The sequence below is a fragment of the Narcine bancroftii genome, chromosome 1, assembly GCF_036971445.1.
Source record: "Narcine bancroftii isolate sNarBan1 chromosome 1, sNarBan1.hap1, whole genome shotgun sequence".
Lineage (NCBI taxonomy): Eukaryota > Metazoa > Chordata > Chondrichthyes > Torpediniformes > Narcinidae > Narcine > Narcine bancroftii.
Window position 1 is genome coordinate 391909497 of NC_091469.1, and position 72089 is coordinate 391981585.

Consider the following 72089-nt stretch of genomic DNA (forward strand, 5'->3'; position numbering starts at 1 on the left):
AGGAAATAGCTAGCCACGGTGAGTCAACTTTGACTGGGCTCTCAACTCTGCTCAGAGCAAAATTGAAAGCCCGGTCGAGTTAACTCACTAACTGCCCTTTGAAAGGACAACCAGTCCAACCAGGTTACAATTAGTGATGTCAGTGCCTGTGTGCATGTGTCACAGTGGTGGGAAATTTGTCAGTGCAGTGAGCAGAGAGGAAGGAAAGGTCAATGAACTCTTCTGTTAGGAAACATGGCTTAAAAAGTGTCGTTTTTTTTTTACTGCCGTTTTACTTCGAGATTGAGGATTTTAGGTCATTTGTCTGAGCTCAGGCATTTAGACATTCTAGAAGTCTTAACGTTTATTTTAAAGGACAGTAAGGACCAGAAATCAGTTTTAGCAGTTTACATCATGGCTGGCAACTGGGGGGAAGATGAGGTTAGAGAGCTGTTGGCAATAAGGGGGGACCCTGATGCGGCCAAATATTTAACAAAATCTATGAAGGATGGACTGATTACCAACAGATAATGTTCAGGTTCAGAACATAGACTATCAGAAGACTAAAGCACGGGTAATTAATAAACTTAAAAACCTGCGAAAGAAGTTCATGCAGGTCACAGACCATAAAAGGATGACTGGCAAAGACAGAATGGAGTGATTTAGTTTACCTTTGCCTATCAAATTTGGGATGTCAGCACATTGGCAGCCCCTCTGGCCCTCCTCTCTAACATGGAGACCCCAGGGACCAGTGACACCATCTCCCCACCAGCAAATCAGGCTGCACCACAGTGACAGCAACCTCAGAGGACACCGGAACCCCACAAGGAAACTCCACCCCATGCACGAGCCATGTCACTGAGAAACCAATGACGGAGTGCCAGCCAGTGGAACGGAGGAGTTCGTGGAGGAGCGGCCCACAGCACGACACCCACTGCCAGTACAAGGAGCCCAGAACCCATGCCATCAATGCCCACAGACTCCTCCATTGCCTCCAGCACGTCTAGGGCAGAGGCACAACAGGAACAAGGTAAGACTGCTTTACACAATAGATCCATTTTCCTAAGTGTCTGCTCAGTGCTTTAGCCCGTGAGAAGTCATGTGGATTATTTCACCTCTTTTTCATTGCTCTACAGGATTAGAAAGGAGGGAGAAGAGGAGGAAAACCACCTGGATGACTACCAAGATCCATTGGCTCCTGAGGGAGATGGAGGAAGAGGACAGAAAGTGTGACCGTGTGCAGCAGGAGAGAACATTGTCAGGAATGAGAAGCATCACAGAGCACAACCTGCTGCGGTGGGGCAGAGCATGGGTGGTTTTTCTGGCTTGTTTATAACCCTTCAGGTTGATATTCATGCACAGACTGGAATGATGGGGGAGATGATGAGAATGATAGGTTATACTATGCCAGCGCTCCTCCGCCCTCCTCCATTCCTCATATGCCTTCTGCCCAGCAATATCTATGCACCCCATCAACCCCAATCCAGCAACCTCAGCTACACCACCAGTACCTTCCTGCCACTCCTGCGCAGCAGAATCTCTATCCAGAGGATGGAGATGTCAACTGGCTGCAATCTGTGGAAGGGAGTGAGTGGTTTTACTCCCACTCATTCATCACCCATCTGCAAAGCAAGCATGATTAAGAAAGGAGATTAAATGTTCTTGTATTAGTAAATTCGTTTTATTGTCTGTAAAAATATCATTATCCATGTTGGCAATTGCAATGTCATTTATGATAAGTATTTAACCTTTTTTACATAGTTCTGTGTGGCTACATTCTGTTTATATTTGCATTGAAGTTGAACACCTTTGCATTGGCAAAGGTGCTACATGTTTTACATTTCTGATTTGCACAATGTGTATTGTTCAAATTTGTACTACAGTTGCATACCCTTTTATTGGCATTAGTTCTACCTGATACCTCAATTGCATTTTTGATTTATATTGCTCGCTTTTTAACAAATTGCAATAAAGTGGAACTGAGAAGGTACATTCTTTGCCTGATGTTTACAGAGAGGACATAACAGCCTTACGGATAGCCCGGGGACCATATGCTGCTAAACCCCGAGGAAAAACTCTCTCTTGCTACGGGAGAACCTGTTCCCTATTAATGTTTCACTCATCTAAATAGTGATCCTTGTTAATCTCACTTATATTATGCAGGATACCACAGGCAATAACAACATCTGACATGAAAGTGGTATGGATGTCCAGTCATTTGCTCAAACACCTCCAGCGACCTTTCAGATATCCAAAGGCATTCTCAACCATGATCCATGTCGAGCTCAGACAGTTATTGAATTTCCACTGCTGTTGATCGAGAGTGCAGTGGTGTGTGAATCCCTTCATCTGCCAATTCCTGAGGGGGTAGGCAGGGTCTGCGACCAAATAGGTAGGGATTTCCTCTTCATCAACATTCATAGATACCTGTGGCCAGAACAATGAAGAAGATTAGGTATCTCATACAGGCCCTGCACAGGTCTAAACATTCACACATTTGTGACCTTCCCATCCACATGTTTCAATGGGACATGTTACATTAGTCTGAACAATGCACACTTCATTGTCCAGCAGAGTATATTTACTTACTTCAGATAGGAACGGATGCCCATCTGCATCATCAGCCTTCCTGTAAATAGGCGAGTTGGATAAATCTTGAGCAACATGAATGTGGCTAGGCCAACCCACATACACATCTGTGAAGCACAATGCAGTGACTGTCAGACAGAGGATGCTCATTGGCCCAGACCCACAATTTTAACCAAGTCAAGATGTTCCTTTCCGGCACTCGTGGTCAACCACAGCTTGAAGAATAACTGAGTGCCACCCTTTACAGTTGTAGTTGGATTTTGTATCCTCCAGTGGAGCAATGATGGGAATATGTGGGCTGTTGATGGCACCAGCATACATTGGATATTTTTTCCCTGCAAATCTCTTGATTGTCTCCTCTAGGCATGCACCACTTGGGAGGGCAATGAAACATTGCATAAGGGTTGACCTCAAAGTGACAGAAACTTGAGTTACCACATTACACGCAGTGGAAATAACCACGCCAAATTGAACACTGATGGATCGATATTCATAGGGTGTGGGATCCCATCACAACGTGATGGCAAGTCGAATCTGAGGTCCAGAGGCTTTCTGCAGTTTGTTACCTTGTGCCTCACTAGGAGCTCACATATAAAGTTGAATGTGCTCTTGGACGTTCCAAAATGAGCCTGCCATTCCTCATCATCATACTTATATTTGATGTTTTCCAGATTAAGAGTTCCTGTGGTCTAGCTCTCTTCCACATTGCTCAAGTTTTAAATAGGCCTTCCAAAACGTCAGAATAAGCCTCCATTCATGTCTGCGACTAACCAACTTGTCCTGTCTATCTTCCTCCTCCTCCTCCTCCCTGATTCTCTTGATGTGCTCTGTGAAATAGTTCTCTTCCAAGGCCACACTTTCCCTCATTGCATTTATAACTATGTTCACAAGACTTGCCTGCTTTACAACACAACCACAGAGTTGCAGGGCGAGAATTCGAAAATCAAACCCGTTCTTCATTACTACTAACCTCGCGATTAGACTTCTTGTGTGACTTCCGGTAAGTATATACTGTGCCACCTGCGATGTCATTGCTGGAGGTAGGACCCCGCCTTAAAATCTCAAGTAGCAGAATTTCCTGCAAATAATGGTGCAGTGCGAAACACTGCCGGGTTCAGCCTGCCCTGCAATTTTGTCTGTTCCCTATAGGCAGGTTGACAGTGAGAAAAGGGATACTATGGCTAATCTTTCCCCAATACATTGTTTTTATTTGATTCCCAAATATTTGCATTTTTTGAATGATTTGTTCCAAGCCTCTTCACTACATTTTTCTGCAAGCTATACAAAGGCATACAGAACAAAACAGGATCAGAAAGCTTGGAAAATAAAATTGAACTATACGTTAATAATCTAGTTAACATTAAAAAATAGGCATCTGTTCAGCTCAGATCATCCTTTGAGGTCCATTTTTTTCCTTAACTCACTTTTCAAAGATTCTCATGTTTGCAGATAATTTTTATGACGTTATTATAATTTTGACTGCAGTCAGACCAATGCAAAGATATATTTCTCAATTTATTTTCATCATTCTACAAACTTTTGACTTTGATATTGCCTCAAGAATGTGATAATTCAGTGCTTCGGAAGCTATGATAGACAACTTCTTAAAGTAATTAGGATCAGTACATAACATTTTTAAACTGAGCAAATGGTTAATGTGACTTGCACAGATATATTGAAAAATTGTGCTTCAATGTTATAAAAGAGTTTTAAAGAAAAGTAAATAGCTTTAATGTAAAACTTGAAAACTATTGCATACTTTTAATAATGACAGATCCAATCAACCTAAAAGTAATTATATGTAGGTCATGGAAGTCTGTGGGAGCTCATTTTAAATAGATCCTGTAATGTATAAGGCAATCGTGTTCCAATACTTAACTGCTAAGGTTGACTCAATATAAAATTAAATTCTTCTCGTTAATCATCCCTAAATTCTCATTTTCCAGCAAATTAACATTTGATAATGCAGCATAAATAGCAGCCAGTGTTTCAGGAGTGAACAGAGAGGAAGGAAAGGTCAATCAACTCTTCTGTTAGGAAACATGGCTTAAAAAGCGTCGTTTTTCAGGAGTGTTGAAAATCAGGTAGATTCTTGAATAAAAAAGAATGCAATGACCTGCCACAGACCTCTCCAATACTTCACCCTCTGCTGGATCTATGTTATCAACCCTCATTCCTCTGTCTCCCTTCCTTCTCCTAACTTGACCCTCTGCTCTCTCCCAATCACTTCTCAGCTTCTTTCTCTTCTCCCCTTGCAACTGCGTCCACCTATTACCTCTTACCTGCTAGTCTATGGTCCTCCCCTTTCCCATCATCCCTCACTCCCAACTTTAATTCAGGCCCCTGGCTGATTTTCAGCTCTCCTGATGAATGGCTCAGGCCCAAAATGTGGACCAGCTTTCACTTTCCATGAATATTGCATAACCCACTGAGTTTCTCCAACTTTTTTTGTGCACGGCACTCGACCCAATCACTTGCATATTTTATTATTGAGCTAAGCACCTAATTAACTGTTTTCATACATATTAGAATGTAGCATATAAATTATTCAGTATGCGTGATGTCGAGCAATAAGTAAAATTAGTTTTCCATTATATTATATTTGGAAAGATAATAAAATATAATATTTGGAAAGTTCCATTGCATACAAAACGGACCCTTAATACTGACTCAAATGAGACTATAAAATGATAGAGTAATAAATCATTTTTTATTTAGTTTGAAATATAACATCCCTTCCTATTTATTACATTACTGTTATAATGCGATCGTTGGGGTCCATAAAACCCCATCACAAAAAAAAAGCGGGGTCGCGCTAAATCAGGGTTTCACTGTATATCTACATCATTTCCATTTCTCCTTTATTTGGAACATCGCAGTTATTCTGTATGCATTTTTAAATCAATCCAGGAGCCTGACACCCCCACTCCTGCTGGAAGCCCGATGTCACTGTTCCTGCCAGGAGTCTGACACCCCTGCTCCTGCTGGGAGCCTGATGTCTTTAGTCCTGCCGGAAGCCCGACACCCCTGCTCCTGCCAGAAGCTCAATGTCTTTGCTCCTGCCAGGAGCCCGACACCCGAATCCAATGACTCATTGTGTTATAGTCAAATTCGCGTTAAATCAGGGTTTCACTTATCTACAATATGCCATTTCCCAGTACCATACACAATGTTTTATATTTTATAATAAGTTGTGAAGATTTTGGCAAAGTATGCAATTATGGTTTTTAAAAAAACATTTCAACATAAAATTCAGAATTGTGTAAATCAAAATGAACCCATGCAAAATAAAATCTAATAGTGGTTATGCAGACTAAATTTAAATTGAGGACAGCTTTAATAGGAGACTTTAATTGGAAATTGGAGGCAGATTGAGAAATCCAAGAGGCAGTAAAAATGAGTCTCAACCCTTCAGCTCATCTAAAGGGGCAGAGATTCTTGCTCCCTGTGCGGGCAAGAGTGGGAGCTGTTGAGAGTGAGGTACCAGGCTATGGAACCATGGGTAAGGGAGCTATTCAAGGAGGGGGGGGGGAGAGAAGAGAAATATAGAAATTAGGAATCATTATAATCAGGGGAATGGACTCTATTCTCTCTAGTGAGGATCAAGAGAACCGAGGCTACCCGATGGCTATGATGGCTACCCGATACCTGGGTTAGGGACATCTCATTTGACCTGCAGAGGAATTTGAAGTGGGAGTGGAAAGATGTAGTTGTTGTGATCCATGTAGGTACCAATGACTTGGGTAGAACTAGGAAAGAGATTCCACCGATGAAGCTGAACAGTTAAGGATTAAATGAAAGAGTCGTAAATTTATGGAATGTGGGGAGATGGTTGGCGTAGCGGTCAGTGCAATGCTTTTAAAATGCTAGTGATTGGGACCAGGGTTCGAATCATGCGCCGTCTGTAAGGAATTTGTACATTCTTCCGTGTCTGTGTGGGTTTCCTCTGGGGCTCTGGTTTCCTTCCAGAAATGTACCAGAGGTGTAAGTTAATTGGGTGTAAATTGGACGGCATGGATTCCTGAGCCAAAATTTTTAAAATTCATGAAACTTACCGAACATTGAAAAGGCAGGATAGAGTGGATGGGAAAATGTTTCTAGTAGTAGGAGAGCCAAGGACCAGAGGGCACAAACTCAGAATAAAAGGATGTCCCTTTAGAACAGAGACAAGGAGAAATTTCTTCAGCCAGAGGATGGTGAATCTATGAAATTCATTGATATAGACAGCTGCGGAGGCCAAGTCAAAGGGTAGGTTTAAAGTGGAGGTTAATAGGTTCTTGATTACTAAGCGCATCAAATGTTACAGGGAGAAGGCAGGAGAATAGAATTGAGGGGAGAAATACACCTGCCATGATTCAAATGGAGGAGAACTCAATGGGCTGAATGGCCTAATTCTGTTTATATATCTTATCGTCTTATTTAGTCAGTGTAGGGTTTTGATCCAAAGGGAGGAAATGTTGATTATGTCTCAAATATTTATGATGGTCCATGCAAGTCTAAGCAGTAAATAATTAAAAGCAAAATGATGCTGATGTTGGAAGTTTACAAGAAAAGCATAACATTTTGGAAATACTCAGCAAGTCAGGCAGTATGTTTGGAGAGAGAAAAAAGGAATTAATGATCATTTGATGATCTTTCATTAAAGTTTTGAATAATTAGTGACACACAAGCTTCAAAATACAGAGGAAGGTTGTAGAGGGAGGCAGTATGAACTCACATAAGGGGTGATAGTCATAAAACTCTAGATGAGGAGAAAGTGTTGCTTCATTTTCTGAAGACATCTGGGTCATATAGACCGAAGAAGTTTTAGGTGAGGTGGAAATTCCAAGGTTTAGTGGAGGGGAAATTTATAAAGTTCAAGAGCAAAATTAAGGTAATAGTGCTGGGTAACAAAATGATAACTAGAATGTTCAGGTAAAGACTGAATTAACAAACATAAGATGGTATGTAAAATTAGGAAAGGTGGCCCAAAAGATGAAAGTTCTCCATCTGAAATGCAAAAATTTACTTGTCTGAATAAAAATCTGGCACAAATTGCATCCCAGCGAACCAGTTTTCAATGTCATGCTCAAAGGGAAGAAGAAGGATAGATATGGTTGGTAGGGGCAAGTTGATCAATCTATTGAATGTGGAAGCTGATAGGCTGGAAAGTGAGAACAAAGTGAAATCTATCCTGGTTCGGAGTGAGGAAAGAAAAAGTAAGAACAAAACTGCAGGAAAAAGAACAGACACAATTTAAGTTTATGTCAGCTAAGGTGGAAGGTACTCAATGGTTAATATGAAAGAAGTCTTGTAGGAAGCACTGGTGTAATGACATCTTCAGAACTGTTGTGTCGGGGACATAGAAAATATGAGGAAATGCAGGGAAGGTAGCTGTGGGACACAGTGGGCTTGCAGTGGAAACTGGTCACTAGTTGGAGGTAAACAAGAAGTCGCAGATGCTAGGGTTGAGTGCTGTCCATAAAAGTGCTGGAGAAACTCAGCAGGTCATGCAGCATCCATAAAAAGAAAAAGGCAGTCAACATTTCAGGCCTTCTTCCGGAGTCCAATAAAACAGGTAGACACCCGAATAAGAAGTTGGCAGGAGGGAAGGGAGAGGAACATATGTGGTGCTACCACTATGCATATATATATATATATATATATATATATATCCCCATAAAAGATATCCCCATAAAAGATGTTATGCCCAAACCCCTCCCTCAGTTCTTGCCTTGGAACCTGGACAGCAACATGTAAACTGTGCTGACACTTTAAGGTGATTAAAGCTTTTTGATCACGTTTCCCTGTCTGATTGGTAGTACAACAAAATAGGCGGATAGAGGTGGTCGGGTAAGGAGATTGAAGAGAACTATTACTTTCTAGCTCCATCATGATTTACCTGGAGAAAAGTAATGTCCTTAGAAAGAAGATTAAGGGGAAAGAATCAAAAAAATCCTTTCATATTTTTTCAGGCAGGACAGAACAGGCCATTGCATTGACCCTCTTTATGTTGCAAGATATTCAAGATTCCTTTATTGCCACGTACTAATACACAAAATGTAGCAATACAAAAAAAAAGTCAACTTTTGCCTGCTGCAAAGGCACACAAAGCGGTACCACTGGAATTGTCTGCTACCCGCAACAATAAGATGTAAATGTAAAATTGTAAAGTGGCTCGGCTCCATTTACCATGCGTTTTCATGTGTCGCGTGCAAGACACATCTAATGTAAATAGATGCTGATTCAATGCCATACATTCTTTAAGTGTGCTTCAATGTAAAATCTAATTAAAACATTTCATCTGACACCCTCATGTGATGGTCTTTTAATGAAACAGAACTGTAAACTTTTTTCCTTGGAATAATGCCCCATGCTAAACTTCAGTAAAAAGTGGTGCACAGTAAAATAAATAGCAATCCTCATTTACTTGACTCATGCATTATTTCAATCCATTAGAAGCAATTGTTTATGAACCTCTGAACATTCATGTAGTGTGCAGCATTGTAGGATAACAAAAAAACACCATTGGTTTAGCAGATCTCTGTGTTCCAAAGTAAACATATTACCTGTTAATAATGTGTCACAGCGAGCATCAAAAAGTATGTTGCATATGGTACTGAAATACAAAACAGATCACTACAGCACTGCAGAAAGGATGAGGGGAGGGGCAAAAGATGTACGCAATCTTCCCTAAAGACTGGTTTCAGGGTTGGCGCCAAGGGGGCATTTGTGGTGTGGACCCCCCCCTTAACTTGGTCCTCTGCTCCAACACCCTCTGCTTGTGGCCATTGCATGTAGTAGGACCCACCCTGCCCGCAGTGACGCACGCACGCAAGTGCTGACGACACCAGAATAAGTGGGTCGGCCATTTTTATTTTTAAATCAGCTGTGGACGAGACCTAGGTAAGTTTTACTGGGTTCCCTGTCTGCCTCTGAGGTAGGTCAGGGACCCGGTTGGGTTCTGACGAGAATGGCCCATTTGGACCCTTTCAAACGGCTGCATGATTGGAGCGCTAACTGTTCAAATTGCCCAGTTAACTCCATTTTACACAGCAGTTTGAGAGGGCCTGCTGAGTGTCTGTGGGTTCACCTCCAGCACTCCTGGAGCCTTTAAAGTTGCGGAATCTTCTTTCTATATCTTAGAGAGTCATAGAGCCTGGGATATCATGTTTCAACAAGATAATGGTGAGACCACAATTGGAGTATTGAGTTCTGGTCACCCAGCTATAGGACAAAAGTGATGAAGCTAGAAAGGGTGAGAAAAAGGCTAACAAGAATGGTACTGGGATCAGCAAGCTGCAGACTTGAATTACAAGGAGAGGCTGGATAGGCTGGGACTTTTCTCCCTGGAGTGTTTTAGGCTGAGGAAAGACCTAATAGCAGCATTTAAAATTATAAAGGGCATAGATAAGGAGAAAGTCATAGTTTTTTTTTCCCAAGGTAGGGTGACTGTGATTGAACAGTAAGGAATGAAAATCCCCTTTTTCACTGTCCCAGGAATTAGCCAGTGGAAAAGGAAAACAATCAGCACAACAGCATCAAATGATGTCAAATCACGTGGGGGATTGATGGCTTCTACCCTACTCATATCCCCGGTGTCAGCTGACACTGGTATGCTGATTAAACCAGTGGAAAAGGGACAAATTCTGTCCATTCCATTCCATTTGAAGGTAGATGCCCCGATCCCCGGGGATGAGTTGTGTTCAGTGGAAAAGCAGTCAGCATCCCAGATAAAGGGAGCCCAGTGGAAACAGCACAGATAGTTGCCTATGGCCAATTAACTGGGATGCCAGTGAAAAAAGGGCTAATGTTTGGGTCAAACTGCACTGGACAAGTTGGTTACCTGAGCCAGTAACATTTGCCTGCATTTGGCCTAAATCCCTCCAAGCCATTCCTATCCATGCACTTATTCAAATGTCTTTTAAACTTTATAATTGTACCTGGCTCTTCCACTTACTTTGGCAGCTTGTTTCACATACTCACCACCCTCTATGTTAAAAAGTTGTGCCAAAGGTCTCATATAAATTTTTCCTCTCAGACTTTAAATCTATGCACTCTACTTGTACTCTTGAATGAGGAGATCTCAGTCCTATTAAGAAGGGACATAAGTCAATCTACATTGACTGTAAAAATTAATAAGCTAATGTGAATATTCTTCCAAAATTAAATATTTCTTTAACATCCAAACTATTTCTAGAATGGGAATTTATATGCCATTTAGTACTATCCATATGATAAATGGATTGTGTTGAATCCATATGAACTTGATTTAATACAATCAAGTCTTCTGCTGTTCTTTAAATCTCAACCAAATCATTCACTTCTGTGCTATTTAAAATATACAAACCCAGATTTATTTATTTAAAACCACATAATCACATCTCAATAGTTCTTTCATGAGAGGAAAAGCAGACATTATGGCCTAACTTTGGGATAGTCCAGTTCTTATCTGTAATATAATATTCAAAACTCACAGCAATTTAACATTTTGGGGCAGTGTGCAAGTTTTAAGTTTGAGGCAATGGACAAATCAACAACAAATTAAAATAAGCATGGACAATTTATTCATTTCATTCAAGCATAAGGAGTCGGAATGTTTTGTTAAGTTGGATTCTCTTCAGAGGAATTTTCATGTACGGCAAAATGGAAATTGAATTATTGACCATCAGATCCAAGACATTCTCCAAATTCTGAATAATAAGAAAGTAATTTATTCATATCATGTAATGTTTTCATTCATTCTTGAAACCTTGGCTCTGTGGATGCAGAATTTGCTTTCCTGTGGAATGTAGAGGGTAGTAGTGGATGGAGCACATTCTGCCTGAAAGGGGGGGTGGGGGGGCGGGGCGGGATCATTGACTTGTGGAGTTCCACTTGTGGAGTTCCACATTTATGATTTTCATAAATGACCTGGATGAAGAAGTGCAGGGATGGGTCAGTCATTTTGCAGATGACATGAAGGTTGTTGTGCATAGTGTAGAAGGTCATTGTAGATTAGAACAGGATATAGGTAGGATGCAGAGGTGGGCAGAAATATGGTAGATGGAGTTTAAGTGTGAAGTGGTGAATTTTGGAAGATGGAACTTGAAGGTGGAGTATATGGTCAATGGTCTTAAGGGTGTGGAAGAACAGAGGTACATTGGGGGTCAAAATCCATAGAGCTCTGAAGATTACTGCACAGTTTAATAAGGTAGTTAAAAAGGTTTATGGAATGCTGACCTTCGTTAGTCAAATTATTGAGTACAAGAGTCATGAAGTAATGTTGCAAGTCTATAAAACTCTGGTTAGACCATACTTGGAAATATTGTGTTCATTTCTGCATTGCCTCATTACAGGAAGGATGTAGAACCCTTGCAGAAGGTACAGAGGATATTTCCAGGTTGTTTCCTGGATTCAAAAATGTGTTTTATGAGGCAAGGTTAACAGAGTTAGGGCTTTTCTCTTTGGAGGAAAAAACAGATGAGAGGGGTCAATATGAGAGGCATGGATCAGGTGGACAGCCAACACCTTTTTTACCAAAACGACAGTAGCAAATACTGGAGGAGATCAGCATAAAATGACAGGAGGAAATATTAGAACCATAGAACATTACAGCACAGTAAACAGGCTCTTCAGCCCATAATCGGTGCCAAAATATTATTCTGCCTAGTCTTATTGACCTGAACCTATTCCATATCCCTTCATACCCCTCCCATCTATATACCTGTCAAAATTTTTCTTAAATATTAAAATTGTGCCCACATTCACCACTTCAGCTGGTAGCTCATTCCATGCTATCTCTATGTGAAGAAACTCCTTGTAATCGTCCTCCTAAACTTCTTCCCTTTCTTCTTTAACTTATGTCCTCTGTTTGTATCTTATCTAACATCAGTGGAAAAAGCCTACTTGCATTTACTCTACTTTATCTATCCCCATCATAATTTTTTCCTCTATCTCTCCTATTTCTTCCACACTCCAGGGAATAAAGTCCTAACCTGTTAACCTTTCCCTATAACTCAGCTCCTCATGTCTCAGCTACATCCTATCAAATTTTCTCTGCACTCTTTCAATTTTATTGAAAATTTTCCTGTAGTTAGGTGACCAAAATTGTGCACAATACCCCATATTTGGCCTCAGCAAGGTCTTATAGAACTTTACCGTAAATCCCAACTCCTATTCTCAATACTTTGATTTATGAAGACTAAACGCTCTCTTTATGACCCTATCTAACTGTGACATCACTTTCAGGCAATTAGTATCAGTATTTCCAGATCCCTCTGTTCAAATGGACTCCTCAGTGCCCTCCCGTTTATCGTGTATGTCCTAACTTGGTTTGTCCTTCAAAACAGCAACATCTCACTCTTGTCTGCACAGAATTCCATCTGCCATTTTGCAGCTCATTTTTGCAGCTGGTCCAGATCCCTCTGCAAGCTCTAAAAGCCTTCCTCACTGTCCACTACACCTCCAATCTTTGTGTCATCTGGAAACCTGCTGATACAATTTACCATATTATCAGTAGGGGAGATGTCATTGGTAAGGCTTTTACACAGATGGTAGGTGCCAAGTATGGTGGTGGAGGCTGCAGATTTAAAAGACTCTTAAGTTCAAGGATGCAAGACAAATAGAAGGTTATTGACGTGAGGTGGGAAAGGTTTACATTGCTGAGTAAGTCAGCACAACAGCACAATATATGTTCTATATTACCTTACAGTCCATGCCAGCTCCCAGATCAATCCCATTCCTTCCACTACACAATTTATTTCCCTGTAAATGGTTTTCATGAAAGTGAAAGACATGGTTAATGGTTAGATCAGGATATGTTTATATCCTTGGGAATGTTGATATTTAGGAATCCAACACACAAAAGTGCTGCAGAAACTTAGCAGGTCACACAGCATCAGTTGCAGACTTTCCTGTTTTACTTGATATTTAGAAGGATGTTGGGTCTCTTGAAAAATATTAAATGTCCAGTCCTGATGATATCTTTTCCAGGATACTGAGGGAGGCATGGGAGGAGATTGCCGGGAAACACAAAAAGCTTCAGAGGCTGGAATCCTGATTAGAACAAAATGACTGGAGGAAACCAGCAGGCCAGAGTGAAATGGTCAGACTCAAAACATTGACTATTTCCACCTATGTACGCTGTCTGGCCTGCTGAGTTCTTCAGCAATTATTTGTCTACAGGAGATTGCCGTGACTTTGGCTGAGATCCTTAAATCTACTTAAGCCTTAGGAAAAGTCCTAGAATGATAGCTAAAGTCATTCCTTTGTTTAAGAAGACCAATTTATCAATGATAGTGAAATTATTGGAGAAAATATTTTGGTGCAGGATTCACTCAGGTTTGGAAAAATATAGTCTTATTTGGGATAATTTGACACATGGGAGGTTCATATCTTACAAATTTAATTGACTTTTCTGAGGAGCAAACAAAGATGGTTTATGATTGCGGAGCTGATGCAGAAGATTTGCACACATGAGATCTATGGTGTGTTACTAGATTAGATTCAAAATTGGCTTGGCCATGGAAGGCAGAGAGTAGCAGTGGAGGTCTATGGCCAATGCTATACTACAAAGGTCAATAGGACCTCTGCTCCACCGTTATTTACAACATATGCAGATAAATGGTATGTACAAAAATGTAGGTGATGTGACAAGTAATCTTGCAAACTACAAGAAAAGTGTTGAAATTGTAAATAGTGAAGAAGACTGTCAAAGGATATGACAGAATATATATTGGTTGGATTTTTGGGCGGAAAATGACAGATGGAGTTTAATTAGGACAAGTGTAAAGGGCATTGATTTACAGGGCAATCTTATGGGTTCAAGCTCATAACTTGCTGAAAGTGCAACACAAGTAGAGAGGGTCTTAATGAATTAAATTGTTTATTGTCACATTTATTGAGATGCGGTGAATAGCTTTGTTTTTCTTGCGATTTAGTCATCAATCTCATGTTTCAAGATTTCTTTATTGGCATGTAGTAATACAGAAAATACAATATTACACATAATTTCCTTCTGCCTGCTGTAAGGAAGACAAAGATTCACCATTAGTATTGCTTGATTTCCCCTGAACAGTGAGAAAGAGTAGGCAAAGAGAGTATCTTCAGAGATATTGCATGTCCATGGATTCACCTCCAGCACTCCCACAGTCTCTGCAACTGCATCAGAAAACGGACCTCCAATTCCAAAGCTCTTTCACAATCAGGAAGCATTCAATGCCCGAAGCCCTTTGAAAGCCCTTCTTTCCCTCAGAACCCTCACAAATTCCAGTTCTGTGAGTTCCTCCACTGCGTCACTGACCACCTGCAGTTTGTGTGAGCCATTCAGCATTGAGCCTTTCATTGGTTTGCTGCCATAGTCACTATCCTTCCACTGCTGAGCACTTTGCTGGTCCACTTCCGTGGTCACCGTCCTGTAAAGTCATCTCCGTTGCTTCTCTTTCTCCTTAACTGGAGGTGGTGGGGGGGGGGGGGTGGGAAAGAGGAAATGAGAGATGTTCTCCTCATTTCTGGTGGACTGCGCTGGTCCACTGCTCCCTTGGAATCTGCAACTCCTTGTGGCCACTGCTGAGCACAGTGGCACAATCTTGGGCACAAACCCCAAGTTGCAGGATTTAAAGTTAAAAAATATGTATACTCTCAGCTCCAATAGTAGGTTGCTTAAGGTCTGGATGGAGTGGCTGGCATTTAGACTGGATGGTTGGACACTGAAGAGCAGTGTTGCATCTCCACTGCTCACTCTCACAGGTCCACACCAGTGAGAACATTGCCATTTTTTTCTTTTTTTAACATTGTCCAATTACAAAAAAGTACACAGTGTAGTGTTACAGCAAGTCAGTGCAGGATATAGTGTAACAAAGACAACATGCAGGATGCAGAGAAAATCTTGCTTATCTTCATCAGTTGGGATATTGAGTATAATACTGTAGTTGGCAAATCTATTGCAGCTGAGTAAAACTTGGTGTCAGCCACTTTTAGAGTATTGTGCCAAGTTCTGGCCATTGATTGCAAGAAGGATATGGAGGCTTTAGGGAGGGTGAGAAGATGGGTACCAGGATGTTAAACAAGAAAGTCTGCAGATGCTGAGGTCAAGTATAATGCACAAAAGTGCTGGAGAAACCCAGCAGTTCATGCAGCATCCAAATGAAGTAACAGGTAACCAACATTTTGGGCCTAAGCCCTTCATCAGGAAAAACAAGTAGAGGGCGAAGAAGAGTAGCTCTCAGATAGAAGAAGATGGGGAAGGGGTTGGGAAACTGGAGGAAGGGAGACAGATCTTCTTCACTTTCTCTCCCTAACACTTTTCAGCTTTTCTCTTCTACCCTCCCACCTATGTACATGACATGTTAGCCTGTTCTGTTCTCTTCACCTCCCCGCCCCTCCCCTCTCCTTTCCTTCTCTCCCTCCCCTCCCTCTTTTTTATACAGACTTTTTACATTGCAATAATTTCCTTATTGTTTAAATATTCTCAAAATTCAAACCGATATTAACTAATTTGCCCAAAAGTTTATGCTTTGAGCTTAATTTCAGCTGATTTACTTAAAAAAAAACTAATAAAACACTTAAAGATATCTTAAAACAGTGAAAACAGACTTTAAACACCCTCAGCAAACAAAAATAAACTGCTGGAGGAACTCAGCAGGTCAGGTGAATTGAACGTCATTGTCACATAGACCCAAGATGAAATGATAAAATTTGCTTTGGAACCAGACCGACTCGATGAAAAATATTTTATATATCGTAAAACAAGTAAGGAACAGAAGTGCAGAGATAGAAAGATCAGTGGTACAATGACAACAATTTTTTAAAACTATATTGTGCTTCATTCAGGAATCTATTTAATGGTGCGAAAGGATCTGTCCTTGAACCTGATGCTTCGTGAATCTTCTTCCTGGCGGGATGGAGGCGAATAGAACGTGACCAGCATGGGAGGAGTATTTTAATATGGTTGTTTTTTAAAAAAAATTTTCACACTATGAACCATGCTGACCAAAATACACACAAACATTTCCCTCTTGAATGTACACAGTGTCATTTTCTCCCCTTCCCCTCCCTCCTCACCCACTCAACGTTTTTTCAAGACAGCAGGAGTTACAGATTGTTGGTGTGAGGGCTTGAGCCACGTTCTCAAGCCCCTGTAGTTTCTTTGTGATCTTGGGCAGAGCAGCTCTCTTACCAGGTAATGATGGATCCTTATTCGGACTTCAGTCGATGCAGAAGTTGTCAGTGAGTGCAGGTAATGTGTAAAGTCAGTCAGCGTTTCCAGACTAAAATTGTGAGGGGTCTTGTCCAGCATATTGGTGGTGGGGGGTGGAAATCCCTCCCATCTTTTATTTTGTAACTTTATACACTGTATTTATACTCTTGTTCTTCTCCATGTCAACGATGACCCGTAGACTGTTCGTGGCGAAATCTTTCCACTGAACGGAGTGCAGCACAAAAACTTAAAACGTTAATAATATCGACCGTCTCGTATTTCTCCTTGGAAGAATAATTTGGTTTAATAATTTTGAAGAGAAGCCTATCAATTCGACAGTTTAATGCTGAGAAAGCAACCTGGCTCAGGATAACGGCGGACGCTTGCGCTTGCGCAAAGCCACCCAGTGACGTCATCGATCCCAGCCTCCAGTGGAGGATTTGCCCTGAATCATGTCGGAGAAGAAGGCACCGGTTGACCTGGGTTTGTTGGAAGAGGATGATGAGTTCGAGGAGTTTCCAGCGGAAGGTGAGAACGATTCATATCCACGTCTTTGAGGGGTCCATGACTTTCTGACCCCAGTTTGGGGACCCCACCGCGCTCTGGGCCTAGTAAGATGGTTCTCTGCCCTGGCCTGTGCAGTTCCAGAGCGAGAGTCTGGCGTAGGTTGGGACACTTCGCCTCTTATTTTTAATGACTGTTCTGTGTTTGCATTGAAAGTCTGGGGAGAGCGAGAACACAGTCTCTCACGACCACGCATTGTGCAGTTGAGTAGCCCGGATTGGGGGACATCGGAATCGTCAGTACTTCGGAAGGGCAATGGGATAGCTTGGTCCTGGGAGACCGGCCTTCGAAATGCCAAAATAAACTTTACTCTGTGCGCAGGGCAAGGGCTTTTTTAATATTTGTACATCCTGTACAGCAGAACCATGTACTGTTAACCATTTGTAACACCATCGAGTTCTTTCTCTTTCTTCTCCCCCAAGAGTTGCTCTCTTTCTGTTGTTGAAGGGGCTTCCCCACCAATCTCTTCTCCATGCCCAGTCCGGGAAGGATCCTTGACTGTGGTCCTTCCCCACAGAGCTTACATTGGCTGCACCCTAGCATGTACTGCAGCTTGGAATGTGCTGGTTGTCAGCATTCCCTCATTGAGATCTTGCTGTGTTGGAAAATCTACAAGTTATGGCCTGAACATAACTTGGTATCGCGGAAATAAATGTCGTGTGTATGTGAACCATGGTGGAAGTAGAAAGAAAATGCAAAAGTAGTGAAAATGCAGAATATCTAAATGTTGAAATACCTTGATTTGTGTAATAAAATCAAAGGCACAAACTTGAGGAACAGCACTCCATTGTTCACAAACAGCCTGCAATCGAATTCAGTCTAAAATTAATTTAGAGATAACAGCAGAGTAACAGGCCCTTCCATTCCATGACTGCTGAAATAAACCCATGTGACCAGTTAACTGACTAACCCTGTGGATTTTCCAAAAGTGTGAAGAAACCAAACTCAGAGGAATCTGCAGACATCTGACAGAGGCAGACTTGAACATAGATAGCTACTGCTGTAATAGCATTGTGCCAACCATGAGCACAGAATTTTCTTGTTCTGTACCCCTTCTGCTCTTTCCTCACCTCCCCATTTTTGCCCTTTATAACCACCCCTGTTTATTCTCATCATTCTCCCCCCCCCCCCCCCCACCATGGTTCTTTTCTTCATGATATCAACATTGATGGACTCTGCTATCCTCTTCCATCCCCCCCCCCCCCTACCCTTTGGTTCCATCTTATCTCTCTTTATACCAACATATTCAATTTTTTTGGGCTATGGCCCCCTTGAAACTCTGTTCAAAGTTTATGGGCCCCTTCCCTATGAAGCATGGAAAGGGAGCAGAGGAGATTTTCCATGATGTTGCCTAGGTTTAACAACATGTCTTTTGGGGCAAGGTAAGCAGAACTAGGGCTTTTCTGTTTGGAGAGATGACTTAATAGAGTCTACAAAATTATGAGAGTCTAGATTGGGTGGTCAACCAGCTTCTTTTACCTGAGGTGATATTAGCAAATATCAGAGGACATCTGTACAGAATGAGAGGAGGAAAGTTTTGGGAAGATGTCAGGGATTTTTTTTTTTTTTTTTTTTACAGTGTCTGGAATGCATTGCCTGGAGTGGTGGTAGTGACTAGTACTATAGGGACATTTTAATATACCCTTAAGCACATGGATACAAGAAAAAAGGTTTATGAGGTAAGGAAAGTTTTTTGAGTAAGTTTATATTCAGCTGCCACAACATCATGGGCCAAAGGGCCTGAACTGTGCTGTAATGTTCTATTAATGATTCGTAAATTTGTAGAAGACGTTAAAATTAGTAGTATAGTGGACAATAAGGAAGGGCATCTAAAACAGGATACAGACAGGTCCAAAAAAGGAAGCTCCAGAGACCAGCACAGCTAGAAGGTGGATGCTGGGTGCTGAATAATGGTTACAGTACTTTCTGAGTCAGTGGATTGGGTCGTGTTTAAGTACTTAGTAGAGTGAATCTGGAAAACTCCCAGTCTGAATAGAGAACCAGGCCGTGTATTAAAAATCTGTGCTGACCAACTTGCCAATGTATTCATGGATATCTTCAACATCTGAATCTGGCATGGTGTGGTACCCACCTGTTTCAAGCAGGCATTAGTAGTACCAGCCTACCTAATAACTATTGACTAGTAACACTCGCATCAGCAGTGATGAAATGCTTTGAAATGCTGGTGTTGAAACATATCAGCTCCTGTCTGAATGGCAACGTGGATCCATTCCAATTCGCCTATTGTAGCAACAGGTAAATGCCATCTCATTGGCTCTACACAAAGCTCTGGAACACCTGGACAGCAAAGATGCATTCATCAGGATGCTCTTTATCGACTATGGTTTGGCATTTAACACCATCATCCCCTCAAAATTGATCAACAAATCAAAAACCTGGGTCTCAAAACTGCACTGTGTAATTTAATCGTGAATTTTCCACACCTCTAGGTCACAATCTGTGAAGATTGGTAAGAGCAACTCCACAATCTGCACAGGCTGCATAGTGGGTTGTATAAAGAAAGGTGATGAGCTAGCATACAGGATAAAGATTGAACGGTGCACCAACAACAACGTTACACTCAATGCCATCAAAACTAAGGAGCTGATTGTTGACTTCAGAAAGGAAAACCAGAGGTATACAATCCAGTGATCATTGGGGTATCAGAGGTGGAGAGGGTCAGCTAAGTTTTTAGGAGTCATTATCTTGTAGGCTCTTTCCTGGACCAAACATCCTAATGGCATCATGAAGAAAGCATGACAGCACCACCTCTTCCTCAGGAGTTTATGAAAGTTTGGAATGACACCAAAATCATCCCTGTCAAATTTCTACAGATGTGTTGTGAAAAGTGTGCTGACTGGCTGCATCATGGTCTGGTATGAGGACACCAATACCCTTGAGCATAAAACCCTCCATAAGGTAGTGGACATAGCCCTGGACATCGCAGGCAAAACCCTCCCCACTATTGAGAACATCTGCAGGGAACATTGCTGTCGGAGAGCAGCAGCAATCATCAAGGATCCACACCACCCAGTGCGCACACTCTTGTTATCACTGCTGCCATTAGGAAAGAAATATAGCTGCCACAAGACTCGCACCAACAGGTTCAGGAACAGCTGCTACCCCCGCAGCATCAGACTTGTCGACAACAAACTCAATCAGGGACTCATCTAAGGACTCTTACTTGTTCACTTCATTGATTTTTAAAAAATTCTCTCTGTATTGCAGTCAGTTTGTTTACATTTGTTACCCATTTACAGTTCTTTGTTTACATTTATGCGCTGTGTACAGTTTTTGTGCTACAAATAAGTGGTAATTTTGCTCATCCGCAGAAAAGGAATCTCAGGTGTATGTGATGTCATGTATGTACTCTGGCAATAAATCTAAAAATCTGATCAAGTCTTCTGGAACTTTGTGTATAGCACGTTATGAGCTGGTGATAATTGGGCAGGGTTTTCTTAAGACAGGCCTGGTTAAAGCCACTGACTCTGATTTGTCGGGCATCGGGATGGGCCAACTCTTGTTTATTGACCACATCACGAGTGCCTGTTTGGCACTGGGATGGTTATAAACTCCAATGCGAATCACTGATTTAAAAACTCTCAGGTAGGTAGAAGGGTCTGTGTTTCATTTGCTCTAGGTAGCATAACAATGGCTATGCTATGTTGCCATTCTTATTTATAATACTTTTAAGATTGCTGTCAGGATCTATTCTGCATATTCCAAGAAAGGCTTCATTAATTCTTGTCACTTGCTCACTCTCTCTGTATGGCACAGTCAGTTTGTTTACATTTTGTTTACAAGTTTACTTGAGTCAGTTTTTTTTTGCACTGCCAATAAGTGGTAATTCTGCCTCACCCACAGGAAAGAGAATCTCAGGTTTTATGTGATGACATGAATGTACTCTAATAAGGGATAATCACAAAAACCAACTAGGTCGGGTCAGGTACAGCAATGAGCTCCGAACCCTTCTCCATTGACAATGGCGTGAAGCAAGGCTGCGTCCTTGCACCAACTCTCTTTACTATCTTCTTTAGCATGATGCTGAAATAAGCCATGAAAGACCTCAACAATGAAGACGGTGTTTACATCCAGTACCGCACGGATGGCAGTCTCTTCAATCTGAGGCGCCTGAATGCTCACACCAAGAGCAACTTGTCCGTGAATTACTCTTTGCAGACGATGCCGCTTTAGTTGCCCATTCAGAGCCAGCTCTCCAGCGCATGACGTCTTCTTTTGCGGAAACTGCCAAAATGTTTGGCCTGGAAGTCAGCCTGAAGAAAACTGAGGTCCTCCATCAGCCAGCTCCCCACCATGACCACCAGCCCCCCACATCTCCATCGGGCACACAGAACTCAAAACGGTCAACCAGTTTACCTACCTCGGCTGCACCATTTCATCTGATGCAAGGATCGACAAAGAGATAGACAACAGACTCGCCAAGGCAAATAGCGCCTTTGGAAGATGACACAAAAGAGTCTGGAAAAACAACCACCTGAAGAAACACACAAAGATCAATGTGTACAGAGCTGTTGTCATACCCACGCTCCTGTTCAGCTCCGAATCTTGGGTCCTCTACCGGCATCACCTACGGCTCCTAGAACGCTTCCATCAGTGCTGTCTCCGCTCCATCCTCAACATTCATTGGAATGACTTCATCACGAACATCAAAGTACTCGAGCTGGCAGAGTCCGCAAGCATTGAATCCATGCTGCTGAAGACCCAACTGTGCTGGGTGGGTCACATCTCCAGAATGGAGGACCATCGCCTTCCCAAGATCGTGTTCTATGGCGAGCTCTCCACTGGTCACCGAGACAGAGCTGCACCAAAGAAGAGGTACAAGGACTGCTTAAAGAAATCTCTTGGTGCCTGCCACATTGACCACCGCCAGTGGGCTGATATCGCCTCCAACTGTGCATCTTGGTGCCTCACAGTTCGGCGGGCAGCAACCTCCTTTGAAGAAGACCGCAGAGCCCACCTCACTGACAAAAGACAAAGGAGGAAAAACCCAACACCCAACCCCAACCAACCAATTTTCCCTTGCAACCGCAGCAACCGTGCCTGCCTGTCCCGCATCGGACTTGTCAGTCACCAACGAGCCTGCAGCAGACGTGGACATACCCCTCCATAAATCTTCGTCCGCGAAGCCAAGCCAAAGAAGAAAAAAGAAGAAACTCTGATAAAACTGGAATCTGAGATCATCTGGGAACATGGCCAAGGAGTGGAAAATGGAATTTAACACTGACAAGTTTGAGATGTTGTGTTTTGAAACCAGTGTCAGACTTGTATAGTAAACAGTTAGGCTCTGGAGAGTGTGCAGAACAGAGAGATAGTGGTTCAGGTGCATTGTTATCTGCAAGAGGCAGCACAGGTTAACAGGGTTGTCAAGAAGGGATTTGGAATGCTTACCTTAAGGGGGAGCTGTTGAGGACAAAAGTTGGGACCTCATGATGTAAGCTGCAAAAGATGTTGGTGAGACTACACTTAGTGACTAGAATTCCACAGTACTCCCAGCTATAGGAAGTTTACCAATGTGTCAGAATGGGTGCAGAAGAGATTCATCGGGATGTTGCTTAGATTGTAGTTATAAGGCACTTAAAGCATCATATTTTGGCAAAATGCGGCTGTGGGAAGGCCATGTGAATGTGCAGGAGGCGCCTGCAAAGTGAGTTTGGTAACCCTCCTCCAAAAGGGATAATCCCTGCAGCATAGTGGCCTACCCAGCCATCTGAATGCAGCTGCCTAAAAGCAGTCAGTCAGCTGGCCAGCACCTGACAGCTCCTCTCCCAGTCCCCACACTGTCGTGCGGCCAGCGCGGGAATGCGCTCAGATGCTCATCCTGGCGCACCTGTCCTTTCAGGTGGCCAGCACTGTTCTTTCAACGCTGCCACTTGAACTGCAATTTAAAGGGCCACTTCTGCTTCTTCAGGCGCATTCTTAGCGGAGAATGCATCTGAAAAAGCCGATAGAAAGTTATTGAACAGACTAGTTCTTTATCCCCTGAAGTGAAGGGTTGACCTTGCGGTGGCTTATAAAAATATATGGCCCAATGATAAAGCGAAAACTGACAGTCTTTTTCCCCAGAATAGGTGAATCTGGAACTAGAGGATATAGGCTTAAGATGAGAGAGTTGAGATTTAAGAGGGACTTGAGGGGCAATGTTCACTCAGAAGGCAGGCTGCATCTGGAATGAGCTACTGGAGGAAGCTGTGGAATTGAGGACTATTACGACATTTAAAAGACATTGTATGGATAGGAAGGGTTTAACAATATGAACTGAACGCAGGCAAATAGAGCTAACCCACCATGAATTGGTGGTAAATAGCTGCAAGTTCATGGATAAAATGAAGATCTTTTGAATCATGCAACAAAGAAAAACAGGCCTCCTTCATCAGCTATTCTGTGTGGTTGTTTATGCTCCATGTAAACATTTCCATGCTCTTCTGATGTTATTAATGTTAAACATTCATTTTGAGATCGAAGCTCATCTGTATTTACTCATCTGACTTGGCTTTAAATTCCTTTTACTCTTGAGTTGATTCATTTCATCAATGTGTGTTAAATTTGTGAATTAAGCTTTTTGAGCTGTGAAGTGCTCCAGACTGCCTTTGCTTGAAAGTTTGTTTCTTAGTGACAATTTTAAAAAGAACTGCAGTTTGCTGGAAATTTGAAATTTGGGGGTGGCTGGGGAAATGCTGGGAACAATCAGCAGACTTAAATTTATTTAATTTTTAATGTAATTTTTATAAATGTATATTATTTCTTTAAATTTAATTTTGATTTTCTTAATTTTTATAAAATAAATTTAAATAGAAAATATATTAAAAAAAAACTTAGTAGCAATAATTGTGAGATGAAAAATTCTCATTCCTAGAACACTACAGGACCTACGGAGTATAAATGCTTTTTTCTAATTTTAAGTTGTCAGACAACTTGCTCATTGAAAATGTTCTCTCATTTGGAGATCTGTGCTGGGAGATGCTTCTTTATGCAATCCAAAATTTCTGTTTTTCTTTTCCCTCTTTTTATACTTAGATTTATAGTATGTACAGTATCTTTTTTGAGGGGGGGGAGTTGAGTGGGATTGGGATTTTAGGATGGGGTGAAAATATCATGTATGTAACTATTTTGGTTCTTTTGGAATCTGCATTACTACTTTAATTATCATTACTACAGCTATGGAAAATTCTTAAAATATTAATTAAAAAAGAAAATGTCCTCTTCATCCACTTTATTCCTCAGAATTTTTGAATATCAGGCCACGCTTTTTATTATTTTGCTGGGATTTTAATACGTCTCTAAATATACTGGAGGGGGGGTAGGTGTGGGGGAGGGTGGAACAAATTGTAGGCAAATTGCATAAGTGTAAAACTAAAGTCAAGGTGATCTGATTTGCCCATCACTGTAGAATTGAACCCATGGGATTTAGATCATGTTCAAATGGCACCAAAGTAGATCATCCATGGTTTTAATGAATGACCAGGATGACTTTGAAGGATCAAATGGCGATCTCGTATTTCTCATGTTCTTGTCACCTGGTATTCAACACAAGAATATGCTTTGAAAGTTGTATTTCCTCTAGGTTGTAATCAGATGTATCAAAACATTGTAACAGCATTCCTACAGAATACAGCAGGTTACAGAGAGCAGAGATGGCAAAAGAAGTAAGGGCCCCATTTGATACATTTAAAAAAAAAGCAAGCAGGGTTGTAAATTTGTCTTAATTTAATTTTGGGAGATTAAAGAATAGATGATTCTTGAATAATTGGTGTACTCAAGAATTCCTGACTTGATCCCATAGTTTTCAAGTTGGGATAAAATAGATGATGTTGATACTGCAAGATAATTATGGCCATTACTATTACTAAATTTGGTCTTTTTTTAAATTCACATTGGATATTATCAAACTAATTCCTTTGTGGTTGTGTAGGAATTATAAATTACAAGGTTTATTTGCTGGGTACTCAGCTATGCTCGACCATTCAATATGATTTATTGAAACACATTTTTGATTTGTCCCCATATCCATTGTTCCTTCTAGTCCTAAGGACAATAAATTTAATAATTTTGACATTAATTGCATTTTGAGATGAAATTTCTCCTAATCTATCTTAAATTATCTCTCTTTCTCCCCCCACCCCACACCTTATTTTGATACTGTAACTCAAATTCTAGATTCCTTAGCCAGGAGAAATATCCTTTCCACATCCAACCTGTAGAAACCCTTTTGGTTGTTTTTCATATGGGAAGATGGGGAGACAGTGGTGGATTCCCCAAAAGTCACTGTTGAAGACACTGCTTTTATTTGATGCATTAAGAAGAGTGTGTGTCCTCAAGATCCAAATATTTTTTTTTACTTGGAAATATTTTTGACACAGAATTGAAATTAAATAAATATCAAAGAATTTATTAAAATAGCTAGAAAATGTGTGGCATTAACTTAAAGTCAGACTTGCATTTGAGAATGAATTGATGGTATTCTGAAATAGATAGTTGTATACCACTTGAAAAGATTACATATAATTTGTGTAATAAATTTGAAATTTTTCAAAAGATTTGGAAATCATATTTTCAAATTGTAGGAATTAGGTTGTGATAGCCCAACCTGAATCTGCTGATTCCTAAAAATTAAGAAACATTAGATTTTATTTGATAGTTTTAGTAAGTTTTTATAAATTATATCCAGATGTTCTCTTTTCTTTTTCTTTTCTATTGGGCTGTTGTGGCGGGTGGTGGGGGGAGGGGGAGGAAGATGGCAGGGAGTTTTTTTTCAAAAATCTCTATTTTTAATATTTTTGAATGAGAAATATATGTATGTTTTAATGCATATGTGAAATTAAATAAAATTTTCAAAAAAAAGTATGATTGGGGAGAAAAAAAAATGGAAGACCACCTCTCACTTGGAGACCTGTGCTGTGCATTGGCTGGCTAACAATCAGATGGCAGACAACATTTAATTCAAAAGAGTGGTGAAAACATTTGGATAAATTGGCACAGTTTGAAAGATGTACAGGAACTACCTGTGTGCCTTTATGTACAATTTTTTTTAAAGTAAAAGGGCCTTCTGAGGAAAAAAGATTAGTAAAGCATTAGGGATCTTGGAGAATTGCATTTTTTTTCTGGTCACCACACTTTAGGAAGAATATGAAGATCCTGGCAAACAAATGGCAGTGAAACAATGTATTTCTATTAGTGTTTGAGTAAAGGAATTTGGTGGTTCTTGTTGAAGAAGCAGTTGTGCTGAGGTTTGTTTGGTGCACTGATTTATATAAGGTAATTAGTTTTCATTAACAAAGTAGATAGAAGTACATTTAAGTGCTGGGGACACTGGATTAAAATGAGGAACAAACAATTTGGGAGATGTGAAGAAAAAAATTCACTTTATTTAATTATGGTAGAGGCACAGTTAATCAGGTCTTTTAAAGAAATTGGTTGAGGGAAAATAATTTAAATGGCTAAGGGGAAAAAAAGGGTATATTTATTATTTTATGAAAAGGCCACATGGACTAGTCACCACCTGTTCTGAAACTTGAACCCATAGCCTTCAAACTCTTTACCAACTGAGCCACAGTTGATGCCTAATAAACGCCATCAAAACTCATTTAACTTGCCATTTATTTCCCTGCTGTTATGGAGTCCTGCTGTGTGCAAGCTGGCTGTTGATATATAGTGAGAATAGAGAGTAATTTGTGGACACTTTTTATGTCCTAAGAACATTAATTACGCTTTGTAATAAGCTTGTTCTTGCAAAGATTGTTGTGCTATTTAATACAGCTTTTTGTCATGGGAAGGGGGAGAAACTCTGGTGAAGGTAGTCTATGCTGTCCATTGACTTTGGCTAGTAAAATTTTAAAATCAGAAGTAACTGTGTAGAATCAATTGTATTTGAATGTGATTTTAACATTTGGGTTTGTATTAGTTGTAGCTACTTGTCTAGCATTGGTAACCACAAAAACTGTGTTGTACTGGTGCAATAAAAGTGACTTTTGGAAGAAAATAATTATAATGTTTAAATTGGGTGCAAAAAAAAACTTCATTGATCTTGATTTTCTCTGAATGTGCTGAGAAGGAAAGTAAAAGTGAATTTATTTTCACTGAGAAGTAAATTAGTATTATGGATGCCAATTGGTTATTAAAATTTCAGCACTGAGTGCTAACCAGTTCACCCCAAGCAAAGAATTGGTCTAGTATTGAGACAGGTATTTAATGGAAACTAATTTTTCTCAAGCCAAGTAATGAATTCTACAGCAGTACTACAGTAAAATAACCAAACTCTTGTTTCATAATCACCTTTTTTTCCTATTATATATGGCATTAATTTGTGGTCCAAGAATGTTAATTTACCAGACTATTCACAAATCTGTGTTAATGTCAATTTGTCTTTATTTTTAAAAGAACATTTACAGCATATTGCTGATGTCTTAAACATTGAGTTGAAATTTTGATCTTTTCTATAGCATATCATTATTCAATTTTCTCTTCTATTAAAACTAATAACGAAGTGGGCATGAAGCTTAATTTACTGTCTCCAATAATATGTTGGATATTACTATTTCAATTATTACTGTTCCCATAGCATGGATAAAGGGCCTTCAAACATTCTGAAATGACTCACTGCATTCATTAATAAATTTGAATTTAGACATTCAGCACGGTAACAGGCCATTTTGGCTCACGGGTCTGTGCTGCCCAAATTACATCCTATTAACCTCCACCTCTAGTATGTTTTGAATAGTGGGAGAAAACAGAAGCCCCCAGAGAAAATCCACACAGACATGGGGAAAACGTACAAACTCCTTACAGACAGCGTGGGATTCAAACCCTGGTCTGGTCCCAATTGCTGTAAAGTGTCGGACTAACTGCTATGCCAACCGTGCCACCCTATTGAAACAATATTACCAAAATAGATTTTCAAGATTCTTTTATCCCAAGCTATGGTTGCATGCAATTTCAACTCGCCTTCCCATTCCCACATCAATATGTCCATCTCCTGCCTTCTCCATTGCCTGGGTGAGGCTCAGTGCAAACTAGAAGAATAATGTCTCCTGTCCCACTTGGATAGTGTACAGCCTAATGTATGAATATGGAATTTACAAGTTTTGATAACCTTCTCTTCCTGTCCTCATCACCCCTTTAAACCCCCCACTCCCCAACTCAACACTAAGCAGGTGAAACCAGATCTACCCCCTTTATTGCACCCTTTTAATTGAACAAAATGTATAATTTTGTGCATCTTTGCTATGAGATTTCTCTGCAGCATATTTGTCCATTCCTCTGTCTCGGAATGGGAACAGAGGTGCACCAAAGAAGAGGTACAAGGACTGCCTAAAGAAATCTCTTGGTGCCTGCCACATTGACCACCGCCAGTGGGCTGATATCACCTCAAACCGTGCATCTTGGTGCCTCACAGTTCGGCGGGCAGCAACCTCCTTTGAAGAAGACTGCAGAGCCCACCTCACTGACAAAAGATAAAGGAGGAAAAACCCAACACCCAACCCCAACCAACCAATTTTCCCTTTCAACCGCTGCAACCGTGTCTGCCTGTCCCGCATCGGACTTGTCAGCCACAAACGAGCCTGCAGCTGACATGGACATTACCCCTCCATAAATCTTCGTCCGCGAAGCCAAGCCAAAGAAGAAGAAATTTGTCCATTGCACCAATCATGGTCTATTGTTGTACAGGTAGTCCTCAACCTATGACTGTAATTGGGACCAAATGATTGGTTGTAACCAGGTTCACTCTATGCACATGCGCAGTCTTAACAAGGTCTTGAAGCTATTTTTCATAAACATTCTCAACAAATGAGCCTTTAATGAAGAATCTCAACATGGGTACTGTACAGTACCTTTAATAAAGATACTCAACGTGTGAACTTCAAGTACAAGTAAATAAAGAATCTCAACATACAGTACTATTCTTTTAATATGAAATATGTTCTGTATCTGTACAGTAGTTTTAATGAAGGTTGTGAATATTTGAACTTTAATTGGAAGTCTCTTCATCTGAACTTGATCCCGTCGCTGCACTTGTACTTGGCTGTGGCTCCTCAGTCATCGTCGTCTTCATGGATTGTTGGGCGGGGGGGGGGGGGGGGGGTTGATGAAGGACATTTGAAGAACATGTCTAAATTTATTTGCTCTGTTTATTTCTTATCATAAATTTGATGATAAGAATTTAAAGCGTCTTGAATTTGGCAATCAATCTTGGAATATCGTTCAAAATTCTGGTCCATGCTTCCAAACTCAGCAAGGACCTTATTCATTTGTGAAAATGCATTGAACAGCCTGTTCATCTTCCTCTCTCTTCCCTCTTTTCCTCTTTCACAATACATTCTTCTAATTCAATTAAGTCCTCATTGGTTAATTTCTTTGATTCAAAATCTAATAAACTCTTCCACATCTTCATTGTTGACTATCAATTCAAGATTCATTGCGAGCATCACATTGTTCTCTTTAATCTCGTCAAGTACACCATCCTCATTCAAGCTTGGGTGAACATAGTGTTTGAAACAGTGTTTCCAAATTCCATTCGTGCAGCTTCCTACAAAATTCTCCCATGCTGCAGTGATATTCTTGATGCAATTAAGAATGCTGTAACCTTTCCAAAAATCATGTTACAATATTTGATCATTGTTGGTTGCTGCTATGGCCTGCGGAAATGTTGAGCAAAAGAAACAAGCTTTAAAAGTCGCAATTGTCCATAGGCTGGATGATCGAGGTTGTGTTTCGTGGCAGAAATATCATGTTAACATCAGAATTAAGCCCCAACAAATGAGGGGGATGACCAGGTGCATTATCTCAAATTATTAGAATCTTGAAAGTGAAACTATTTTCTAAACAATATTGCTGAACATTTGGAATGAAACAGTTAGCAAACCAGCTTTCTAACTAAGCCATAGTTGTCTAGGCTTTAGGTTTGGATCTGTATTGGACAGGCAAGGTGTGCTTGTTAATGTTTTTGAATGAACATGGTCCTCAGAGCGGTAAATCAGGAAAGGCTTCTTCTTAAAAACTGCAACATTACCTCCCTGTAACAAGGTCACTAGACCCTTCAGTGGTTTAAATCCTGGCATCGTGCAAGCTTTTTTTATGGCTATACGTTCGTTCTGGCATCCTCTTCCAAAAAATATGTCCCATTTCGTCCACATTGAAAATGTGCTCTGGTTGATAAACTCCATCATGGATTAACTCATTCAGACTTTCAATTAACTTTTTGGCGACTCCTTCATCGGCACTTGCTGCTTCACCTGAGACTCGTACGTTGTGCAAGCTGTACCTTCTTTGAAATCTACTAAACCAGCCATTACTTGCAGCGAAGCTCCCAATTACTCCTTCCCCACTTGCTCCTTCAATGCCTCCAAAAGACTTTTAGCCTTTGTCTGAATCGTCCTTAAAGTTAGTGGCATGCACTTCAGAATTGGGTCTTCCAACCAGACCATTAATAACTTCTCCATCACCTGAACAGCCCCTTGTTGTTGCTTAGTTAAAATTGTGCTCTTCAAATGTACGGATTCTCCGACAGCCTCAAGTATTCTGTCTCCATCCCTTAAAATCATTGACGCGGTAGAATGCGACAACTGTAAAGTGCGTGAAATATCATTGACTTTTCTACCTTGGTCTTCTTGGTTAATGGCTTTCATTTTTACCTCCAAAGTTACAGTTTTTCTTGGTCTCTTAGTAGCTCTATCAGCAAGGAATATGTTTTTCCTCATGCTTGCCATGTCTAGCGTGGCTACAAAATGGCGACTGCACACATGGACTTACATTGCGCACGCGCAGACACTTATTTTTAAATTTTGGTCGTATGTGTGGGTAGTCGTAGGTCATAAGTCGAGAACTACCTGTATTTGCAGGTTTTGTCGTGTGTAGCTATTTTCCGTGGTGCCATTTAACCTGAGACAAACTCTCAACAGGCATCTTCTACAAACCCACCAACTCCCACAGATAACTCAGTGGTACCTCTTTGCACCCTGTCACCTGTAAGGATTCCATTCCTTTCTTTCAATTCCTCCATTTCTGTCCCCTCTACCCCCATCAATCAACTCAGACCTCACTGATATAACCTCCATAAACCCACACAACTGCTATGGCCCCCTCCACTCCAACTCGCAACAAGGGCAGGATTCCCATTGTCCTCACCTATCAGTCTCTGCATCCAACATATCATTCTCTGCCATTTCAGCTGCCTAACAAGATACCACCACCAAACACGTCTTCTGTGCTCCACCTTCTGCTTCCTCCATCTCCCTTCCCCTTGGCACTTGCACCTGTGACTGCAGGAGGCGCTCCGCTTGCACCTGTAACCGCAAATAGTCCTTCAAAGTGATCCAACACTTGTGAATCTGCTGGGATCATCTACTGCATTCAGTGCTTCTATTGTGGTCTCCTCTACATTGAAAAGATTGGACGCAAGCTGGAACATGATTTCATTGAGCACTTTGGCTCTGTCCACTGCATAAGTGGGGATCTCTTATTGGCCTATCATTTCAATTCCCCATCCCCTTTCCATGCTGATATATTTTTCCATGGTCTCATGTGCTGCCAGATAGAGACCACCCATAAATCTAAGGAACAATGTCTCTTATTTAACCTTGACTTCTCCAGTTTCCATCACTTCTCCCCCTCCCCCCCCATCTTTCTCCATGTCTCTCTTCCCTCTCTCTTTTGTCCAGCTCTGCACTTACAGATCCAAATTCACCCCCCACCCCTACCATCAATTCTTTCTCCATTCTTTTCTCCTGGCCTCTAATCCATATCCAGTTATCACCATTTTGTTTGTTGGTCTTGCTCATCCTCCTGCCATTTCTTTTATTCCGGTACCTACCTGCCTTGTTCTTGCCTTGAAAAAGAACTCAGGCCTGAAATTTGGAAATATATCTAACTCCTATGAATACTGCGAGACTTACTGAGTTCCTCCAGCATTTCAGTGTTTTACTACGGTTACAGCATCTGCAGACTTTTGTTTCACATTAATGCTCAACAGCCTGGTGTAAGATTGCTTATGGTACAGAGTGGAGAGCCAGCGAGATGACATCTGCTATTTATCTGTTGAGGGAAGCAAATTGAAGTTGGTTAGGTCCTTCCTGAAATAGGAGTTGATTTGCTCCATAACCTACCTCAAAGCACTTTATCACGACAGATGCAAGAGCCACCAGCTGGTAATTGTTACGGCAGGATAGATTGCTCTTGGCTCCAGTAAAATGGATGGCCTTTAGAAAAAGGCTGTAGCAATGAGAGGATGAAAATGATAGCTCACATAATTTTTAAAGACACAGCCAGGTCTGGATGTTCATGCTTTTGAAGATTCTTTTCATGTCAGCCTCAGTAACTAGGAGCACCGGGACTGGGAGCTTGTGAGGATGCATAATTAAAAAAAAAATTCTCTTTAGAAATGAGCATGGAAAGTGTTGAGCTCATGAGATGCTTTGCTGTTGTTCACACTACCTGGTTTTGCCTTGCAAGAAGAGAGGGCATGCAAGCCCAGCCACAACTATCAAGCATCTGCCAAATACTTCAGTTTGGTCCAGAATTGTCTTTTTTTTTTTTTTTTTTGCTGTGGTGATGGCCTTTCTCAGTTTGTACTTGGATTTCCTGCAGGCCTCTGAATTGCCTGATTTGAATGCCATTGCTCCTAGTTAATCTGTGGCTTCTGGTTAGGATACATCCAGATATTCTCTACTTTTTCTCTAATTTCCTGAAGTAGGTAACAACTGTAGCATATTCATTGAAGTCTGTTGCTTGGTCCTTCAGCATACCCCAAAGCTTCCTCAGACCAGCTCTGCCCAGTTTTCTCTACTGGTGCTGTGCTTTGTAGCTTTTGCCTGAATGTGGGAAGAAGCATAGTCAAATGGTCTAACTTTCCAAAGTACACATGAGGAATAGGGCAGTAGGTATTCTGTGGTAATATGGCAGTGGTTGAGAGTGTTCAATCTGCTAGTGTTGAAGACCTCCTGCTGGTAGCTTGAATTGTTCACTATTCAAGATTAATCTTTTTATAAATTAATTTCTTTTATGTTCTCTCCATATTCTTAGTTATTCACACTTTCATCTATTCCTTGATTTAATTATTAAAGACAGTGGGAGACAACTTTGGATTTTTAACCTACACAAACTCTTTGGGATGCACAGGAAATTAGAGCACCCAGAGGGAAACCCATGTAGTCATGAGAAGAACTTGCAAACACCATATAGATTGCACCAGAAATCAATATAGAATTTCAATTCCTTTAATGCAGAAACATTGGTCCCCATTCAGGGAGTAATTATTTATCTTGAATATCGGCTTTGGTTCTTTTTAATCATCTTACAAAAATGAGAAGTAGAGCTAGGATTTGGCTTTTGGCCCCTTAAGCTGCTTTGCCATCAATAAGCTCACATCTGCTCTAACTTAATATCCTTTGTTCATTGAGTTCCTCACCTCCAGACAACAATCAGTGAAGATTGGTAGGAACTTCTCCACAATCTCCATCAGTATGGGAGCAAAATAGGGCTGTGTTCTTAATCCCCTGCTCAACTCACTTTATTACACCTAAGACTGTGTGGCATGGTACAACAATAACATAATTTACAAATTTTTCAATGATTCCATGATAGTAGGTTGTATAAAGGAAGGGGATGAATCAGCATACAGGATGGAGATTGACAACTTGACTGAATGGTGCAACAACAACCTTGCACTCACAATGTCTCCAAAACTTAGGAGCTGATTGTTGACTTCAGGAAAAGAACAGCAGAGGTATACAATCCAGTGATCATGGGGGCATCAGAGGTGGAGAGTGCGAGCAAATTTGTTCTTGGGAGACACTATCTCGGAGGATCTTTCTTGCACTCAACACACCAATGGTATGAATAAAGCACATCAGTGCCTCTACTTCCTCAAGAGTTTGTGGAGATTTGGTATGACACCAGAAACCCTGGCAAATTTATACAGAAGTGTGGTAGAAAGTGTGCTGACTGGCAGTATCACAGTCTTGTAATAGTTTGTTCTTAGAAAATAGTAAACAGCACGTTTTCTTTGGTAAGGTGATACCTTTACTTCTTTCGTCTGACAGGAGTGGCGAAATTTCAACACTGAGTATATCACTATACAAAGTGTTCTTGATTACCCACTCAAAGCATGCTTACACATCCGAGGTTTTTATACCATTCTTAACACTTAAATCTTCTTTCTTTGGCTTGGCTTCGCGGACGAAGATTTATGGAGGGGGTAAAAAAGTCCACGTCAGCTGCAGGCTCGTTTGTGGCTGACCAGTCCGATGCGGGACAGGCAGACACGATTGCAGTGGTTGCAAGGGAAAATTGGTTGGTTGGGGTTGGGTGTTGGGTTTTTCCTCCTTTGCCTTTTGTCAGTGAGGTGGGCTCTGCGGTCTTCTTCAAAGGAGGCTGCTGCCCGCCAAACTGTGAGGCGCCAAGATGCACGGTTTGAGGCGTTATCAGCCCACTGGCGGTGGTCAATGTGGCAGGCACCAAGAGATTTCTTTAGGCAGTCCTTGTACCTTTTCTTTGGTGCACCTCTGTCACGGTGGCCAGTGGAGAGCTCGCCATATAATACGATCTTGGGAAGGCGATGGTCCTCCATTCTGGAGACGTGACCCATCCAGTTCAGCTGCACCATGTGGACTTATTTTCTTTATGCAGCTACCATCTAATAAGCAGTTTCGATGCCATTCACTCTAACTAGTGATTATGTATTTTGTAGTCTAGCAGTTTTAACCTATTTAAACATGCTCCTTTATAAGGAGTTTTTTTTCACTTCATTTAAAGAATTTCTGCAGTTGATATAATGTTCTTGTCACATCAATAATTCTGTTCAAATTATTCTTTATACAGTTTTGTAAAGGCATTTTATCAATCATACGAGTCTGGTAGGAAACACCAATATCCCTGAGCATAAAGCCCTCCAAAAGGTTGTGGACACAGCCCAGAACATTACAGGCAAAACTCTCCCCACTATTGAGAACATCTACAGGGAGTGCTGCTGTCAGAGAGCAGTAGTAATCATCAAAGACCCTCACCACCCAGCACACACTCTGTTCTCGTTGCTGCCATCATGAAAGAGCTATAGGTGCCACAAGACTCATGCCCCAGGTTCAGGAACAGCTGCTGCCCCTCCCTCATCAGACTCCTCAACCACAAACTCACACTCATTTAAGGACTCTTGTGCAATTTATTGATTTTTCTTTTTGTTCCCTCTGCATTGCACAATCAGTTTGTTTACATGTTTTACACTATGTACAGTTTATTTTATGCACTATAAATTTGTGGTAATTCTACCCGCAGGAAAAGGAATGTGATTTTTGTACTCTTGACAATAAATCGGATATCCAAATATCTATCCATATCTGCCTTCAAGGTTCTGAGAGACTAAAGGTGTTTTCATATAGTCAGCTTCCACATGGAGGCTGACTTGAAAGCTGAATGAAAAGGTATTTTTTACCTTTTCATGTAGGCCCAGAAAAGCCTGCTCTGATGAGGCGTTAAGGAGGCGTGGCTACTGGTGCCATGATGCCATACATGCCAAGCAATGGCTGACTTCATTACCCATAATCCCCCATGCAGCTGGAACCACTCTGTCAACTAATGGTTCCATCTGTGTGGGGATTATAGGTAATGAAGTTGGCCATTACTCAGCAAAGTGTCAAACGACCCTGAAACACCAAGGTTGTTCAACATTGCAAAATGTGTCGGCAGCAGCATCAAGAAATTTAAACCTTTGTGTATGTCTCCTCATTGAAGCAGGGTGCCGAAAAGCCATGCATGACTGCTCCGGTGTTGGTCTGGCTGCCAGTGTTTGGCTGGGGTAGGGTGGCGGGAATGTGCTGAGTGGTGGCAGTGGATGTTGAGCGGTTGGCGAGTGCTGAGCAGGACTCCGCTGCTGCCAGGTCACCTGTGGCTCCTGGGTCGCGGGCTGATGAAGTAATCAGCTCATCCCTTTAGAGCCGTGCTAAACGGTTCCCAGTTAATAGATCCCTAGTAGGGCCTTCGCCTCGGCCCTGGCATTAGGGTCGAGGAGGATTGCTTGAGGCACATCAAATGTGGACATGCCACATCCATGGAAGTAAGTGGAGTGAGGTAGAAGTAGATAATATCTGCCTTTACACTTGGTCTTTTCTCCACCATGAGAAGGCTTTAAGCCCTTGCTGACCTTTAATAAAGATATGCTGGCCTGTCGATTAAGAAATGTCCTTTTGCCTAATTCCTAAATGACAGCATCATATTTTAATACTGTAACCCTGGATCTAGATGCCCCAGAAAGGGGAAACCTCTGCTGCAAACATTCCTCAAGCTTTTTAATTTCAGCAAGATTATCTTTAAACTCAAAAGTATATGGCCATATGTTTTATTCTCGTAGGACAGTCCACAGAAGGTTCAGGCCATTGCTGAGACTGCTCTAGGTTGATGTTCCAATGAATATTGCAATATCTCTGAAACAAAAAATTCTTCCTGTCTTTGCTGATTGGTTAAAGATGCTGTGGCATGAGTCAAAGATCAAACGCATTCTCTAGAGATGCTGGGTAGTATTTATACCCAAAGCAACCGTCAAGGCACATCATCTGATTCTTTTTCACTTTTCTATCTATGAATTGATGCACATAAGCGCTGTAGTAATAAATAGTTCATTTACATTTTCAATGCAGCGAGTCTTTTGTGTTTACCAAAATACTTCATTTATTATGAAATGCACTGTTCTTAACCCTGTGAAAACCAATGCCACACATAGTCATTATTTTAAAAAGGGCAGACATTTTAACATGTCCTTTGAACATTTTCTCCTGCACCTTTTACTTTTTTTCATAAATACATGGACACAGAGTTTACCATTTTTTTTCTGTTTTCGTTCTATTTGTAGGCTGGACAGGTTTAGACGAGGATGAAGATGCTCATGTTTGGGAAGACAATTGGGATGATGACAATGTGGAAGATGACTTTTCAAACCAATTAAGGTAACATTCACTCCAGGCTTCCCTGCATTATAAATGTCTGACTTGTATAAGAACAAGCAAGCTCCCATAATGTCATTAAATTCAAAAGTCGGTGGGCATTCATTCATTCCAACAAATAGAAAAGCTAGTTTTTCCCTCCCTCTCTCCACTTGTATTAATGAGTCTTTGTTAGTGTTATTCCATTAACATTTTAAAGCATGCTGGAGTCCAGAAGTTTATCTAGAACACCCATGCCAATACTGTCATTTTCAATAGTAGTACTAGATTAGATTTTCTATCAACGAGTTGTGCAACACCAAATCCCTCAGCCTTGCCATATATAATGAGGTCGAAACTCAGATTAATTGCATACCTGGGTCCGTGCAACTGTAACTGCAAAATTACTTCAATGGCAGCTTAGTTCATGTTTTATTTTAGAGTATGAAAGCAAAAATGCTGCACTTAGTGTCTTTAGTTCTTTTCCAAGTTACATTCCTTTTTAAAATATAATCCACATTAATTTCTTAAATTGTTTCTGGATTGATGTTAAGGAACTCTGATAATTAGGAATGTAAATAAGTAACGGTTAATTATTTAAATTCAATTATTCGATTAGTTAGAGGAAGACATTGGAAATGAGGAAAAGAATGAACAGTATGATTCCATGGATTTTTTTTTAAAAAGGGAGACTCAATGGCTGATTTTTAATTGCAGGGCAGATTAATTTTTTTGTCCTATTTCATGACCTGCTATAATGAATGTTGGGTGGAATGTTTTGAGATTTAAATATGCCAATTGGAGTTGTGGAAATACTTACATTTTTTAATGGTGATGGGACTTCATGAGGAAGATTTTTAAAGGAATCACCATCTAAAAATAAATAGAAAAAATAAATATATTTACTGCTTGGGGAGAATGTCATCCCTTCACCTCTTCATGATCTTTTGTCATAATGTTAACAGGATTGTCTATCATCTGGATCATTCAGATAGACTTAACAGTATTAATGGAAACTGGTAGGGATTAATTCAGGTTTTATTTTAATTAGCTGCTGATACTGGTCTTCAAGTCATTTGAGCAGGGTGCAAAACTTCCAGCAAATTGACTGGTAGCTTTTTGTTCTCTGTAATGTAAAGATAAGATTACTTTCTTTGAGAGGCACAGCTCGGATTGAGTTTTAAAGCTAATAAACCTGGATTGGAGTATTCTGCCAGTCATGATCTTGCATGGCAGTTTCCTGAACTTCAGACCCAAAGTGATGGTTCTCCAGAGACTGAGGATGGAGTGGTGAAATATTTCTTCTCAAGTCAGAGAACTTCATCTATTTTGATATTAAAGAAAATAAATACATTGTATACATTGTTTCCCATCTGTAGTATTTTTCAGTTAAAAATTGCATGTGATTTGTGATTTATTTCTTTTTTTACTTTTCCCTAAGATACTTTTCGGTATAATTTATTTTTAATTTTGTAACTATTTACCCATTTATGCTCCAATTTATAAAAGTTCCATCTGTTGACGTTTCTTTTTTTTTGAGGGTCAAAGTCAAGACAAATGTGATTCTGAGGAACTGATTAAAAATGTTTCAATTAAAATCTTGTCTTCAAAATGTTCCTCTCCAAATATCTTCGGTATCCATTCTTGAAAAAAGCGAATCACTTTTGATTCCTTCTTTACTTTTGAATAATCCCACTATTTTAAGATTTTCTTCTGCTATAATTTTCCAAAATATCAACTTTCTCCAACAATTTTTCATTCATTGAGATTAAACTAGTCATCGAATCTTCAGACATATTAGATCTATCTTTAATACATTGCACTTCCTATCGAACATCTTGATCCTTATTTTCCAACTTATCCATCCTTTGTGTAACATTATTCATCACCTTCATGGATTATCCACTTTAACTGTCAAATCTGTTTTAACTTCTGACAGAAATTTAAAATTATTTTCCAAAGTCAAATTAATTTTAATTTGAAGTTTATCAATTTTACGTTCAATCTTACTTATTTCTTAAGTTTTTCTTCCCTCTGGTCTGTTCCTCTTCTGAATTTGAGGTATCATCTTCACATGATGCCATGAGGGACGACACACAACCTCACGACTCCAGTAGGATTAGTTTAAAAAAAAAATCTATTTAGAAAAGTAGTAAAAGAAAATTATTTTAAAGTTAGTATAAAGCATCTAACTTGAATTTTTAAGATGTCACCTAAGAAACAAAAAAAACCTAAGCCATCTCCTACTAAGAAGTCGGAAGAGAAGAATAAAAAAACAAACTGGGCCTACCTTATCGTCGAAGCAAGCCGCTGAAGTACTTTCTGGATCCGCCAGCGAGGTCCCGGGAGAGGGACCTTCCTCCAGAGTCACCTTCACGTCGAGCTGTAAAGAGGGAGCCAGAGAAAAACCTAAAACTGTATTACACATGGGCGAGAAGTCGGACATGTGCAGTGCAATGGAAAAGAAAGTTGAGAAAAAAATTCAGACTCCTAAAGGGACAGCCCAGCAAGTCAACTTCAGAGCATGAAGGAGACACAAGCCCAGTGGGAGAAGCTTCAGAAGAGTATGAAAGTGACCATTTCTTCAGTTGTAGTTATGGTAGTAAGTTAAGAACTACCTGTAGATGTAAAGCCACAACAAATATTTTCTTTGGAGGGAAAGAAATGTCAGTTTCATCTGTATTAATTAACCTTTTTCATATTGCTAAGTGGATTGCTGTGATAGTCTCTGTGAGCATGAAATCTTAGAATCATACATTGTAGAAGCAAATTATTTAGCTTATTTGCTAATACTAATTTATTCAGTTTTATTTTCTTCATAGTGCAACAGTTTTTCTCCTAAATGTTTATAACTTCCTTTGAAAGATGCTGCTGAATCCATTTCCAAACATGTATTATGTGCTGCAGGTTACAACAACTAGGTCTAGATTGATTTTCTAAAAAATTATTTTATATTAATATTAGATTTTTTTTGTCTTTGAGTCCAATAATTTATCCAATAGTTTAAAGGTCGTTGCTTTGTCTTATCCTTTCCTGGTACTGAGACCTCTTCTTCCAATTTATTTTCAACAGTTCCACATTAGAAAAACTTTTTCGCAGGTTAGAAAACTATAGATGTTGTGGAAATTTCTGCCTTGGTTCTTGTTTAGGAATTAAGTAAATGGTGCTGTTGTACTACCCTTGCATTTTATCAAGGAGATATTTTGTATCTTGGCACATTACTTTGAAGAGGGTGTGTGGTTTGCTCGACTTCATTGGCCCGGGATTGATCATAAAGTTAGGAAGGTCATGTTGCAGCTATATAAAGCTTTGGTTGTGCCACACTAGAAATATTGTGTGCAATTCTGGTCATTTCTTTATAGGTAGGATTTGGAGGCTTTGGAAGGTTACGGAAGAGATCTGCCAAGACATTGCCTGGGCTAGAGGATGTGAGCTATAAGAAGTTGGGCAAACTTGAATGGTTTTATCTGGAGCATCAAAGGATGAGAGGAGACCTGATAGAGATTTATAAAATGATGAGGCATTGATAAGGTAGACAAGCCAGAATCTTTTTTCCATTGTGGGGGGGGGGGGGGGGGAGAAAAAAATGTTCTAAAGGACGTGCATTTAAAGTGAAGCAGAGAATTAAAGGAGATGTGCGGAGCAAGTTTTTTTTTAATAAACCGAGTGGAAATTGGCTGGCAGGAGTAGTGGTGGAAGCAGATACTATAAATAATGTTCAATATGTTTCACCTCGCCACAGCGGTGATTGAGCCAGTGTTCCGGGTGGTGAGCACAACCAAAATCCAGCAGCCCGCGCACTGACCCCAACAAGTGAACCAGCGGGTAAATGGCCAGCGTAGCTTAAAGGCCAGTGACCCCAAAATGCCACTGGCCTTGCTGCGCAGCCAACAGACAGGGACAGCACGTGGAGAAGGGCATTGCTATTCAGGAAAGTATCTGCGTGCGGGAAACCCTCTTTTGTTATGCATGTTGTGACATCATCCAAAGGGGACAAGGCAGGAACAGTGCAAGTCTAAAAGTCAGTCCTGAGCTCTAATAAAACAGAGAACTTAACCTGACTACACTACATGTGTGTCTTCTTTTGAGTAGCATGTGACAACAAAAAGACTGTTGGGCCACTGGGTGTGGGGCCACTGGGTGTGGGGCCACTGGGTGTGGGGCCACTGGGTGTGGGGCCACTGGGTGTGGGGCCACTGGGCCTGGGGCCACTGGGCCTGGGGCCACTGGGCCTGGGGCCACTGGGCCTGGGGCCACTGGGCCTGGGGCCACTGGGCCTGGGGCCACTGGGCCTGGGGCCACTGGGCCTGGGGCCACTGGGCCTGGGGCCACTGGGCCTGGGGCCACTGGGCCTGGGGCCACTGGGCCTGGGGCCACTGGGCCTGGGGCCACTGGGCCTGGGGCCACTGGGCCTGGGGCCACTGGGCCTGGGGCCACTGGGCCTGGGGCCACTGGGCCTGGGGCCACTGGGCCTGGGGCCACTGGGCCTGGGGCCACTGGGCCTGGGGCCACTGGGCCTGGGGCCACTGGGCCTGGGGCCACTGGGCCTGGGGCCACTGGGCCTGGGGCCACTGGGCCTGGGGCCACTGGGCCTGGGGCCACTGGGCCTGGGGCCACTGGGCCTGGGGCCACTGGGCCTGGGGCCACTGGGCCTGGGGCCACTGGGCCTGGGGCCACTGGGCCTGGGGCCACTGGGCCTGGGGCCACTGGGCCTGGGGCCACTGGGCCTGGGGCCACTGGGCCTGGGGCCACTGGGCCTGGGGCCACTGGGCCTGGGGCCACTGGGCCTGGGGCCACTGGGCCTGGGGCCACTGGGCCTGGGGCCACTGGGCCTGGGGCCACTGGGCCTGGGGCCACTGGGCCTGGGGCCACTGGGCCTGGGGCCACTGGGCCTGGGGCCACTGGGCCTGCAAACAGCAGAGGTTTATTCTAACTTGAATGTAATGTTCAGCACATATTCTGTGCACTGATTGCCTTGATTTATTAACTGTTAATTTCTGTTATTAACCTTAAATTTTCAATCTTTGGCTAAGCTTAGTACCATTTGATTATAATTTTTGTCAATGAGCTTGAAAAGATTAAGAAAATAAATCTTGACTGAATATTACCTACAAACCTAGGGACTGTTTAATATGTATTCTAGATCTTGATCATTTTCATATTAGAAGACAAATGTAAAGTTATTTAATTTTATTTTTCAGAGCTGAACTAGAAAAATTTGGATACAAGATGGAAACATCATAGCTGAAGTGATGCTACAAGATGTGGCTTGAAGATGTAGAATAAAAAAATGTTTGAAATAGTTCACTGGTACCACGACTTCATAAAGAATGAAAAGTTGCATAATATTCTGTTGTGAACACTTTTTCCTTTGAATTCTGTTTTATTTTCTAAAATAAAATTTTTAAATGTGTAATGTGAAATGTATTGAAATTTCCTAGACTTGACAACGGTCACATTCTCAGTGTTAAACTGCATCTAGCTGTGGACAAATTCTTCACCCAAAATTGTGTAGATTTCCCTCTGATTTTTTTTGAGGTAGAAAGTGCAAGAGTTTACTTACCAAATATTTTGGGAATGAGATGATTTTGACCATATTTGTGCCAGTTTTAAAACTACTGAACTCTGAAGTGGAATATGTCATAAATATAATAATTTAAAAGGAATGCTGAAGTTCATTTAATTTAGCTTGCATCTTTTAACTTGAGCAGCTTATTTGCATTTGTTTGAGTAGGAAGACTGGATATTCAGCTTTAAGAAAATAAAATTCAACTTGTGACTAAGCTTTTGGTTAGCATGTATTTCATCCTTTGATGTTGCCTTGGAAGTACTTTTAATAAGTTCCTAATCACAAGTATCATAAACATTCAAGTTGCAGAAATATAAAACCGGTAGAAACATTCTATTAATGATAAATTGAATTAAGGGAATGGGTGCAAACTGAAAAGTTAACTTCAGAATTCATATCAAGAAGTGCTTTGTTCAAATATTATTTGGAAAGGGTGACACGGTTAGTGCAATACAGCGCCAGTGACCTGGGTTCGAATCTGCCTCTGTCAAAAAGGAGTTTGTAACATTCTCCCCTTGTCTGCATGGGTTTCCTCCTATCCTTCAAAAATAAAGGTAAATTGGAGCATTTGGGCAGCATGAGCTCATGTGTTTTCATTTTTAAACATCTTGTGCCTATACTAAAAAGGAGGAAATTATGTATCCATGGAAGTTTGAGGCAGATAGGCAATGTATCCTTTTTATACTTGTGATAATTTAGTCTCCTATACCTCAAATAAAAATAGTTTTCTTGTGCCTCTCAAGGTAGAAGAGAACTTTCCTCCACTTATGATTTTCTTTAGTTCTGTGATGGCTGCTGAGACCAAGGTGGCAGGTTACTAATTGGGTGGGATGACAAGCTTGTGAGGTGGTCCACTCCTGCCATTTACCCAGGACTTCTTTAGGGTCAGATGGTTCAGAGTACTATTCCATATGTTACATCTCTACTTTTGAGCATCAGTTGTGATGATGTTGCTTTTCTTCAAGGAAGCCTTGAACGAGTAGCATGGTTCGTGTAGTAGTTAGTGCAATGCTATTACATTACCAATGATCCGGATTGAAATCTGGCACTGTGCAAGGAGTATGTACATTCTCCCTGTGACATGTATTGGTTTCCTCTGGGTGGTCTGTTTTCTTTTACCCTCCAAAAACATGGGGTTTGTAGGTTAGTTGGTGTATTTGGGGCAGCATGGGCTAGTGAGCTGAGGAGGCCTGTTGCTCTGCTGTATCTCTACATTTAACAAAAATCAATGAATCATTTTCTTTATTCACCTAGCAATCTCTTCCCCGGACAGAGCTGCAAATGGCTATTTTGTGTTTAGTGCCTAGTGTAGAAATGATGTAGCCTATCCAGTTGGAGAGACAAGAGACTTTTTTGTTTTGCCTGTGTCTTTTGGAGGAACTTAAGGCAAACAGCATCAGGATGGGGAAAGAGAATCCCAATGATGCTGCTTGATGCAGACTTTTTAACCCGTCCAATGAGTAAAATAGTCTCTGTTGGGATTGTTAGCCTGGGATTGTTCTGCCAACCTATTCAATCAATTGGAGAATTTTGCTGAGATGACATAACAATTGCCTTGAGGTATCTACTATAATTAATTGTCAGGTTCTTGGAAACATTACTGCTGCAGGGAGACCATGAGCTTTGTGCCTGATCTAGATTTCCAAATATTCTTCAATAAACCACATGATTTAATCATCCATGTCTGGTGAGAGGTGGTTTCTGAGATACAAAGGTGGACCAGATTTTCCAGAGTGTCATCATGAACCTTTATTATTGAAGGACCATATAGTGCAGCAGGAGAAGGTTAACAGAGGGTCTTGTGGGTGTTGAGTGACCTTTGCTCATTGCCAAAACATGCCCATTTGAAGTCAGCTACTTTAGTAAATTTTTCAGAATACATACTGCATGAATCTCGCAGTTTCATTTGGAATTATTTCCTATGGGGAGAATCATTCATTATAAATGTATGAAACAGAAGAGAATTTAATAAACAAATGGCAACTCCATTTTATGCTCCAATACTGGCATTGTCAATTCCACCATTTGAGTAAACCTGCCACCAAGATTCTTCTTATTTGTTGACTATTTTCAATGCTTCATTCTTTTCTCGTGCTAAATGATAACTTTAATATTTTGGATAATAAGCAGATAATTTTGAATCTATATTTAATTGGTCCTAATCCCCATTGTTAGCAAACTTAAATACAGTATTGTATTGAAAATAGAAGCTAAACATATGCTGTTGATGTTCACTGGGTTGACTAGTATCTGTAATTAATATTTCAGATCAACCTTAACACCATGTAACTTGTTTATTTCTTTGAGCAATGCTTCTACTTTCAGAAGCATCAAATTGTATACAATTTTTAAAAATGGAAATTAGATCCAGATTTTAAATTGGTCTGTGACTTGGAATGCCCATCTTGTCCAATTGTCCATTCGTGACCAAAATTCACATCTTCGAAAAATAGTGTTATGGTAAAATACAAATGATGTGAAGAGTAAAATAGTTGCCAGATTGCATGGAATGCCTCAAAACTAATGATATTAAGCAATGTGAATATACTTGAGATGTTGGGATTTTCATCTGATCATGAATATCTCTTGTACATTTGTCTTTTATGTACCTCAGGTTAAATATAAAGAGAATGGCAGTGTTATTTGCATTGTGAACATCATGTAAGTAATATCTGAGAGAGGAAAAAAATAATTATTTTCTCTACATTTAGTAATAATAAGATTCCAGATTAAAAGATACTATTGCATCTGTTCAGTGATTTATGGAATTTTGGGGAACATTTCTGCTTACCATTTGGGTGGTTGATTTTGGTACATTTCACCAATGCATCAAACTCATTGGTGCATTGACATTTTCTGTAAAAAAAAAAAAATCCACTAGCTAATTTCATTCTCTTAAATTGCTTGAAACAAAAACCATTGAATTTAATTCATAATTGTATCTTACAATATTTGCATATTTTTTGATAGATAATTCATTTATTTGACCAGTACAGCTTCCATATTGTATTCATAACAAGTTTTCCATACTTGTACTTATCACTGAAATATTAAAATATAAGTAACAGTTGCCTTGTAAATATCTATTATTTAAGGTGTGGGTATATCACAGGGGAAAAGATCTGCAGGGGAATAGAGGAAGAGTGAATATAGGATTTAAATGCAAGGAATTTTATAATTGAGCCATTGCCCAACCAGCAGAACAGGGTGGTGAATAAAAGGGTTGTAAGTTATCCAATAAATCAATTCTCATTCAATAAGATTGGAACTGGTGTACTATTTTATTAGATTTTTATTTTTAATGAACAGATGCAATTTTCTGGACTTGGAAACCCAGCAAGGTGAAAATGCATTACTTAGTCAGACTGGTGAAGCATGAAGTATTTTTTGTAACATCCTGCATCAGCTAGCTTCTCCAAAATCATCTCTGTTCCACCTTTTGATTTCCAATTCCTTTGACAATGCTTCAACTTTGCCCCTATCTCTGAACTTCCCCCAAACCAGTGTGATTTCCACTCCTGCACTCCTCAGATGTCCAGCATCTACTATTAATCCCTCTCTAACTGTGTTCTCCATCATTACCCTACCTATATTCATTGATTTCAATCTCCCATGTGGTTGCCTTATGTCCTACTACTAATCTATGATCTGCACCCTGCCTGTTTGACTGGATGACTGACAGTCAATTTGTCCATCTGGGGAGAATATGAAAGCTAATCTGTATTTCTGCTGGACATCTGGGAAATCCATATTTCCTGTTTCTAGTCTGGAAATTCTTGAGTTAATGGAGCTTGTATTCCTGTATTTGATTTGTTTTACCTAATTCCAAGTTTAATTGCCAGTGTACAGTGGTAGTATCTTCATTCCACAGAGGTGGTTCAGAGTTCATGCCTTCATATTGTTTTAAAATTGGCTAGAACATTTGATCTAAATGTTGAAAAAGAATAACAAAAAAATCTTAAACACCTAAGTTTCAAATGTGTGAATTCACTTGGTCCTCAATAACATACGATGAGTAAATCTGACCAATGTAATTAAATACAGAATGACTTGTGAACATGGTTTGAAGTTTGTTGCTCTTCTGAACCAAAATGTTAGGGGTTCAAGGCAGCTCAGTAACTGGAACTTGTAGTTCAGTGCATTAGGGGAAGTTGTTTTGGTGCCATCTTCCCTCTTGGGTGTCTTAACAAAAATAAAACCCCATTGTTCAATTTTTAGATGAACAGGAAAATTTTCCTTGGATACTTACCCATCAACCAATACTAAGTCATTATTTGGTCATGGCTCATTGACATTTTTTGGACTATTCTGTCTTCAAATTGTTTGCTGTCTTTCCCAAATTAAAGGTCTGACGTGTGTTTCAGCGAGTTCTTAATTGCCTATAAAGCAGTGTGTGACATCTTGAGATTAATGGGGTGGTTATTTGTGCATTGTATTCAGCACAGAGAAATGATTATTGGTGCATGATGCACCAAACAGAGAACTGTTTATTAGTATGTATATAACACAGTGTATGTTACACTGAATAGGATTGTTTTTAATCCCTAAAAGATAAATGAAGACCAAGACATTTGAGGGGAGTTTTCATTTTTTTTAATATATACTTAATGTTCTCTAAATAAAACCAGCTGCAGCAAATGGCAATAAAAGCAAAAGTTCAAACTTTGAGGATCTGTTTTTTTATTTTCTTTCTGGCATTGGCTAAATTCAAACTCTGAATGAATATGACAAATTCATTCATTACACTTGTTTCTTTACAGGATGCATATGTTTGTTCAGCCTGTTATATATTTTGAACTTTTTCCTTTTTAAAAATTTTGAGTTTAACATACAAGCATAAATACAGGATTGATAATTACATAATAATTCATTTGTACACAAGTAAGCACATAAAAAAAGCCAATGAAAAAAAATTCTTATACCTCAATAACATTTAATTGAAATGATCTCTGCAGTCATGTTAAACCCACTTGTTGAAATAACTTGTATAAAAATAAAAAAAAAATTAAAAAATCAATATTTATGTGGAACAACTGGCAACCCCAGGAGAACAAGCAATGAACCACTGGAGCATACAATAACTTGTAGCGGCCGTGCAGCAGGCTGAATGAGCGCAGTGTCACAAACCATCACCAGTACTGTTCTGCAGGCCACGGAAAAACGAAATAAACAGGTAAATACTCACCTAACAGCGATACTGCGTGCTCGAGAATGATGCGTTGTCCTACTGAAGTATCCTGCTGGAAGGCACAGGACACTCACAAGGATCAATTTAAACCTACTGGTCCCGTGGATCGGAAGCACTCCAGTAGCAATGTCCCACCTTGCCCCAGGACATGCAGGGTACAAAAGAAGATTGTAAAACCTGAATAAAGTCAGTCTTGAGTTGACATCTGGTGTGTGTGTGTATTACTTTAATAGCTCAACCATAGTAGCTGCTTAATTCTTCCAATTATAAAATATTCTAAAAATGGCCCTCACAATTTCATAAATTAAAACTTTCTATCTTTAATATTGTGTATAAGCCTGCTGTCCATAATGACACCCATGGCATGATGTCACCCATATGTATCTCTATGGCAGTAGCCATGTTAGTTTGATGGTCTCTGAGTCCTAATTTTGTAAGTGCATACACAACAAATGTATCTAATTTTTTGTAAACTTAAATAGGACATTATGTCATATAACCCCTGTCTATGCGAAAAGGATAAATCATCTTTCCATTTCAATAAAATTGCTCATCTGGTTATCAATGTGATAAAAGCTAAAAGTTTTTCCTGGCATGCAGATGTGTTTATCTGAAACATGAGAAAAACCAACCCAAAATCTCTCTAAATTTGGGCACTCCCAAACATATGGATCAGAGAAGCTTTAAAAAATTTTACATTTCTCACATAATGGATCAATATCTGCATAAAATCTAGATAAGTTGAGTTTGGACATGTGAATTAAAAGCAGTGTCTTGCACAAAATGAGGGATCATTAATCAAAACGAGCAAAGTACCAATCTTCATCTGAAAATGTTAAGTTCGAATCTTATTTCCAATCACTCTTGATCCCAGCCATGGGAACTGAATATCAATCCAATAAAATATTATAAATACATGATGTTAATCCACCACAAAAATAAAACCATAAATTAAAAAAAATAATCAAGAATATTACTGTTGGAAATTCATGGAAAAACCAAAAGCTTAGACTGAACAAAATATCTAATTTGTAAATATCTTTTTTAAAAAGTGTCTATTGTAAAGATTAAATTTATCTGATAATTGTTTCAAAGAGGCAAAATTATCTCGAATAAATTAAATTAAAACTTTGAATACCTATTCCTTGAAACCTGCATCCAACAAAGATGGTTGAAAAAAATAATTAGGACTAGCCAATGTAAAACCATTAATCCCTAAAAAAAATTCCTAAATTAAGCCCAAATTCTCAACCTGTTTCTCATTAACGGAATATGTGTTAATTTGGAAAAGGAAAATGGCAAAAAAAAACTAAAATGTTTTGAACTTTTTAAAATCTCTTCTTTGGAATTCTGAATTAGAAATTCTTCTTACCCTGGGATGAAACATTTGGATTTGTTTTGCATCTAATTAACTCATTGCATCATTAGCGCATTGTGCAAATCAACTGAGCTGGTGTTCCAGATAGAGCTCTGATCACAGCTGGGATGTAAGCATCTGTAACACTGAAAATGACCTAAATGTCATAGTAGGTACTGTGAAGTGCTGTTTTTTTAGTGTTGCCATTGATACATAATACATCAAACTTTATAAATCAAACTCAATGTAGATGAGAAAAATCTGACTTCTGGGATAATTTCTGAACTTCATAGTCACAGCACCAACAAATGTTGATACTGCACACAATTGAGTATTGGTTCATTTCCTTCCTTTCAAAGGAATTAAAGAAGATCGCAGCTTGGTAAGTGCCATGCTGCGGATGTTGGGTTTGTCACGATGATTTTTCTGGTCCCTCTGGAAACAACAGCTTTCTCAGCATGTAGTTGGTGTTTTCTGTTCTGCTGACCTACCCACTCCACTGTGAAGCAAACACATTCTCAGGCCACACAGCAGGTACCAATTCATTTTTTTGTAGAAAGGTATTTTGTGAACTGAGAAGCTGAGTCGTTGTGAATGTTAGCTTTGCCATCCTCCTCCTTAATGAGTTGCGGTTGATGTCACTTTTAGAATTCTCCATGGAGCACCTCGCATGACTTTACTAATACTTCCTCCTCTTTAGAATTCAGAGACTGACTTCCCTCATCCATAAGGAAGGCATAAAATACTATGAACAGCTACTGAAAGTGCAGCAAATCAGTGTAAGTTTTCATTTTATTAATTTTCTATCCACAACCTTTAAGTGGATATACATGACCAAACCCAGCAAATAAAGTTGGGATGAGGTTCGGATCAGAAAGGGAGTTGAGGAGAGAAATCTATTGCCATGTGTAGTTTTTATTTGTTAAAACTTATGTAAACTTTGTATAAAAGAGATTGGTTAAATTTATAAATTTTATAATTAATATTACATAAGTCAATACTCAATATGAAATTATGTGAAATTCTAATAATCTATGATATAGAATTTTAAAGAATTGTTCCCAATGTTATTGTAGTTCTGGACACTCCCAGAACATATGAATCAGAGATCTCAAAAATTTTACATTTGTCACATAGTGGATTAACATAAGGATAAAAACGAAATGATCTAACTTTGTACAGATGTATCTTATGTTCAACTTTAAATTGTATTAAACAATGTCATGCACAGAATAAAATATTATTAATCAGATCAAGTGTATTATCCCAATTTTCATCTGAGAGGATTTCCATGAATTCCACTCAAAAAAAGAATGGTAGCTTTTACTTTATTGATGGCCAGATAAGCAATTTTCATAAGATGGAAAGACAGTGTAGCACCAACTTGTGTGCAATAGTTACAGGATGTTATGTCGACTTTGGAGAAAATAAGATATAATGTTAAAGAACAAGGTTGAATCTGACGAGATATGGGGCCCATTCATGGACTATTATCATAATTTGATTACTTAGACAGGGGTGCTCTGGGGGTTTTCTATCCGATGTCCGAGAGTTGATGCTCGATTCTTTATAATTTATTTGCTGGTGACCATGTTTAGCGGGAGGGATTAGATTAGTATGGGTTTTTTTCTTTTCTTTGTTCTTTTCTATAACTAGAAGAGATTGGTCTATTTAGATAATCACAATGTATATCTCAATATTAGAACATGAGATGAAATTCTCATAAGGATATTTTACTTTTTGAGAATTATGTAAGACAATGTATAATTGATATATATTGCATTATATAAAAGCTATATAATTAATATCTAAACAATATATACATGTAATATTTTTCTCTATAAAATTAATAAAAATGTTTTTAAAAGGAAATTATGTTGAATTACGGTTCGTTAAAACCGTTATCTTATAGACCTATTTAATTATTAAATTCAGATGACAAGATTATTGCCAAATCCTTGGCAAACAGACTGGTGAAACTTTTGCTGAAATTGATAAATATGGACCAAACAGGCTTTGTGAAAAGAGACAATCTGTTGATAATGTAAGCAGGTTGCTTAGTATAATTCATTTGGTTAAAAAAAAAGAGAGGTGATCCGAGTGTTGTGGCAATAGATGCAGAAAAGGTGTTCCATAGATTGGAGTTGGATTTTTTATTTAAAGTGCTGGCAAGATTTGGACAAGGTCAAATTTTTTATAATTTGGATTAAGGCTAAGCCAAAGTGATGTCTAATGGACAAATTTCTACATTGTTCCAGTTGACAAGATCTAGTAGACAAGGATGTCTGCTATCTCCAGCTCTATTCATTTTAGCCATAGAACCACTTGCAGAAGCAATCCATTGAGACCCAGACATTGAGGGATTTGGGTCAATCAGGAGGAAAACATGATCAATTTATTTGCTGACGATGTATTGATATATTTTACAGAACCAGCAACTTTGTTATAGAAACTATACTCAAAACTGGAAGATTATGGGCAAATTTTGGGTTTATTAAAATAAATTAGGATAAGAAGAGGAGACTATACTCAATGTCAAAGAGTTACCATATTTAAATGGCCGGTAAATGGGATAAAATACTTTGTAATATATACAGATAATAACTTAAAAAAATTATACAAATTAAAAAAAATTGAAGATCTGAACAGATGGACAGCCCGACCTATAGCATTAGTGGGAAGAGTCAATTGTATTAAACTGAATATATTTTCAAGAGTACAATGTCTCTTTCATAAACTCCCCATACTATTATCTCAGGTTCTTTCAGGAGTTAAGTAAATGTTAGAAAATTTCTGTGGAAGGGTAAGATGGCGAGGGTCTCCATAGAAAAACTAACATGGAAATATGAACTGGGAGGTTTACAACATCCTAATTTTAAAAATTACTATCAAGCAGCTCAGATGAGATTTCTTACTTACTTTATTGAGGAAGGAGATAAACCTGCATGAGTGAAAATGGAATTGGATAAAATAGGAGAGAGAATGGCAGAGGATTATATATATAAGTGACATGTGAAATTAGTAACTGGTGAGAAAGAAACCCCTTTGCTAAAACATTTAATCAATACTTGGTATAAAATAAATAGTGATATTAGAACAGTATTGTGGTCGGGGGGTGGTGGAGTGGCTTAGCTCTCAAACCCCCTCTGACTCATAACAGGCATAAACCTTGTAAAATTAAATTTGGTCTCATAAAGGGATCAGATATATTGAAAATTGTTATGAGTGGGGGAGACTCATGTCATTTGAACAATTAAAAAGTAAGTATGGAATTCTTAATAATACAATCTTTTACTATTTTCAAATAAGAGCATATTAAAGAGACAAAATGGGCCCAACAACATTTTTTAAACAAACTAGTGATGTGGAGACTCTGGTTTGAAAGAGAAATACAAAGAAGTTTATTTCAACAATGTATCCATTACTTCAAATGGGAAGTCCCCAGACAGAGAGTTCGTAAGTCCTGACAGAGATGGGAAACAGACTTAAATGTAAGAACTGGTGAGCAAAATTGGTCTGAATCATGTTGGGATAGTATGACTAACATAATAAATGTAAGGCCAGATTGGTAGAATATAATGTTTTGCATCAATTATATCTCACACCACAGAAACTAAATAAATTAAAATCAGACCTATCAGACCAAAGTTTTAGATGTGGTGAGAAAGTAGGAACCTTTCTACATTCAACTTGATCATGTTCCAAAGTGTGACCTTTTTGGGTAGATTTAGGAAATTTCTTAGAGCAAATTACAGGAATTCAATTTCTGCAAAACCCAGAATTAGTTTTACTGGGGAATATTATAGGGATAAACCTTAAACTGAAACTATCCAAGCATCAAACAGAATTTGTTAACATTGCGTTGGCAGTGGCCATAAAATGTATAGCAGTTACTTGGAAATCTGATTCACATCTAGGTATGGCACATTGGAATGCGGAAATGCATCCTTGAGAAGATTACCTATAACTTCAGAAATAAGTTTGGCATTTTTACATTTGGGATCCATATTTACAAACCTCAGGTGTAAATCTTTACTTGTTCTTCCTAGCCCTCAAGACCTGCATTGATCTTCTCCAAAGAAAATCAAACAGGATATGAATTTATGATCTGCGGAATGTGCAGCAATCCATTCTGCTTTTCTTTATTTTCTATGCTTATAATACTTTCTTTTTCTATCACATCTTTTCTAGTGCAAACATTCATATAACCACCTTACAACATTACTTTCAAAAAAGTAAAAATAATAGCGCACGAAAAGTAAGGCAGTGTCTATGGTTCATTGATTATCCAGGAATTTGATGGCAATGGGGAAGAAGCTGTCCTTGTGCCATTGAATGCTTGTCTTTAAACTCCTGTACCTTTTTCCTGATGATAGCAGAGTGAAGAGGGCATGGCCTGAGTGGTGGGGGTCTTTGAGGATAGAGGCTGTTTTATTAAGACACCATCTCAATGGAATGGTCTGGTGCATGGAATTTATTCTTGTGCTGAGAGATGGCACCTCCATACCAGGCAATGATGCAGCCAGCCAGAATCTCTCTGCAGTATAACTGTAGAAGTTTACGAGAGTCTTCGGTGACATACCAAATCTCTTCAAAGGCCTCACAAAGTATAGCCACTGGCAAGGCTTCTTTGTGATTGCATCGTCAGATCCTCGGAGATGTTGACACCCAGGAATTTGGAGTTCTTTACCCTCTCCACTACTGAGTCTTCGATGAGGACTGGGCCATGTTACCCTAAGCTCCTCCTGAAGTCCACAATCATCTTAGTTTTGCTGACATTGAGCACAAGGTTGTTGATGTTATACCATTCAACAAGCTGATTATCTTCATCCTGTACGCTTCCTCGATGCCATTTGTGATTTTGCTAACAACTGTGGTGTCATCGTCTAACCTGTAGATGACATTGGAATTGTGGCTGACCACACAGTCATGGGTATATAATGTGTCGAGCAGTGACTTAAGCACGCACCTTTGTTGATAATTAATGAGGAGGAGACGTTTCCAATTTGTACTGATTTTCTGGTTCTCTTCTAATGAGAAAGTCAAGGATCCAGTTGCAGAAGGAGGCACAGAGGCCTAGAGTTTGTAGCTTCTTGGCCAGCACTGAAGGGATAATGATACTGAAGACCAGCTGTATTTATTGCTGCTTTTGAGGTGATCCAGAGCTGAGTGGAGAGCCAGTGATATTGCAACTGCTGTGGAGCGATTGTGACAATCGGGGAATTGTAGTGGGTGCAGATCTTTGCTTAACAATGTGTTAATTCTGGCTATGAATAGCCTCTCAAAGCATTTCATCACAGTAGCAGTTGGTGCTACTGGGTAGTAGTCATTGAGGCACTTCACACTGCCCTTTCTTGTACCAGGATGATTTATGCCCTTTTGAAGCAGTGGGAACTTCAACTGATGTAATGAGAGGTTGAAAATGTTCATGAACACTCCAGCTAGTTGGTTGGCACAGATTTTCAGTACCGTGCCAGGTATGCCATCAGGTCTGCGGGGGTTCACCCTCTTGAATGATGTTCTAACATCACTGTCAGAGGGTCCTCAGCCTTTTCAGGGATTCTGATAGGCACTGTTTGATGGTTCTTCTCAAAATGGGCATAGAAGGTGTTCAGCTCATCAACTAATGAAGCATCATGGCCATCTATAATGTTCGCCCTCTCTTTGTAGGCTGTAATGGCCTGCGTTCCCTGCCATGGCTCTAGCTTCCTCCAGAATTCCCAATTTACTTCAGAGATGACCTTCCGCAGGTCGTGCCTGGACTACTTGTAAAGATCCCAATCTCCAGCCTTAGTGCCCTTGTTCTCACCCTCAGCATGTTGAGAATTCTCTGATTCATCCAGGGCTTCTGGTTGGGAACATCCAGTATTAGTACATGGGCACACGCTCATCCACGTGGGTCTTGATGAAGTTGGTGACTCCTGTTGCATATTCATTCAAGTCTATGGATGAGTTCTTGAATGTGTTCCAGTCCACAGATTCAAAGCTGTTCTGCAGACACTCCTCTGCCTCCCTTGACTATACTTTCACCGTCTTCACCATTGGTGCTGTGGTCTTCAGTCTCTGCTTGTACACCAGGAGTAGAAGTAGAGCCAGGTGATCAGACTTGCCGAAGTGCGGTCGTGTTATTGCTCAGTATGTGTTCTTCATGGTAGTGTAGCAGTGGTCGAGTGTGTTGGTACCCCCAGGTCTTGCATGTGATATGTGGTGGTAGTTTGTCAGAAACTTCTTCAGGATGGCCTGATTGAAGTCTCCCACAATGATCTGCACAATGATCTGGAAGAGATCAGGATGTGCTGTCTCATGGCTGTTTATCACTGTGCACAGTCCATCCAGTGCCAGCCTGACATTAGCCTGGGGAAGAATGTACACTGTGTCCAGGATGATGGTGGTGAACTCCCTCAGCAGGTAGAATGGGCGACACTTGATCGCCAGATGATCCAGGTTGGGGGAGAAGGACTGGGACATGACCATCACGTCTGTGCACCTTGAAATGATGATGACACAAACACTGCTTCCCCTGATTTTTTTTTCCCAGATGCCGGCATCAGTCAGTGCAATGGAAGGAGTAGTCCTTGGGCTGCAGCACCTTGTCTGGAATGTCTGCATTCTGTAAAAGAATGTAAGTGCTACTCGTCAATAGTTGATAGTCAATAAGGCAGGTTACTACACTCTTCTTGGGCACCAGTATAATTGATGCCATTGGTAAGAAGATGAGACAATTACTAAAATCTCAAATCTCTAAATGAATGTGATATATCTAAGTTCTGTAAGGAGATGAATGCCTTGTGAATGAAATAACAGTAAATTTTGTTTCTTTAGTTTTCAGCAAACTTGTATGTAACTGTTATAAAGGAAACTAATGCAAAATTGAAAACATTTTAGAGTGGATTAAAAATGAACTAAAACATTGTAAGAGGAGAATTTAGATGAATTTGTGTCAAAGGAGATAATTTGCAAACATTTACATTTGGATTGTTGATTATAATATAACTACGTTACACAAATAAAATTAAATTGCCAGATGGTATTAAGCTATAACCAAATAATCATATAACAGTTACAGCACAGAAACAGGCCATTTCAACCCTTCTAGTCCGCACTGAAGTAAGTACTCTCCTCTAGTCCCACTTACCTACACCCTGCCCATAACTCTCCATTCCCCTCCCATCCATATACCTATCCCAATTTTTCCTTAAATGACAAAATGGACCCTGCCACCATTACTTCTCCCAGAAGCTCATTCCACACAGCCACCACTCTCTGAGTAAAGAAGTTTCCTCTTGTGTTACTTCTAAACTCTTGCCCTTTAACTCTTAACTCATGACCTCTTGTTTCAATCTCTCCTACTCTCAATGGAAAAAGCCTATCCATATCAACTCTATCTAGCCCTCTCATAATCTTAAATACGTCTATCAAATCCCCTCTCAACCTTCTACACTCTAAGGAATAAAGACCTAATCTGCTCAATCTTTCTTTTCTGAAAACCAGGTAACATTTTTGTAAATCTTCTCTGCATTCTGTCTACCTTGTTGATATCCTTTCTATAATTTGGTGACCAGAACTGCACACAATACACTAAATCTGGCCTTACCAATGCCTTGAAGAGTCTCAACATCACTTCCCAACTCCTGTATTCTATGCTTTGATTTATAAAGGCTAGCATACTAAAAGCCTTCTTCACCATCCTATCCACATGAGATTCTACCTTCAAAGAACAATTAACCATTATTCCTAGATCTTTCTGCTCCACTGCATTCTTCAATGCCCTCCCATTTACTACACATATCCTGTTTTGATTATTCCTTCCAAAGTGAAGCACGTCACACTTGTCAGCATTAAACTCCATCTGCCATCTTTCAGCCCACTCTTCTAAGCAGTCCAAATCCTCTTGTAATCTTTGATCACCTTCATTATACACAATTCCACCTATTTTAGTATCATCTGCATATTAACTAATCCAATTTACCACCCCATCATCCAGATCATTAATGTAAACGACAAACATCAAGGGACCCAATACAGATCCCAGAGGCACATCACTTGTTACCGAGCTCCAGCCTGACAAACAATTATCCACTACAACTCTCTGGTATCTCCCTTCCAGCCACTGTTGAATCCATTTGACTATCTCAAAATTAATACCTAGTTATTGAACCTTCCTAACTAACCTTCCATGTGGAACCTTATCGAAGGCCATATGGACAACATCCACTGTTCTACCTTCATTGGCATTCCTAGTCACCTCTTCAAAAAATTTAACAAGATTGGTCAAGCATGACTTTCCACACCCAAATTAGTGTTGAATGTTCCTGATCAGACCCAGTCTCTCCAGATATTTGTATATATTATCTCTAAGAATGCTTTCCATTAACTTACTACTGATGTCAAGCTTATAGGCCAATAATTGCGAGGCTTGCTTCTCGAACCCTTTTTAAACAAAGGAACCATATGTGCAATACGCCAATCCTCCGAAACTATACCCATCTCGAGTGACATTTGAAAAATCACTGTCAAAGCCTCTGTTATTTCCTCACTAATTTCTCTCAAGGTCCTGGGGAAAATCCTATCCAGCTTTATATACTTCTAAAGCTCCAGTACTACTTCTTTCTTAATCACTACAGTTTCCACAATTACCCTCTTTGCTTCCTTTACCCTACACAATTCAATATCCTTCTCCTTTGTAAAACACAGGATTCTGTTGACACTGTGGTTAAGTGAAAAAGCACAAAAATGCTGGAGAAACTCAGCAGGTCATACTTAGCAAACCTCCCCTCCACCTATCATCTCCCACCCTCACCACCCCCCATCCCCCTTTTGTTCGGACATCTCTCTCATGTTCCCCCACACCTTGATGAAGGGCTCAAGCCAGAAACGTTGGTACATAAAGGCACTGTTTGACCTGCTGAGTTTCTCCAGCATTTGTGTGTTTTTTCAATATCTTTCTCCTTAGTGAATACCAAAGAAAAGAACTTATTCAATATCTTCCCCATCTCATTTGGCTCCACACACATAGTTCCACTCTGATTCTCCAAGGGACCAATTTTATCACTCACTCTCTTTTTGCTATTAATATATTTGTTGAGACCTTTTGGATTTATTTTCATCCTGTTTGCTATAGCCACCTCATACCTTTTAGCTTTTCTAATTTCTTTAAGATTCTTTTTACATTCAATGTATTCTCCATGCATCTCCTTTATTCCTTGTTTCTTATATTTATTGTAGGTCTCCCTCTTCTTTCAAACCAAGTTTCCAATATCCTTTGAAAGCCATGGCTCTCTTAAACCTTTGATTCTTCCTTTCAACCTATCAGGAACATAAAGATTTTGTAACCTCAAAATCTCACCTTTAAAAGACCTCCATTTCTCCACTACATCCTTCTCATAAAACAAATTGTCCCAATCCACTCCTTGTAAATCCTTTCTCATCTCATCAAATCTAGCTTTTCCCCACTCAAAAACTGCGATCTTAGGCCCTGACCTATTCCTTTCCATAATTACATTGAAGCTAATGGCAGTGTGATCACTGGACCCGAAATGTTCCACATACCTCTGTCACCTGACCTATCTCATTGCCCAACAGTAGATCCAACACTGCCCTTTCTCTAGTCAGTACCTTGATGTATTGCTCTTAAAAAAAAAAGATCCTGTGCACATTTTACAAACTCCAATCCATCCAGCCCTTTCACAGAATGGGTTTCTCAATCTACATTTGGAAAATTAAAATCTCCCACAATCACATCCCTGTGCTTATTACAAATATCTGCTATCTCCCTGCAAATTTGCTCCTCTAGTTTCCATTCCTCATTAGGTGATCTTTAATACACCCCTATAATTGTAACTAGCCCTTTCCCATTCTTTAATATCACTCTTATGGCCTCTCTGGACGAGCCCTCTATCCTGCCTAACCACTGCTGTAATATTTTCTCTGACAAGCAATGCAACTCCACCCCCTCTTGCCCCTCCAATTCTATCACACATAAAGCTACAAAATCCAGGAATATTTAGCTGCCAATGACATCCATCCTGCCACCATGTCTCACTAATCGCTACCATGTCATATTCCCAAGTGTCTATTCAAACCCTCAGCTCATCCACCTTCCTTACAATGCTCCTAGCATTAAAGTATATACATATCAAAGATTTCTCACTTCTTACTCTCTGTTTGCCCCTATCTTTACAAACAACTCTATAATGCTCTTTTTTTATAATCTCCCCTCCATCTTCATACAGAACATCTCCCTTCTCTATCACCTATCTTTCCACCCTCAAACTATCTACAAGCTTTTTCTGTTTGGAATCTAACCTTCTCCTTGCTGTTCTCCTCCACTTGGTTCACTCCCCCCAACCATTCTAGTTTAAAGTTTCCTGAGTAGCCTTAGCAAATGTCCCTGCCAGGATCCTGGTCCCCCTGGGATTCAACTGCAACCCGTCCTTTCTGTACAGGTCCAACCTCCTCCAAAAAAGGTCCCAGTGATCCAGAAACTTGAATTCCTGCCCCTTGCTCCACCCCTTCAGCCACACATTTATCCTCCATCTCATTCTATTCCTGCTCTCACTGTCGTGTGGCATAGGCAGTAATCCTGAGATTATTCCCTTCGCAGTCCTTCTTTTCAATTCCCTACCTAATTCCCTGTACTCACTTTTCAGGACCTCTTTTCTCTTCCACCCTATGTTGTTGGTACTTACATGTACCACGACTTCTGGCTCATCTCCCTCCCACATTAAGATATCTTAGACACGAATAGCAACCTCCTGGACCCTGGCACCAGGGAGGCAAACCACCATCCTATTCTCCTTACTGCGTCCACAGAATACCCTATCTGTCCTCCTAACTATTGAGTCCCCTATGACTGTAGCCCTCCTCTTCCTTTCCCTACCCTTCTGAGCCACAGGGGCTGACCTATGCCAGAGGTACAGCCACTGTTGCACAGACAGGAGCTGATATGCTTCAAGATCAGCCTTTTAAAACACTTAATCACTGTTGATGTAAATGCTATTGGTCGATAGTCATTAACGCAGGTTACTACACTCTAGATCTCTGGACTTGAATGCCTGTGATCTGACTCTCAGCTGGTTCAGGATTTCATTATTCATCCAGGGCTTCTGGTTGGGGAAACCTTGAACAATTTGGTAGGGACGCACTCATCCACAGCTGTTTTGATAAAGCCTGTTAATAGCCCTGGTGTAATCATTCAGTTCCTCAGCTGAGTTCTTGAAAACTGCCCAATCCACTGACTCAAGGCAATCTTGTAATCATTCTTCAAACTCCTGTGACCACCTTCTGGCTGTCCTGATCTCTGGAATCTCTCTTTTAGGACTTTGTCTGTATGCAGGCAGAAGGTGCACAGCCTTTTAATCCGACTTGCCAAAATGTGGTCTTGGGAAAAGAATAGTAGGCGTTCCTTATTTCACTGGCTCTGCACAAAACCCTGGAAAACCTGAAGAGTAAAGATGCATCATCAGGATCCTCTTTATTGACTATCAAAACTGATCAGCGGATTCCAAGACCTGGGACTCAACAGTGTTCTGTGTAATTGGATAATGGATTTCCTCACCTCCAGACCACAATCAGTGAGGATTAGTAAGAACATCTCCAAAATGTCCATCAGTACCAGAGCACCTTGGGGCTGCGTTTTAGCCCCCTGCTCTACTCACTGTGACTTGATACAACAATAACACCAACCACACATTTGCTGACGATACCACAGTAGTGGGTTGTATAAAGAAAGTGATGAGTTAGCATTCAGGATGGAGATTGAAAACTTGGCTGAATGGTGCAACAACAACAACCTTGCACTCAATGTCACCAAAACTCTTTGGCTTGGCTTCGCGGACGAAGATTTATGGAGGGGGTAAAAAGTCCACGTCAGCTGCAGGCTCGTTTGTGGCTGACAAGTCCGATGCGGGACAGGCAGACACGATTGCAGCGGTTGCAAGGGAAAATTGGTTGGTTGGGGTTGGGTGTTGGGTTTTTCCTCCTTTGCCTTTTGTCAGTGAGGTGGGCTCTGCGGTCTTCTTCAAAGGAGGTTGCTGCCCGCCAAACTGTGAGGCGCCAAGATGCACGGTTTGAGGCGTTATCAGCCCACTGGCAGTGGTCAATGTGGCAGGCACCAAGAGATTTCTTTAGGCAGTCCTTGTACCTTTTCTTTGGTGCACCTCTGACACGGTGGCCAGTGGAGAGCTCGCCATATAACACGATCTTGGGAAGGCGATGGTCCTCCATTCTGGAGACGTGACCCATCCAGCGCAGCTGGATCTTCAGCAGCGTGGACTCGATGCTGTCGACCTCTGCCATCTCGAGTACTTCGACGTTAGGGGTGTAAGCGCTCCAATGGATGTTGAGGATGGAGCGGAGACAACGCTGGTGGAAGCGTTCTAGGAGCCGTAGGTGGTGCCGGTAGAGGACCCATGATTCGGAGCCGAACAGGAGTGTGGGTATGACAACGGCTCTGTATACGCTTATCTTTGTGAGGTTTTTCAGTTGGTTGTTTTTCCAGACTCTTTTGTGTAGTCTTCCAAAGGCGCTATTTGACTTGGCGAGTCTGTTGTCTATCTCATTGTCGATCCTTGCATCTGATGAAATGGTGCAGCCGAGATAGGTAAACTGGTTGACCGTTTTGAGTTTTGTGTGCCCGATGGAGATGTGGGGGGGCTGGTAGTCATGGTGGGGAGCTGGCTGATGGAGGACCTCAGTTTTCTTCAGGCTGACTTCCAGGCCAAACATTTTGGCAGTTTCCGCAAAGCAGGACGTCAAGCGCTGAAGAGCTGGCTCTGAATGGGCAACTAAAGCGGCATCATCTGCAAAGAGTAGTTCACGGACAAGTTTCTCTTGTGTCTTGGTGTGAGCTTGCAGGCGCCTCAGATTGAAGAGACTGCCATCCGTGCGGTACCGGATGTAAACAGCGTCTTCATTGTTGGGGTCTTTCATGGCTTGGTTCAGCATCATGCTGAAGAAGATTGAAAAGAGGGTTGGTGCGAGAACACAGCCTTGCTTCACGCCATTGTTAATGAAGAAGGGTTCAGAGAGCTCATTGCTGTATCTGACCCGACCTTGTTGGTTTTCATGCAGTTGGATAATCATGTTGAGGAACTTTGGGGGACATCCGATGCGCTCTAGTATTTGCCAAAGCCCTTTCCTGCTCACGGTGTCGAAGGCTTTGGTGAGGTCAACAAAGGTGATGTAGAGTCCTTTGTTTTGTTCTCTGCACTTTTCTTGGAGCTGTCTGAGGGCAAAGACCATGTCAGTGGTTCCTCTGTTTGCGCGAAAGCCGCACTGTGATTCTGGGAGAATATTCTCGGCGACACTAGGTATTATTCTATTTAGTAGAATCCTAGCGAAGATTTTGCCTGCAATGGAGAGCAACGTGATTCCCCTGTAGTTTGAGCAGTCTGATTTCTTGCCTTTGTTTTTGTACAGGGTGATGATGGTGGCATCACGAAGATCCTGAGGCAGTTTACCTTGGTCCCAACAAAGCTTGAAAAACTCATGCAGTTTGGCATGCAGAGTTTTGCCGCCAGCCTTCCAGACTTCTGGGGGGATTCCATCCATACCTGCTGCTTTGCCACTTTTCAGTTGTTCGATTGCCTTATATGTCTCATCCAGGGTGGGAACCTCATCCAGCTCTAGCCTTAGGGGCTGTTGAGGGAGCTGGAGCAGGGCGGAATCTTGGACTGAGCGGTTGGCACTGAAAAGAGATTGGAAGTGTTCTGACCATCGGTTGAGGATGGAGATCTTGTCGCTGAGGAGGACTTTGCCGTCTGAGCTGCGCAGCGGGCTTTGGACTTGGGGTGAGGGGCCGTACACAGCCTTTAGAGCCTCGTAGAAACCCCTGAAGTCGCCAATGTCCGCGCTGAGCTGGGTTCGTTTGGCGAGGCTAGTCCACCACTCATTTTGGATCTCCCGGAGTTTGCGCTGAAGATGGCTGCATGCGCGACGGAAGGCTTGTTTCTTCTCTGGACAGGACGGCTTTGTAAGGTGAGCCTGGTGGGCAGCTCGCTTCTTTGCCAGCAGCTCCTGGATTTCCTGGCTGTTTTCGTCAAACCAGTCCTTGTTTTTCCTGGAGGAGAAGCCCAGTACCTCTTCAGTGGATTGCAGTATGGTAGTATTCAACTGATCCCAGAGGGTTTCAGGGGACGGGTCCGTGAGGCGGGTTGCAACGTCGAGCTTTGCTTTGAGGTTTGCCTGGAAGTTTCCTCTCGCTTCGTCTGACTGCAGGTTTCCAACATTGAACCTCTTTCTGGGGGCTTTATTGTTCCTGGGCTTTGGCTTGAAGTGAAGGTTGAGCTTGCAGCGAACCAGCCGGTGGTCAGTGTGGCATTCCGCGCTAGGCATGACCCTGGTGTGGAGCACATCTTGTTTGTCACTTTCTCGCACCAGGATGTAGTCCAGGAGGTGCCAGTGTTTGGATCGGGGATGCATCCAGGTGGTCTTAAGGCTGTCCCTCTGCTGAAAAAGGGTGTTTGTAATGACGTCGCTGTTCTGCGCAGAGCTCCAACAGGAGGCGCCCATTGTCGTTGCACTTGCCGACGCCATGCTTGCCCAGGATTCCTGGCCAGGTTTCTGAGTCTTTGCCGACACGAGCGTTGAAGTCGCCCAGGATGACAACCTTGTCAGCTGTAGGGGTACGTTGGATGAGGTTGCGCAGGTCGGTGTAGAACTTGTTCTTTTCTGCTGGTTCCGCCTGGAGGGTTGGAGCATAGACACTGATGAGGGTGATGTGACGCTTGTTTTGAAGTGGGAGTCGCATGGACATGATTCGGTCCGAGAGGCCTGTCAGAAGGTTTTCGAGTTTGGAGGCAAACTCTTGACCATGAAGCCTACACCAGATAGGCGTCGTTCATCCGAAGGCTTGCCAGACCAGTAGAGTGTGTAGCCCGCGCCGCGTTCTTGGAGGCTGCCTACATCTGCCAGGCGGACTTCACTGAGAGCGGCTATGTCGATGTCAAGTCTGAGGTGTTCATGTGCAATGAGGGCAGACCGACGTTCAGGTCGGTGGCTGTCAGCCTTGTCTAGCATGGTTCTGATGTTCCAGCATGCTAGCTTGAGTTTGTGAGCATCTTTTGAGGGGGAGGACGTGGAGGGGGAGGACGTGGAGGGGGAGGACATGGAGGGGGAGGACGTGGACCTGTCCTCGGGCCTGCGCAAAGGAGCTTTTAGGTGGAGTGCAGTGCGCGCAGTACTGGCCTCACCCTTTACATCCATGGTTCGTGTGCCGTGGCCAAGCAAGCTGGGACGTGGCAGCGAGGTCCTTGGGCGGCCCCGATACGGGCAGGAGCAAGGGGGAGACGGCGGCCCCGGCCTCGGTCGAGTGAGGCAGGCGGAGGCCCCGGTCCGGGCAGGGAGTGGGAGGCGGCGGCCCCAGTCCAGGCACAGGGAGAGCAGCAGCGGCCCCGGCCTCGGTCCGGGCGAAGGGTAGACGGCGGCAGCCCCGATACGGGCAGGAGCAAGGGGGAGACGGCGGCCCCGACCTCGGTCGTGTGAGGCAGGCGGAGGCCCCAGTCCGGGCAGGGAGTGGGAGGCGGCGGCCCCAGTCCAGGCACAGGGAGAGCAGCAGCGGCCCCGGCCCCGGTCCGGGCGAAGGGTAGACGGCGGCGGCCCCGATACGGGCAGGAGCAAGGGGGAGACGGCGGCCCCGGCCTCGGTCGTGTGAGGCAGGCAGAGGCCCCGATACGGGCAGAGAGTTGGAGGCGGCGGCCCCAGTCCAGGCACAGGGAGAGCAGCAGCGGCCCCGGCCCCGGTCCGGGTGAAGGGTAGACGGCGGCGGCCCCGATACGGGCAGGAGTAAGGGGGAGACGGCGGCCCCGGCCTCGGTCGAGTGAGGTAGGCGGAGGCCCCGGTCCGGACAGGGAGTGGGAGGCGGCGGCCCCAGTCCGGGCACAGGGAGAGCAGCAGCGGCCCCGGCCCCGGTCCGGGCGAAGAGTAGACGGCGGCGGCCCCGATCTGGGCAGGAGCAAGGGGGAGACGGCGGCCCCGGCCTCGGTCGAGTGGGGCAGGCGAAGGCCCCGATCCGGGCAGAGAGTGGGAGGCGGCGGCCCCAATCCAGGCACAGGGTGAACTGCGGCGGCCTCGGCCCCGGTCCGGGCAGTATGGACCGACCTAGGAGGGGAGGCAGGCCCCTCCAGCCCGGGTAAGAAACCTGCATAGGAGAAGGCCACCATAACTAAGGAGCTGATTATTGACTTCAGGAAGGGAAAGCCAGAAGTGTACAATCCAGTAATCATTAGGGGATCAGAAGTGGAAAGGATGAAAAATGTTAAGTTGTTGGGAGCCACCATCTTGGAGGATCTTTCCTGAACCCAATACACTAATGGCATAATGAAGAAAGCATGTCAACGCCTCTACTTCCTCAGGAATTTGTGGAGATTTGGTATGACACCAGAAACCCTGGCATTTCTACAGATGTGTACTGGAAAGTCTGCTTACTGGCTGCATTATGGTCAATACCCTGAGTGTAAAGACCTGCAGCCCAGGACATCACAGGCAAAACCTACCCCACTATCAAGAACATCTACAGGGAGCAGCAATCATCAAGGATCCACACCAACAAAAACACACACTGTTATCGCTGCTGCCATCAGGAAAGAGGATTACGTGCCACAAGACTCACACCACTAGGTTCAGGAACAGATTCTACCCCTCCACCATCAGACTCCTCAACAACAAAACTCAATCGGGGACTTACTTAAGGATTCTTACTTGTGCATTTCATTGATTTTTAAAAAATTCTCTCTGTATTGAGCAGTCAATTTGTTTACATTAATTATCTATTTACAGTTCTTTATTTGTTTACATGTATACACTGTGTACAGTTTTTTACTCTACCAATAAGTGGTAATTCTGCTCACCCACAGAAAAAGAATCTCAGAATTTTATGTGACAATAAATCTGAAAAACTGATCAAGTCATCTGGGACTTTGTGTACAGCATGTTTTAATAATTGGGCAGGGTTTTCTTAAGACAGGCCGAGTTAAAGTCACCGAATATGATTTGTAGTGCGTCAGGATGGGCCAACTCTTGTTTACTGAGTGTCTGTTTGAAATTGGCATTGGGATGAATATAAACTCCAGTGAGAATCACTGATTAAAAACTCTTGGGTAGGTAGAAGGGTCTGTGTTTTATTATTATTTGCTCTAAGGTAGCATAACGATGGCTATGCTACATTGACTTTCTTATTTACAATACTTTTAATATTGTAGCCAAGACCTATTTCTGTCAGGATCTATCCTGCATATTTCAAGAAAGGCCTTCATTAATTCTTGTCACTGGCTCAGAAGAGACTGAAAGCAAATATCTGCGGGGGATGTTGGCAGTAATTCACCCGCCTGAACCAAGAAAGATTTTTTTTAAAGATACAGGTACAGGCCTAAATCAACTGGGTAATTTTCATCAATGATTTGGGCTCTTGAAGTTCATGAGGTGCAATTGTTGTTTCTAAAAACAATATGATTGCTAATTATGGGACCCTATAATTTTTAACCAAATCCATATAGGTCCTGCTGGATAATTTGGAGGATTTCTGTGTCACAAATGTTCATAATAACTTGCCTGCTTGATTTTTTGATTTAATTTACAATGCTCTTGTATTCAAGTTCACACATATCATTGAAACACATAAAAATACTAATCAGTAGCCCATATAGTCTGTTAACTTGTTTCCCTAACGATTCAATAGAGAATCCCATCTGGTGCCAGTGCCCTGCAGACATGCTTTAAGTTTCTTCACAACACATGTTTTGCTGACCTCCACATATGTTATAGTTTCCCAAACCAGTTTGACTGAATCTGGAATTTGTCTACTTTTCATTTGCCTAGGCTGATATAAATAATTAATTTGACACATCCGCCATTTCCTGATTTCCTACAGCCTAAATTATTGAACTCTGCTCCATTTAAACCTCCCGTTTATGGAGCCTAGCTGAGTTTAGATATTCTGCCTATTTTGTAATTAGCTGAAAAGTTCAGTTCATTTTGATCTTTCTCTATTTTCTTAACTATTCTAGAATTAAACTTGATCTTCATCAACCCCTTTATCACTATTTCCAGGCATTGATTTTTTTTTAACAATTCTTAACATTTTGTTATTGCTCTTCCTCACCTGCTGCCTGCCCTTTGCCATTTTATAATTGTGATGTATGCTTTCAAATTAATCTTTAAAGATTATTTTCCTGATGCAGTACACTTCTTTGGTCTGGTTTTATCTTATACTCTAATTATGTGTGCCTTTTTTTTAAACTTTAAATATCATTAGACTCTGTGTATTCTTGCTTAGAGATGACTTCTAACTTCTGGTGGACTTTTAAGTATTACTCCAACATAGCACATCTCTTAATAATTGTAAATGAAAATGGAGCCACATCTGGCCTGTATAGAGCTAACTTTTCCTAACAGGTGGAACCATCAATATTTAGATGGTGCCAGCTGAAATGTGGGACTTCCATGTGCATAATGTGAACATATAGAACATGACCAAGAAGTCTGTGATGTCCATGATGCCAATTTAAACTTCATATCTATCTGGATATGGTTTGTATCCTTCCATTCTCTGCCTGTTCATGAGTCAGTCTAATTCCATTTGTATCTGCTTCTTCCATTTCTGCTGAGAGCATATTCTTAGTGTTTTTAAAAGAAAATTCCTCCTAAATCTCCTTTAAAGTATCCCCCCCTCACCTTGAACCTGTGTACTCTATTATTTGACACACACCGTGAAAAGATGCCTGCCTCTTAATTTTACAAACTCCTATGAAGTAGCTTCTTAGCCTCTTGACCCTCCAGGATAAACAATACAACTTTCTCACACATCTTGCAGCTAATACTCTTTAATCAAGGCAATGTATAGATGAACCTCTTCAGCACCCTCTCCAGACCATCCATATCCTTACTGTAATGTGGTGACCAAATCAACACACAATATTCTAAATATGGCCTGGCAAAGCTTTTTACAACTGCATCATGTCTTCTGACTTTTATACTCATTACCCTTACTGAGTGAGTCAAGTCTCCTTTGATCCCGTGCCTTTAGCTTATGGATCAGCCTACCAGGAGAGACTTTGTCAGAAGTCCATATCCACTGCCCAAATACAGGAATATCATTGCTAAACACAAAACCATTACAATAGTAACTTTTACTTAATTTACTAAATGAAACAAAATTTTGCCACAAAATATCAAAAGACATTTGTATTCTCAGCTTTTTTTGATTATTTGTAAATGTTGTTTTTCTGAGAACTTGAACAAATTGCATGTTTGAGAGGAGTCACACGTCCTTAGTGTATTTTGAGCAATGTCTTAAATTGATCTGCTGAATCTCACTAACATAACTATACTAACTGATAGTGATATTTTCCTTAGCTTTGACTTGCTAGATTGCAATTGCCTGCTGGAAACAATTTTTGCATACCACTCCAGTATCAACTCGAATGGAGGACAAGCGAAACAGAGACACTATATAAAAAAAAATAGGGGAAACACAAGATCTGTAGATAGTGGAAGCTATGAGCAAACAAAGAGAATTAAAGGTTCCATTATTGTCACGTAATACTACATCTAAAATGTAACATACATGAAAGTATTTAACTTTTGCCTACTGTAAGGAAGACAGAGTCACCACTTTGTCCAGCACCTCTCACAGAACTGAGGACCTAACGAGGAACAAACTTGCAACCCCTGGTTTACAAGACCATGCTCTAACCACTGAGTTATATGAGCCTCCAGAAGCTGGAGATACTCAGTGAGTCAGGCAGCATCTATGGAGAGAAATGGTGAGTCAATTTTTTGGGTTGTGGCCCTTTATTGAGACTGCTTTAAAAAAAAATCAATCCAGGCTTCATAACATCATTTCAGTCTTTTGTGTGAATTGTTGGCACACAGCTCTTCACATGGTCCTATCCCAGTCTCTGAACGCATGCAGCAACATTCATGTCCAAAGTATGGCAAGCTCAGGGATGCAGAAGGAAACATGTATCCAGGTCCACCACAGGCTCAAACTCCCATCCATTGAATGCATCCATGTCAGGGGCTACCTCACGAAAGCAGCCAGCATTGTAAAGGGCCCCCATCACCCTGGTCACAACCTCTTCTCATTGGTACCTTCGGGTAGATGGTATAGAAACCTGAAAACCACCACATCTTAGTTCAAGGACTGCTTCTTTCCAATATTAATCAGGACTGTTCCAACATGACAAAAGGATTGTCTGTACTATTGCTTTATCACTTTTTTTGCCCTGGGACAACTAATATTTATTGCATCATTTAAATTCAGTTACATATACTATTGTCTTTTTTTAGTTGTATTGTAGGCTGTTTTTACAAAATGATTGTTCAGTATGAATTTTGGTACATTGCATAATTTATATGACAATAAACTTTTAGCATTATCATTGAAGATAAATGATCTTTGAAGTTATGAATCACTGTTCGTAAATTCAAGCAACCAAATGACACAAGGTCCAGCACTTTGCTTATTTTGGTACCATCTCTTTCCTTCACTCCGCGACCCATGAGGATTACTGCACATATCTTCTGAATCTTCTCATTTTCATTGTGCTGCTCTGGCTCCTTTTCTACTATTGTAAGATGTCCAAAAGCATATTTACCTACATCTGTAAATTTTATTGATTATGTCCTTAATTCTATAGGTTTGCAATGATAACAGGGAAGTGTTCTTCCAATGCTGCACTCTAAATGCTACACTGGACAGGAAGTAAATTTTTGCCTGAACTTTCAAATGTCTTCAAACTGTTTCACGACTTATCAACGTTGTCATCTTTCCTCATCCTTTTATAATTCTTGCATTTGTTCTCAGTTTCCACCTTGCATTAGATTAGTACTGTTAGGTAAAGAAGCTAAGCATAACATTTCTACCTTTCCAGTAAAACCTGACATGTCTTCAGTCAAGCTGTGTTTCCTGACTCCTGCTGCGGTGGAGTCACATGGCTCCAGTAATGATCTTTATCAGGTTCCCAAAGGAAAAAGGGAGGTAATCCTCCCCTACCTAGATCCACTTTGACCAGACTTTCTGTACTAGTATTGCAGGACGCACAAGAGAATGGTAGCTACTGGAATTTGGAAAAGAAAATGAGCTGCTGGAGGAACTGAGGGTCAGTGAGCATCTCTGGAGAATAATGGACAGTCAACATTTCAGGCCAAGATCCTTCTTCTGGACTCTGGAGCAAAAATGTTAGCCACTAGAGGAAAGTAGTCTGGGCCAGGAAGCATTGTAGAGGAAAAGGGATAACTGATGTTTTGGGTCAATACATTTCATCTGAACTCTTAATGCACAACTGGCTGGATGGACACAGACTACTGGGGCAAAATGAATGAAACCTACTTATCCTAGACAACTCATCGGGTCAATGTTGAGGTCCTTGGGGAATGTTTAATACCATTTTGTTCTGAGGTATCTATCCAATTGTAGATTCCCAGGCAAGTCCTTAGTTAACAATCTATTGACTCAATGCATTTAGGAGAATAACACAGTTGTTCCATATGTTGAATGAGTGTGGAAGATAGAATCTTTTTCTCAGACATGGGGAGTGGTGGTGAGACGATGAATGAAACCTCTGCAGCTCTTTTTGAGTGGGTCCACCTCTTTCTTCAGCACTCTTTCATTTCACCCTAAAGGTTAAAGATTCTCTGACAACAGTGATTACTACAGCTATTGTCTTTGAAGATTACAACCTAGGGTTTGCCAGCTCTAGCCTCTGGGGATCTGCATATACTGTTGGTATTTGTTTGCCTCATAAAATGCCATCAAGGAACACAGGCTGAGTCCTGGGAAGAAACTAGCTGTGTACTTCTCACATATGAGAGATTGGTTACAGTGTGAAATTCTTGCCTAGCCTCTGAATTAAATGTAAAAACACAACACTGGAGAAACTGGGCAGGTCAAACACTATACTTTATGTAGCAAAGATAAAGATACATAACCAACATTTCGGGCTTGAGCCCTTCATCAAGATATGAAAGGCTCATACCTTGATGAAGGGCTCAGGCCTGAAACGTTGGTTATGTATTTTTATCTTTGTGACAGAGGTGCACCAAAGAAAAGGTACAAGGACTGCATAAAGAAATCTCTTGGTGCCTGCCACATTGACCACCGCCAGTGGGCTGATATCGCCTCAAACCATGCATCTTGGCGCCTCACAGTTCGGCGGGCAGCAACCTCCTTTGAAGAAGACCGCAGAGCCCACCTCACTGACAAAAGGCAAAGGAGGAAAAACCCAACACCCAACCCCAACCAACCAATTTTCCCCTGCAACCGCTGCAACCGTGTCTGCCTGTCCCGCGTCGGACTTGTCAGCCACAAACGAGCCTGCAGCTGACGTGGACATTTACCCTCTCCATAAATCTTCGTCCGCGAAGCCAAGCCAAAGAAGAAGATAAAGTTCAGTGAAATCCCTGGTATCCTATTCCTACAGGGATCTCGGATACCAAATATGCAAATTTTCCATTTGTCTGAGACACTCTTACAATGCCTAACTAGTACATTAAGAATAAATAATTTAAAAGACAAAATGACAATGCAATATATAATTTGAAAAAAATCAGTATTGTCGTCCTTAATTATGTAAAATTCACTTTAATCGGGTAATTCCCATAACTTAAAAATTTTAAATTTAAATTCAAGCCCCGGTCGCTGGTGCTGTCTCTGCTAACCGTGCCACCATCATAATTGATTCCCCTCCCCCAAGTTTACAGATAAAGCCTTGATAATATATTTAATACTAATAAAGATCGAGACACTAGGCAGAGATAAGGAGACTCTT

General features: G+C 41.0%; 1 protein-coding gene across 1 annotated transcript; it reads left to right on the forward strand.

Annotated features, from left to right (window-relative positions):
* Nucleotides 1-17116: 17116 nt before the first annotated feature.
* On the forward strand, nt 17117-42992 carry sem1 (SEM1 26S proteasome subunit). The gene is made up of 3 exons (XM_069913675.1): nt 17117-17254; nt 37140-37233; nt 42411-42992. The coding sequence occupies exons 1-3, from the start codon at nt 17179-17181 to the stop codon at nt 42451-42453; spliced, it is 213 nt and encodes a 70-aa protein (XP_069769776.1). The 5' UTR covers nt 17117-17178; the 3' UTR covers nt 42454-42992.
* The last annotated feature ends 29097 nt before the right edge of the window (nt 42993-72089 follow it).

What these genes read in the sequence shown, in the direction of transcription:
- sem1 (XM_069913675.1), top strand. Translation starts at nt 17,179, where the DNA reads ATGTCGGAGAAGAAGGCACCGGTTGACCTGGGTTTGTTGGAAGAGGAT. An exon ending in CGAGGAGTTTCCAGCGGAAG is followed by an intron (nt 17,255 to 37,139) that starts GTGAGAACGATT and finishes TTCTATTTGTAG; the next exon opens with GCTGGACAGGTTTAGACGAG. An exon ending in GACTTTTCAAACCAATTAAG is followed by an intron (nt 37,234 to 42,410) that starts GTAACATTCACT and finishes TTTATTTTTCAG; the next exon opens with AGCTGAACTAGAAAAATTTG.